General features: G+C 36.8%; 1 protein-coding gene across 1 annotated transcript; it reads right to left on the reverse strand.

Annotated features, from left to right (window-relative positions):
* Window positions 1-36,730: 36,730 nt before the first annotated feature.
* Window positions 36,731-56,544, reverse strand: SEM1 (SEM1, 26S proteasome complex subunit). Its single transcript, XM_003782694.3, has 3 exons — window positions 56,354-56,544; window positions 42,108-42,201; window positions 36,731-36,924 (listed from the first exon to the last, which is right to left on the reverse strand). Exons 1-3 carry the CDS (start codon window positions 56,427-56,429, stop codon window positions 36,882-36,884), a joined length of 213 nt encoding a protein of 70 aa, XP_003782742.1. The 5' UTR covers window positions 56,430-56,544; the 3' UTR covers window positions 36,731-36,881.
* Between the last annotated feature and the right edge of the window lie 15,545 nt (window positions 56,545-72,089).

Here is a 72,089-nt window from a genome sequence, read left to right on the forward strand (position 1 = left end):
ATATACCTATTGGCTCTTTCTATGTCCTCTTCTGAGAAATCTCTTTTCAGATCTTTTGCCCATTTTAAATCAGATTATTTATTTTTTTGCTGTTGAGTTGTTTTAGCTCCTCATTTATTCTGCTTATTAATCCCTTATCGGATGGATAGTTTGCAAATATTTTCTCCTATTCTGTGGGTTGTCAACAACTGTGTTGTTTTCTTTACTGTGCAGAAGTTTTTAGTTTGATATAATTTCAATCATCTATTTTTGTTTAGTTGCCTGTACTTTTGAGGTCTTACATAAGAAATATTTTTACAGACCAATTTCCTGGAGTATTTTCCCAGTGTTTTCTTCTAGTATTCTTCTAGTTTCAGGTTTTAGATTTAAGCCATTAATCCATTTTGATTTTTGTTTCTGGTGAGAGATAGGAGCTAGTTTTATTCTTCTGCAAACAATTATTCAGTTTTCCCAGCACCATTTATGATTCCTTCCCCATTGTAAGTTCTTGGCACCTTCATAGAACATGAGTTGGTTGTAAATATGCAAATTTATACCTGGATTTCATTCTGTTCCTTTGGTTTATGTGTTTGTTTTTCTGCCAGTACCATCTGTTTTGGTTATTATAGCTTTGTAATAAATTTTGAAGTTAGGTACTGTGATCCTTTAGCTTTGGGTTTTTTGTTTTGTTTTGTTATTTTTGTTTTTGTTTTGAGGTTTTTTCCACCCTTAAGATTACTTTGTGTTTTTGGGGTCTTCTGGGGTCCCACATAAATTTTAAGATCTTTCTTCTATTTCTGTGAAGAATATCATTGGTGTTTTGATAGGGATTTCAGTCTGTAAATTGCTTACAATGGTAAGTATTCCAATCCATGAGCATGAAATATCCTTCATTGTTTGTGTCCTCTTTTTATTTTTTAGTCAGTTTTATAATTTCCCTTGTATAGATCTTTTACTTCTTTGGTTAGATAAATAACTACATATTTTATATTTTTGTAGCTATTATAAGTAGAATTGCTTTCTTTTGCAGATTGTACATAAATGCTACTAATTTCTGTATGTTGGTTTTTTATCTTGCAACTTTACTGGATTTGTTTATTCTAGCAGTTTTTTGATTATTTCAAAAAACATTTGATAAAAATGCCAAAAAAACATTTGATAAAATTCAACATTTCCGTATGGTAAAATGCCTGCACCAAAATGGATACAGAAGGAACATACCTCAAAATGCCAAAAAAACATTTGATAAAATTCAACATTTCTGTATGGTAAAAACCTGCACCAAAATGGATACAGAAGGAACATACCTCAAAATAATAAAGACCATCTATGACAAACCCACAGCTAACATCCCATTGAATGGAGGGAGAAATGAAGGCCTTTATTATAAAGATTGGAGTAAGACTTTCTGCACTATTATTCAATATAATTCTAGAAGTCCTGGCCAGAGCAATCAAGCAAGGGAAAGAAATAAAGGGTATCCAAATCAGAAAAGAAGTGGTCAAATTAACCTATTTGCAGATGACATGATTCCCCCCATAGATCATTTTTTTAAAATTTCAGATTAATATGAGGGTACACACGTTTAGGTTATAATGCTTTGTTTCTAAGGTAAAGTTCAAGTTATAGTTGAGCTCTTCACTCAGGGGATGTGCTGATTATTGAAATAATCATATGGGTTTTGTTCTTGATTATGCTAATTGGTATATTACATTTGTTAGCTTGCCGATGTTGAACCATCCTTGTATCACTGGCATAAATCTCACCTGATCATGGTGAATTATTTTAATATTTTATATTTGATTTGTGAGTACAGTAGAACCTCTGTAAATTGACCAGTCATGGAATTATAACAGATTGGAGGTGGTCAACATAAGGTACTAGCACTGATATGTATAATACTGATTTCATTACTGATTCTATTTATTCAGGTCTTGCCTCTTTTTTTCTTAATCTGACTAAAGGTTTGTCAATTTTATCTTTTTAAAAGACTAATTTTTTATTCATTGATATGGATTTTTTTAGTGAAGACAATTATTTTTGATTACTTTATAGAAGAACCAGATTTTTCTAACAAGAGTATATAGATGTTTAAAATTCTGTATTAATAGCTTCTGAGAACATAAATTAGCAGAAATCCATAAAAAGCTAATACTAGTAACATTACTCTTCAAAAATTAATTGCCTATGTCAATCCTCCAACCTTTATTGGTAGTGAGGGAACTTTTGTTCCTTTCAAACTATAGCTGGGTATTGAGCACAGCCACTATTAAACATTGGGAAATACTAGAAAAGTACTCAAATAGTTTTCAGTATATGTGTTTTATGGTGCCAATAAACATTAAGAAGTTTACAAAGAAGTAATATGTTTCAATCTCTGGTGTGCTCTCCAGCTTCCTCCCCTAATCCCTTGTTTCCATGTTCTCTTAGTCAAGTTTGCTTATGAGCTGATAATGTCTTTATTTGAAAGATATTATTGTATATTGGTAAGGACTTCAGAGTCTGGAGTCAGACCACATAGTATAATCTTAGAGGCTGGTTGAGCACTGCATGAGATAATAATGTGTCAGATTATTAGAACAGTGCCTGAACATAAGCAATCAGTGAGTATTAGCTATTATTGTTGTTGTTGTTACATTATGAGACAAGGACTTTTTATCTCAGAAAATATATCCAGTGAATAGTTAGTAATGTATTGTTTCTTTCAGATATAGATTTAATGGACTACTCGAAATGATGCAGTGATCCAGTGTCCTAAAATTCTGGTAAGTGAGACCATGACAATTTTCTTTTGGATGGAGCACTAGAAAACAGGAAATAAGAGCACTCACTATGAAGTCAGTTGAATACAAAAGCTTCTCACAGAGACCCTAAGCACTATTTTACTTTAAATAATAAAAAAATTAAAGACAAGGAAAAAATAACCTTCCAGAACTGACATCACATCCCATGAAGACATTGTAATTGTTTTTCTTTTCTTTTGAATAAAATAACAAGTCTTATGTTAATAGAGCCAAAGACAACCTGGAATGTGCAATCTGTGCAGGAACAGAATTGCAAATGTTTGATCAGGATAGCAGGAAGCACACGTTCTGCCACTCCATTCCCAAAATAGAAAACCTATTTAGCACTTTGTAAAACACGCTAAATGAAGTTTGCTCTCTCCTGCAGATAGAGATTTTACTTCATTTTGTGCCAGTGAAATTTTTGAAAATTGCATGAGGAGAGAGCAATTTTTGGCACTTTGGCTAGGAGTACAAAATGTTAGCAAATGGTGCTGAAAGGATCTTAAGTGTAATGTTGGAATAATATTCACACAACACTGGCTGCATCTTCATTTTTAACGTATTTACATATTCACAGGAAAAAAATGCTTAGCAGTTATTTGTCTAAAGGAGCCTATTTAAGGGGAAAATGGCATTCACAATTTTTGAATACATTAGTCAAGAAGGTTGCTGCAAAGAACAGTTCATAAAGAAAAATATTATTTCAACTATCATAGTAGAAGGATACTAGCAGAGGAATTTTAAACATCAGTGTTAGTCTGAACACCAAAAGAAAAGTAGGAAAAGAAGATAGTGAGAACTATGTACCAGACATTTCTAATTTTCAGTTGAGGAAACCAAGAATAAGAGAGATTTAAAAATCTAAATAAAAAAATTATAGCATTTTTTAAAGGTAGACAGCTGATGAGATTTGAACTCAAGTTTGTGGGTCTAAATCCTTTGTTCTTCCCACCATCCATCTGATGCATCATCCTAACACTGTCCATTAGTATATCCCATATGTTTTCTGTAGCCCACTAGTTCCATAAAATATTAGTAAGGTTTCTCAAAAAAATAAAAAATAAAAAAAGATTCTGTGGTCAAACAAATTTGGAAATCACTAAGCTAAACAAAGTTAAACAGAGTTTCTTTTAAACACAGGAAGTCTCAGAACATGTTCATGCTAATATGTCTTATGAATCTATAAATAACTCAAAGGCAGAGGTTTCCATAACTGACTTGACCACAAAAATCTTTTTTCCTATGGGCATCCTGCAAAACTAATGATCCACAGAACAAACTATGGGAAATTCTGCTACATAAGACAAATTCTGCTACCATCCTCCTTCAGCTAGAAGTCAAAAAGTCCTCTTCCATCTGGCATGTTGCTGAACTGTGGCTGAGCTGATGAGAAAACAGGTTTGCATCACTGAGAACCAACAGGTCAGCCTCCCAGGCATGCTCTTCAGGCAGTGGAAAGGTGCCTTGCCCAGTGGGTGGTCCCAGGTTAATGAGAGACACACAGACATTTAGGGAGCTTTAGAGCAGGGCTTTTTTTTTGCAGCTTTAACATGAAAGGAAATAATAACAAATTTTGAAGAAAAGCATATTTATAGGCAACAATAACAACATTGTAGGGTTGCTTTGTCCCTGAAGGGCATTACTTAGAATTCCAGTGAGAATCAACAACTTCCAAATGAAAAAAGCAAATGGAAGAACTTACACACACATACACACTCAGAGCTACAGATAAAATCCAAAATTCTCACAATGTAAAAAAGTGGCCTAATGGCAACAACCCTTTACAAGATATAGAAATTTTCGCCTTTTTTTCTATTTCTAGATAGTGGCTTGTTTTCCAAATAAGGCTAATCTAATCTCATTCATGCGATTTGATAGCTATTTCTTTCCAGAGTTAGTCTGGCTCTAAGTTTGCTGATGGTGTTTTCAGGTGTGGACATATATGATTTATGTTTCCATCTGACTGTTGTCTTTGGACTTCTGTGCCTCTGGGTTACTAGGACTGAGAGGAAAGCAGTTACTCATGAAGAAAAATGAAGGGTGGGTGGGATGAATAACAGCAAGACACCACAGACTCCATGTTCTCCAGAGGAACGGCTTTGAACTGCACGTGGGTGGCAAGTCAAGGATTGGTTCTTATTAGTACTGCTATAAATTCCCTAAATCTCGTAGGAAATGTCACCTCTTGTGGCCAGGGGTAATAAATTAGGGATCAAGAGAACTTAAAATTCCATTCTGGGAAGGTGTTAGCCTTTTCCTTTAACATTATTATTAAAAATACTTTTATAAATATGATTTCCCATATCTTATTAACATGGTAGGAGATGTCTTTCAAAGATAAAATGTTATTACTTAAAATAAATGAGACAATGTATAAAGAGGCCTTTCTGGAATATACTCACCATCCAATATAATTCACACTGGGTGGACTTGAGAGAAAAACCCACAGGCAGAGTCAGGAACCAGGTCATAGTCAATGTCAGGCCCTCTGCTCTTAAGGAACAGCATTTGTGATCATCTGGACTGATCATCAAGCAGCAGGGCTGATTAAAAGCAAGTTGATGAAAGGGTTTTAGGATGCAAAGAGATGGGTCAGAATTTTTACCATACTCAAGTAGTTTGGAAATTACTTTATCCAGAGACTTAAAAGCAGAGCAGGTGGCCCTTATGTTTGAATATTTAACATGTTGGCCACTTGTCATTTTATTTCATATCTCTTTCCATCTTATTTCATTTTTTCCCCATCAGTATTGGATAACATGAAAAACTGAGACCATAAAATTGTCTGGGAAAAAAATCCCCAGAATATCTCTTAATCTGAAGGTCATTTTACATATAATTAAATCATGAATTTTTTTGTAAAATATGTACTTGAGTCAAGTAAACTTTTTATGTTGAAATAACATTTATTTCTTTATTTTATTGCTTTTTCATGTTTACTAGCTATTTGTATTTCTTATGTTGTGAATTGCCTGTTCATGTCTGTTGCCCATTTGTTATATGAGAGTATTTGTATTTTTCTTATTGATTTTTATGAGTTAATTCTACATTAAGGATGAAAATCCTTTGAATTCTACATATGTTGTGTACTTTTTGGTAAACTAGTTTGAGAATGTTTAGAATATGATAAAATAATTTCTTTTTGCTAAAAAATAGAGGTAAATCATAGAAAAATAATCACAATTATAAAAAGGAGCGGGAAATTTTTATTTAACTGGTATCAAGATGCATGCTATATAAATAATCCAGTCTATTACTTGGGTCATTTTAATTTTGTGATAATCAAATGCCAATTTTTTAAACTTTTAAAGCATAACAGATTTTGTGTATCTACTATTTAAAATTCCAAATAAAATCTTAGCTACTTTAGAAAAAAAATTCTTTTTCATCTTCAATTGTTTCCCAAAGAAAAAAGAGCATTTTCCTCCTTTGTATTCAAATTATTTGAGATGTGAAATGAAAAGCTAATTGTGTGAATTAAACTTAAACTTAAAACACACATACTCATACAGATAATCACTCAAGCATGCATTGAAAAGAGTCTGTGAACAGAATAAAAATGTTTCCCCTTTTCTCTTTGTTTTCACTCTTTATGTAGTTTTGACAGAACCATTAGTGTTGACATACAAGCACAATCTGGTTGGATTTTTTTTAGTAGCTATAATACCACAGTTTTGGAGATTCCTCAATTCTAATAATAAAAATTTTAAAAATTGCTAATGTACCCAGCACTGAGCTACATGCTTTCCAGGCATTATCTAATACAACAATCTATGGTGGCAGGTGCTGTGATTAACTCCATTTTGTATATGAACAAATGCAGACACCAGAGGCTTAAAGGCATTTGATCAAGTCATGTGGTGAAAACTGGCAGGGTCATGATTACCACCTAGCCCTCCTCATAGCTGCAGAACCCAAGCAGAGATTATTATGGCATAATGCCTCTCAAAGCACAGGAGAAAACAAAGAAAGAGAGACATCACATTCAGCTTTCTAGCTCAGGAAAAAACTCTCAGTAGATAACAGACAAGAATTCTGCTTCCTAAATCTGATTTATTTAACAAATTGCACAAGTAAGTTTCATAATCTACAGAGATGATTACCTGGTTCTTGAGTTCAGATTATGACAGAAGAAACATATAGACATATAAACAAAACTGCATAACTTTTTTATTTTGCAGGCAGAAGGTGACATTTCAGCTAAGGGTAGGAAGGGAGAAGTAGGAGAGAAATTATTGTTGTAACTAGGACCAGGAATGGCATCAGGAGAGTAGGTGGAGTTAGCCTTAGAAAGAAGTCATCATAGTTGATACCAGCCTGTATGGAGTAAGTGCTTGTTATAGGCTAAGCATTCATGTTCTCATTTATCCCTCCTACTAACCTAGGAAATCAATACCATTATTACCTCTGCATTGACAGATAAGAAAATTGAGACAGGTTATGCACTCTTCCTGAGGTCAGCATGCTAGCAAGTATTGGAACAGGACAGGAATGTAGGCCATCCTACTCCTAATCATAAAGCACAGTCCCCTCTTTTCTTCTGAAATAGGAATGAAGGAGTAGTGGTAAACAGCAGAGAAACATTTGTCTGTGGGCCAGACAAATTATACGTAATGGGGTCTGTTTCTCTATGCAGTCAGAAGCAAGGCTATTTGGCCCAAATAAGGGAATATTATTGGATGGAAGACTTCAAGAAAGTTGTAAACATTCATATCCAGCTAGGAGCTGACCAGAATAGAGTGAGTTTAAATGGTCTCCAAAGAAATTATGGGAGCGCAATTGAGGAAGAAAGTGCTATATTTGTAATGGAACCCATATGCACAGTTATTCAGAGTTGTGCAAACAATGGCAATTGGGCAAGAAGCACTCATACCAGAGTTCACTGGAGAAAATTCACAGAGATGGGAGACATTGTTCTCCACCTCTCACTTCATTCTATAGCATCATTGAGAGATTGAGTCAGGCTAGGTTTCAGGTTCAAAGAGAAAGACTTGAACTTTGGGATGTGGAGTTTTTAAGCTTTTCCTTTAGAAAGTGTCAAACCTTCCCTGGGATGGTTAGGAGGGGTGGTCGGGACACAAAAACTATATATAGATGGTCTTCAACTTTCAATGGCTCAACTTAGATTTTTCAACTTTATAATAGTGTGAAAGCACTATTCATTCAGTAAAACCCATATTTCAAATTTTGAATTTGGAATATTGATCTTTTTCCAGACTAGTAATATGCAGTGCAATACTGTCTCATGATGTTGGGCAGCAGCAGTGAGCTGCACCTCCCCTCCAGCCATGCTATCTAGGGGTAAACAACCAACACTCAATGGGGTACTGTGCTGCCAGATGATTGTGCCCAACCTTAGGCTAAGGCAAGTGTTCTGAGCACGTTTAAGGTAGCCTAGCCTAAGCTATGATGTTCTGTAGGTTAGTTGTATTAAATGCACGCTCCGCTTATGATATTTGTAGCTTGTGATGGGTTTATTGGGATATAACCTCATGCTAAGTTGAGGAGCATCTGTAGTGTGATGGAACCTTGGTGAAAGCTTTTCCTGCCAACTCAGGATTCATGACTAAAAGTCACCAACTTCTTCCCCAGTATGATCAGGTTCTGAAGTCCACATTTTGCAGTCACATGTACAAAGTGGCAAGCTCTCTGCAGCATCTTTGTTCATGTTTATAAAGCAGTGCCCCCCTTCCTTGGCAGAATAGGGCGAGGCTAGTCTCCAGGCCTGGTAGTTGACCAGAAATGATTGATTGCTCTAAGGACTAAAGCCTAGTCTGTTTCCATGGAGTTTTGCAGAAAGTCAACTCCTTTTCAGAGAGGCCAGCCATCCAGGGGTCAATCTTGTCCAAGTTAATCCTTATCTCTTATTCAACCTTCTCCCTCAGTGAGAGGTAAGCTAAGGGTACCAGAGACTAAAATGTTTAGTTTGTTTCATCTCAGACAAGTCTGCCCTCAGAAATAGGATTTGGCTGTGGGCAGGAGGAATATAAAAATTCCCTCCACTCAAATTCTGAGCTCAAAATCAAACTCCATTCTGCTGTGTGCACACATACACACACACACACACACACACACACACACAGATATATATACACATAGGCGCACGTGCTCACCCCAATGCTGCCTGATTGCTGTGGACTTAGTTCCTGTGGTTGTCCAGACCCATTAGTCCCCAAGCTCTTAGGCAGAGTCCTCACTCCTGCTGCCTGAAAATTCTTTCTTTACTGCTTGCCTCATCTCCATGAGCCTGACTCTCTTGCCTGATCATCACAGCCTCAGCCAAGTTTCTTCCTGTAGCCTCTGCTATGCAGAAGACATCAACGCCCCATCCACCCTGGTCTCCCCAGCAGCCCACCTGGTCTGTCACCAACCATCCAAACCCCAGCACAATTTAATCCCCATGTCTACCCTCCTCTGCCCTAATTAATTTTTCACTTAAGCAGCTTCCATGATAAATGATACTTTTTCTTTAGTAGTCAGAGTTCATTTAGGGTCTAGTAAAATAAAAACAGGATTCTTCCATCTAAATTCAAGAACAGTGTTTGGAAACTATCTTTGTATGTCAAAATCATCTATATTTATTTAGCTAATGATGCAAGATGAAGTGGTAAAAATAATGTCTGAGTCCCATAAAGCCTATAAATGAGAATGGGATAGACAAGAATGCTACACTTTTAGAAGAATACTGGTACTTTTAACATGTGCACTCTTCAACAATTAGGGCTGATGGTGCCCAGGGGAAGAGTGCCCATGCTAAAAACATATAAAATTGTATAATATATTTACATGATATATCAGTTGGGCTTATTTATAAGTTGGGTCAATTTATAAGTCAGGCTGTTGACTATTAAAATGTACAGTCTACGTAACACACAGTAAAACTGTGATTATATACTCTGAAGAAATATTGTCTTTAATTAACCACTTTAAAATATAAAACATCTGGGTGGTGCCTGTGGCTGAAGGAGTAGGGCACCGGCCCCATATATCAGAGGTGGCGGGTTCAAACCCGGCCCTGGCCAAAAAAAAAAAAAAAAAAGAGTGCTAAAATATAAAACATTTGTTATTCATCTCCACAGAGACAAGAAATGTATATAGCAATGAGAAAATCTAAGTTGGACACATGGAAGAAGTTTGGAACAGTAAAAATGGTTAAGCCAGGGAATAGTAAGGGGAATCTTAGAGATGCACGTGTAGACTTGAGGCTATCTCAGGGTTATGATGATGCTTTTGAATTGAAGGTGGCTTACACTTGTAGGAGGTGTATTTCAAATGGCAATTTCCACTGTAGACAAAAATGTCCAGTTTAGAATAAGGTACTTGTGGGGATAAATAATGGTCACAAAATGAAATCTTAGACAGCCTTCAATTTGTGACCCTAAACTTTGATATCTTTATCCAGACTTGATGTCACTCTTATAGGTTTTGGTTCAGTCTATTTATACCCTAAGTAGAAGAGGGATTAAAATCAAGGAAAGGAGAACCACCACCTATGACTCCAAAGGTATTCTGAGCACAGTGGCTGCTCCCAGTTTCGCCTCTCACTAGTGAAATCTAACAGAAGAAACTGCAAATTCATTAAAGCCACCTCTAGTGGGTTTTCTCAGTTGGTTGGAAAACCTCAAAGGTAAGGATTTAATTAGGAATTTAACATTGGCTTCGAAAAAGAAGTCACAATATCTAGGTATTTCAAACAGGGGAGAAGTTGAGCCACTCACAAAAGAGTTTCCTGCTAAAAATTCTTTAGTGGCATGGAGTGTATCTCGCTAATTGGGGTGATGACCAAGACGACGCCAATGGCCAGCCCTTTTCACAGGGTGGCTGCCTCCATTAGGAATGGCAATGTGCCCTTTTTGTGCACTCTGAAAGGCACCCTATAGAGAGGCCTAAGGAGCTCCTGGCAGCCTTTGTGGAGAGGGCAGGTCTGGGCAGGTCCAGGCAGGCCCTGGGCCAGCAGGGCTGAGCAGCCACCTGCTGACCGGGCCTTTCTTCTTCATGAACAAATCCAGGGGATTCCATTAGAGAAAGTGCTGCTTCAAGCATGCCGTGGCCACCTTTAATGATTTCCAGGGAAGGAAATGAGTCTCCCAAGTCAATTATGACACTCAATTAGGTTATTTAGGCTGATGAGTCCCAAGTGAAATCAGAGGATGGGATGTGTGATTCAATGGCCTGCAACTCTCCTGGCCTGCCATGTTAGTATTTTGCTAATATTCCTATTGTACCTTTGAAGTGTAGCACTTAGACCCAGCCCAGTCTTAGGCAAAGAGGGAGTGCCCAGTGGCTAAGCATAAATCTTAATGCCTCTCTTTTCTCTGATTGGTCAGTATCTAAGCACTCTGAAGATCAGAAATATTTGGTGTACACATTTTATACAATGAAAAAAATGCTGAACATCTGTAAAATATGGGCTCTTAATTTCTTTTATCCAAGTTTTTTCTTTTTTTCTTTTTTAATAACAAAGGTATTTTCCAGTAGTGAAAATTACCAATTTGTTTTTCCTCAGCTCTACTGAGGAGTTCAGGAAGAAATGATGGTTAACTCCATGCATAGGAGCCACACAATTTCTAAGAGACAATATCCATAACTTGCCTCAGTATAGAAGATGACCCACTAATGGGGCTGAGTGTCTATGCACAAGTGTTATTAAAGAGGCTGGCCTGTGATCAAGAGATCTTCTCCTAATGCACAACACAAAGATTTCCATTCCTCTGGTGCTAACATGATGTCCAGTGTCCCACAGCCACCACAAGTCTCAGCACTTCAGGGGTGCTGCAAGTGGTTGTGCACGTTGTGCCCAGCAAAAAGAATCCAGTTAAGGGTGCAACAGAGGACTAAGACCCAACCTTGCTCCCTGGTCCCCAAGCCATGCTGTCTGCTCACTAAAGCAAATGCCCCATACGCACCTGAAGGGGGTGCTTCATTCTAATTTTCACAAAGGCTCTATAATTAGCAGAGAACCCCAAGTTGTGGTTAGTTGCATTTTTGTGTAAGTCCCTGGACTACTCATAAAATACACCAACTTTACTGGAAGTGCCTGGTAGACGTCTATATTGCAAAAACACCAGAAAGAAACAAAAGAGAGTGTGGAGAAAGCCAGCATCTTAAATAAAAGCTCAGAATTTTTGAGAATTAAGGAAATATAAACTCACAGACACCGGAAGCATGAGATACACTAAGCAAAAAGGAAATCTACACCTGGACACATTTTAGTGACACTGTAGGACACCAAAGATGAAGGGAAAAATTTTAAAACAATGGGAAAGAAAATGATCCACAAATTCCAAGCAAACTCCAGCACAATAAGGAAAGCCAGAAAACAGCGAAATAGTAGTTTAAAAGTGCTAACATAAAGTAATTGCCAACGTATATCCTCACCACAATTGTCTTTCCAAAAACAAAGGCAATATACAGACTTTTTGGCAAACATAAGTTGAGATCATCACTAAAGTTTCTTTACTAGTGGAACTTCCAAAGGGCGAATATCAGGAATAGAGTAAATAATCCCAGAAGGGGCATCTGGAAGACATAAGAATAAAAGTGAGCAAAGGAAAGATATGGAAGTATATCTAAACAATGCTACTTGTACAAAATAGTAATCATTTCTAATTTGATGACTTAAAAAAGACATACACACTCAAGATGGGAGAGAGTAATTAGATTTGAAGCATATTAAGGGTTCATGTTCTCTCTCAGAAAGATAGTAAGGCTGTGATTTCTGATTTTATTAAGCTTACTTGCAAAATCTTAAGGGTGATCACTAAACAGAACGATAATGAATAACTTTCAAACCAATAGAAAGAAAATGGAATAAAAAAAAAACAAACAGGGCGGTGCCTGTGGCTCAAAGGAGTAGGGCGTCAGCCCCATATACCAGTGGCAGGTTCAAACCCAGCCCCAGGCCCAAAACAACAAACAAACAAAAAAACAAAACAAAACAGAATTTACCATTAACTTCCCTCAAAGCAAGAAGATTAATAGAAAATGTGAATCTAAAACAGAAGAGAAAAATTAAGTTATTAACAAACAAGGCACAATGTATTAGTAATCACATTAAGTGGAATTATATTAAACTTGCTGATTAAAAAATAAGAGTATCAGGCTGGGTGATACTATTCTCAGTAAGCAGTACACCAAAAACAAAGCTAAGCATATGGGACAGTCAAAAATAAAAGTACAAAAAAATAACCAAGCAAATACTAATCAAAATAGAGCCAGGTAGCTATAATAATAGCAGATGAGATAGACTTTGAGACAAAATCCATTCTTATGGATAGAGTGTGTCCCAAGATAATGACAAAGATTTCAACTCCCCAGGAAGATCTAACAATTCTAAAATTGCATATAACTAATAAAATAGCTTCAAATGATATAAATCAAAAGTTGATAGAACCATAGAGAGAAATGGACAAATCCTTTCTCATAGTGGGAGATTTAAACACATCTCTCTAGATTCCTGACAGGTGACAGAGATTTTTAAAACATTAGTAGAGATACAGTGGCATTTTATTGCCTTACAATTTTATTTTTTTAATAAAAATATACTCCTCAGAACATAGGAATTAATCAAATCTCGATAAAAGTCAGGAAACCCTTATACTTTAAGCTTAGATTCTGCATTATTGTTTTACATATATGTAATTTCTAATATGCATTTAAATTTTTTTAAGTGTTTAGAGATTTTGTACCTTACTATCTCAGTTTCATCTGCTGATTTAGTGAAACCCACCCACTTTAAATAGTAACATAGAAGGCTATAACACCACAATTTATAAGTTCTAGTTAATAATTATATAGAAAAATCTATACCCAATAATTTAAGGATACACATTCTTCTGAAGAATTCATGTAATATTTATGAAAACTGACCAAATGGAGCAATTCTCAAGAAATATCAAACAAATGGCATCTGACCACACGGAATTAGGTTTAAAATCAATACATAAAAATCAATTACATGTATGTATCAGAAATAGAAAAATGTAATTACAAAAAAAAATCCTACTTGACTTGAAATAGAAAACAAGTAAAAGGATGCTAGGAATAAATAATACTAGCACAAACATTTACATGGTTCCATGGTCTTAACTATTTCCAAGACCTATTTTCATATACAGAGTGGCCATAAAGTTCATATGCAATTTAAACCACAAACTTTCTGGCTCTCCTGTACTTTACATATTCTAGTTCACTCACTATTTACAATAGCCCTTTAAAGTGAATATGATTACTATTTCCATTTTAAAGATGAAAAATCTGAGGCACAGAGAGGTTACATGGGTTTACACAGGAAGTAAACGGCGGGATTCAAACCCAGACGGTCTGGTGGCAGATTCTGCACTAATCTTTGCTACTTCTCGAAGACATGCAAGATCTCTGGGAAACCCATAAAGTTTTACTGAAAGACATTTACGCCTACTAAATGGATGGATATACCTACCACGTTTTGGATAGGGAAAAGTCCGAATTATTAAGATGTTAATTCTCCCCTCAAAATGTTCTTAAATTTAATTGCTTCTAGGAATTCAACAAACTGATTTTAAATTTTATGTGAAAAGAACAAATGGTCACTAAAAATTAAGATATTACTGGAAAAAAAAGTAAGGTGTGGAGATTTGTCCCACAACATATAGAGACTTGTTATGTGCTGTATTAATTGGAGTGGAATGGTACTGACACAAAATAAATTTGACCAAAAGAATCAGATAGACTCACAAAACAATGGACTTTCACATAACAGAAGTGGCTCTGGGAATGGAACAGACTATTCTAGAAATATGCCAACATTATTCATATGAAAAATGTTGAGCCCTACTTCATATCATACACAGAAACAAATTCCATACAATTCAAGCTTAACTGTGCAAAAGTAAAGGGATAAAAAATATTAGAAGGTTATAAAGGAGAAGGATTTGTTGACCATTTGAGTTGAGAGAATTTCCTGTACAAGATATAGAAAGTACTATAAACCATAAAAGATAAGACAGATTACACAACTACATCTCTGTTCAACCACAAAAATTTGAATACACATTAGGTGTTAGATGACATTAGGGAATTACTAACTTTATTACGCATGATAATAGTATTGTGTGTACTTTTTTCCTAAGAAGGACTTTATCTGTTAGAGATACACAGTGAATGAAGTATGTCCCAGTGAAATAATACAATGCATGAGCTTGTATAAACAAGGTAGGGAGAAATAGCATGAAATGAGATTGGAAAAAATGTCAGTAATGATTAAAACTGGACGATGAGTATGTGGAAGTTATTTTACAACTCCCTTTATTTTCATATGTTTTAAAATTTCCCTAAGAAGAAGCAAAGAAAGAAAGAGGAAGTAAGAAAGGAGAAAAGAAGACAAAAGAAAAGAAATCCATTCGTCAAAAACACTTGTTAGTTTGGGTTCTTTGGGAGGTAGATGCCAAGATGGAATTAGGGTGCCAAAGATTTGTTGGGGAAACAGCTGTGAGGAGTAAGGTTGAGAAGAGGTGTGGGGTGAGCCTCAGATTATGACAGGTCTAATGCCTGGGAAGAAAGAATAGAAAAAGAGGAGGATTGGGTAGAAAATGCCTCAGGCTATAGTGCCACACTGAGAAAATCCTGACCTCCACCATGCTTGGGCATTGGCTGGTCGCCAGTGATCCCAAAGGTACGGCAGATGAAGGGTGTCACTAATTACATTACTCACAGCAGGTTTCTCACAGTGCAAACTTCCATGGTTGACATTGACACCAAAAAGATTTGAAAAAACAATCATAGACCTGAAGACCATCTGGACACTATAAAGAAAAAATCCATAAAAGTCAAAAAACATATAGAATTTAAAAATTGGCAAAAGGCAAACAGGCATTTTATAGAACACAAGATACATATAATCCATAAACACATGAAAAGTTTCCTGTGTAACCAGGAAGACAGACATTGAAATCATACGAACCAGATTGGCAAAAATTTTAAAGTCAGATATATTTTAAGTATGTGTGAAGTTATGGAATAAGAGAAACTCTCCACCTATCACTATTTGCCTTTGGAAATCAGTAGGTCATTTGCTCATAGAGTTAAAAATAAGAGTTCACAATCCAATAACTCCCCTCTTAGTTATATGAATTAGTTTTCTGTAGCTGCAATAACCAATTACCACGAACTTGGTGGCTTAAAATAATACTGGACTAAAATTAAGGTGTTGGCAGGTTGCATTCCTTTCTGGAAGCTCTATGGAAGAATCTGTTTCCTGTGTATCTGCATGGTTTGGTACAATTCAGTTCCTTGCAGTTGTAGGACCAAGGTCCTTATTTGGTTGTTGGCTGTAAAATAAGGCCCTTCTTGATTTCTAGAGGCTACCACAGTGTGGTTGTAGCTAGCTTCTCTGTCTTGAAAGATAACAGAGGCAAGTTGAGAACTCCTGGAGTTGCATCTCTCTGATCCATCTTCTCCCCCCATCTTCTGCTCTTAAGAACTCCTGTGTTTAGATTGGACTCACCTAGATAATCCAGGATAATCTCCTTTTCTCAAAGTCCTTAACTTTAATCACAACTGAAAATTCTCTTTGGCCATATAAAATATATTCACAGACTTGGGGAATTAGGAAATGGCCATTTTTAGGAGGCTATTATTTGGCCTAATATTGTAAAAAAAAAAACTTCATACATATGTACTAGGAGTCCTGATTAGGGTTGTTTATAGCCACATAATCCATGAAAATGAATACTAAAAATAACCTAGTGTTCATTAATGATAGAATGGTTGAATAAATTATGGTATGTTTATAAAGCAGAAAACTATGCAATAGTGAAATAAAAAAATGAACTGCAGACTCGTGAAATAGAGTGATGGTAGCCACAAAGCTGAGCAGTGGACACAAAGCAGTTTTGGAACAATTGTCCTACTACCTCTTTGCTTGTTTCCAATCTGCTCCCAATTCAACCCATTCCCCTTCAGTCTTCCCACTTGGACAATTCCACACCTGCTCCGTGCACCCAGTATAGGCATTAGTCCTCTCAGTTCTGAGCTCTCAGGGGCCCTGTCAGCACTGGCTTCCCATCTTCCCACTGGCTGTGCCCACAACCTACCACCACAGAAATGCAGCACTACCCTAGTGCCCCCTCAGAGCCGGCCCCTGCCCAGCCCGCAGGGTGGTCACCCCCTGACCTGCCAAACTCCAGAGGTGGGGTCAGACAACTCAGTCTGTGACAGGGTCTACAACACGAGAGCTTGCAGAGGGGAAATACGTGTGTTAGTGGGGCAGGGGGGAGCTATATATACCCTGCCTAAAAACATGGCCTTGGTTTCTTATTCCTGCTCACTGTTTGAATTAATAGCTAAACTGGGAACTTAAAAAGGAAAGAAAAAGTAGCAACTTTGAACCTCTGAGAGAGTAAATATGAAAAGTTAGTTCTCTATTTATAAATAGAAAAACACTCTATTTATGGTTAAGATTTAGCCATAGCTATTTTTACTCAGGAATCTCTCCAATTATTTGTGAGACTAAAGGAAGAAATTTACCTTTCACCTAAACAAGTGAAAAAATATTATTCAGCACTTACGTGTTTGTTGCCAACCTTGACTGCACGCTGAATGACAAAGGGAGCTTTGAATAAATAAATATCAGTCTGGGTCCCACGCCTGGAGCTTGTGAATTAATTAATCTGAAATACGCCTGGTCACCAGGGGTTTTCAAGCCCTCCAGGTGATTCTAATTTACAGCTAAGGTTGCGCTGAGAACTTGTCACTAGGCTAACCATGTATAGACAGGTCCTTATTTACTCCCCACCCTGTTCACAGCAATCCTGAGATATTAGCCCTGCAGATGAGGCAGCCAGGGCTCAGGTTGGGTAGGTAACTTTTACCAATGACTACACAGCTAGTAAGGGTCTAAAACAAGATTTCAAATCAACTTGGTATGACTTCGAAGTTCATCACTTAACCACTAGCAGGTAAAGGCAAGCTGTCATTGTGGGAAAGGGCAAAATTCAATATTGGTCAGGACCTGCTTAGCATCCTCAGTTTCTACTATAGAACCATTGTGTTCTTACTTGAAGACACACCGAGGCCTAATCTCTAGAACCAAATCTGTTCCTAAAAAATAAATCTTAAAAGTTTGTTCAGTGTATGCATTGGCCTTTTACCCTAGATCTGGAAACAGAGCGTTTACCTCACACCTATGAACTGAGGTCCCAGTGTATCCCCTAGTCCAGAAAGGATGAGCACCTGAATAAAGGATGGCCAATGGAATTAAAGTCCTCGGTTCAAATCCCCTGTCCACCTGAGATACCACTGTGACTTTGGGCAAGTCAGTTAACCTCTCTGAGTCTCAATGTCCACTTCTATAAAATATGAAAGTTAAAACCTACATCATAAAGTTGTAGTAATGAATAAATAACAAATATAAAGAGATAACATAACACTCAGCTCATTGTAGATACACAATAAAGTGTAATACAATTATTAATTTAATAATTCTTTCTTGATACCCCTGTTCTAATGAAGTAAGATGTTTTACTTTTCCAAAAGTAGCTTGAATGCTGCAATTTAAACCTATTTTTGAGCCTCAACACTGAAAACATACAACCCAACCTCAGTGTTGTCTGATTCTCACCTTCCAGGATTCAGCCTGGTACCCACCGTCAGACCCACTCCTACAACACCCCTCTACCCTCCTCCTGCCCAGCACCTAGAGTAACTGAAGGCTTTCTTGATGCAAAGCTTGTGCCCACTCAAATCCCTACAGATTGCCCATTTCAGGGCTATTCCGGATCACTCATGAGACCCCAAGAAGTAAGCTCTCCCAGTTGCCAAGTCTCAAATTCTCTCCACTCTGGCCCAACTAGCTATGTCCATGGCAAACCATGTTATGACTTCTGCCAAATAAAAGGCATTATGGTAACACTTTGATTTGTTCATCATAAACTCAATACAATTGGTTTAAAATTTTGCATTGAAGGATGGGGCAAACCTTCCCAGATTCCTTAGGAGGGACCCCAGCCTAACCCAAAGCCACAAATGTGGTGAGGATGGAACTCTGATTTATTCCAATCGTTGCATAATCAACATAGATAAAGTGGCATAATTCTCTTGAGAGATTTTCATAGTCCTTCTTAAAGTGTGTTTCCCTCACTATTGTGGTTCTAAACTATAGCCACAGACTCAAGACCAAATTACAGCCTTTGGCAGCAGGTCTCAGTCTGGTGGTTACAGCAATGAATGTGGAGTCAGGAATCCTGGAGTCTCAGCCAAATATTCCCTGGGTAACCACAAGCCAGTTAGCTGCCCTTGTCTCAGTTTTTCTATCAGTCAAATGGGGTAATTTTTCCTTCCTTCCATCAACTTCAAAGGCATATGTTATGGCAATGAATTACCTCATGGCCACAGTGAACATGGAACTTTCTACGCAGTAACAAAACTATTGTCAGCTTTTCCTTCAACAGAGAATCACTGAATCTTGGGATTATTTTAGGTTTTGGACGTCTGAAGGTCACAAGTGGAGGTTTATTCAGGGTTGTTTTCCTCTAGGTTCACTCTGCCACATACCCAAGTGTCTTTGTGCTGGCTGATGGGAGCAGAAGGATCTTCCAGAACATCAAACCAAAAAGTTTGGATTCATCTGAAGAGAATAACATTGCTAAATCCCACTATTGGCTTAACTCAGTCCCAATCACCTGGGCTTCCCCATAATATAAGCTTCTGAAACCATTTGAAAAACACTGTAAAGAATATAGTTCGGTATTCACAGGTAAACAATATACCTGGGGAACAGTGTACCATCTCCTGTTGGATCTCCAGTGCAATGCCAACATCTCTGTCTGCCACATCTCTGTAACTTTTAGTTTTAAAGGGATTCTTTCTCACATTCCATATTTTAATAATATTTTAGCACTAAAAAATTCTATTAGCTTCTTATATACAACCATTAACAGATCTATGAAGGTGGGAATCCAAGTACTACTTTTAAAGTAACTTTGAGAAAAAATAACTTTAAGCTTGAGTTCCTATAGCTGACAAAAGTGATAGCCCTTGAGGAAAAAAAATTAGATAGTTAGCAGGTATATTATTTTTAAAAGTACTTAAATTATTATTTGTATTGCTGGTTTTCCCCTTTAGTATTATTTTGTGTGGCTGTCACTTCTGAATACAAATGGAAACTTTGACAATTTAGCACAATATTAAAATGTCACCACAATGTAGATTATGAACACATTCAATTCTGTTTTCTAGAATGGTTAGCTGACAACTGAAATAGAAAACTTTATTACATTCATTCTTTTCTGTTATAAAATAAGTAAAAATTATAATACTGAGGACTTTTAGCCAATTACAATCTGAAACTTCAAATAGTGTGTTTCTTTATTTATGCTTAAATAACATGTCCTAAAAGGGACTCAATTAAGTATTGCATATTCATTCAGATGTAGGAGATCAGTTCACTTTGACTAACCTGCTATAGTAGAAGATCATTCATCAGTTAGTTATACACTTGGCTTCCCAGATTCTGGTCTTGTTCTACCACTAACTCTTTTGGGCTTTAAGCAAGTCCCTTCATTTTGGGAGGACTCTAGTTTCTGATTGAAATGGGTTCTACTCCCAGAAAAGGATATGTTGAAAGCCTAACCCCCAGTACCTCAGAATGTGACCTTGTTTGGAAATGAAGTCCTGGTAGATTAGTTAAGACAAGGTCACAGTGGAGTAGGCTGGGTTCCTGATCCTATGTGACTGGTGTCCTTGTAAGCAGATGGCCATGTGGAGATAGAAACACCAAGGTAGAATGTTGTGTGATAATGAAGGCTGAGACATTTAAGCTATGCAGCTGCAAGCCAAGGAACATCAAAGATTGCCAGAAACCACAAGGAAGGTTTCAGAGCCCTGCTGACATCTTGATTTCAGACTTCTAGGATTTTAGACTTCTAGCCTTCAGAAATGTGAGACAATGAATTTCTGGGTTTTTGATGGGTAGGAAGGAGGATGGGATAGGGACTTGTTTGGTGTCTCTGTAGCCTAGGCTAGAATGCAGTGGTGCGGTCATAGCTCACAGTAACCTTCTACTCCTGGGCTCAACGGATTCCCCCTTCCCCTCCCTCAGCCTCCTGAGTAGCTGGGAGTAGTGTGCCATAGCATCCAGCTAATTTTTTAAAAACTTTTTTTTTTTTTTTTTTTTCAAAGAGAAGGGGTCTTGGTAGGTCGCCCAGGCTGGTCTTGAACTCCTGGCCTAAAATGATTCTTCTATCCTTGGCCTCCCAAAGTGCTAGGATTCAGGCATGAGCCACTGTGCCTGACTAAATTTGTATTGTTTTGAGTCGCCCAATTTGTGGTACTTTCTAGGAAACTAAAACATTGATCTTCAAATTAAGTGTGCTGGCCTCTGAAAGCCTCATCCAAAAGTACATTTTTATCAAAGTCAGGGGTCAATTTTTCTGTAAACTTTTCCTATCAAAGGCTAGATGAGAAAGATTTCTGGCTTTATAGGTCATGAGGTTTCTGTCACAAACAATTCTGATGGAAAGCTGTCATAGATAATATGTAAATGAATATGGTTGTGTTCAATTACTTTATTGACACTGAAATTTGAAATTCATGTAATTTTCCTGTATCTGAAAATGTTACTCAAAAAAAAAAAAAAAACTTGTCCTAACACTTAAAAACATATAAACCATTTTTATGTCCTAGGCCATGCAAAAACAGGTAGGGGGCTGAATTTGGTCTACAGACTGCACCTTGTTAAGCCTTGTTCCAAGGTGTTGACATCACCGGAAAGCAATAAGCCATCTTTACTCAGGACACAGTGCTACATGGGCTGACTTGTAGATGATTAACTGTTCATGGGGGACATCTCTCTATAATAAAAATAATTTCTAATAAAAACATCTGAAAATCACATTTCAGAATACATAATAAAGTAGTATCTTTTTAAAAACTCATTAATTACTTTATCTCTTTTCTTTAGCATTCAGCTATTTTAATGGTACAAATATTAATAATGAAAATGATTTAAGAAGCTAACACTTTGCTAAATACTATACACAATAATCTTACTAATCCTCTAGTGGCCCCATAAATTATATCTCCTTTACAGATGAGTCTTAGAAAGGTTAAGTAACATGCTGAAGGCCACAAAATTAGCACACAGCCGAGCCAGAAGTAAATCAGGCTGACTCTGACTCCAAGGTATATATAATTTAAACCACTTTATATAGACTATTGTTAATTTCTTATTATAGATGATTTTACATTTCTAATATTAAGAATTTGTAATAAAATCTGTAAGTTTATTAATAATAACAAAATTTACAATTCATAACAAATAGGAGAAAAATGTACTTCATTCTAACTCATTAAATTAGATCAAAAATAACACTTAATCTCTTCATCTCAAATACTGGGATCACATGAGTAAATAACCTAGCTTTAACTCTCAATGAAAGACAAGGTGGAAAAAACATTTTTTAAATCAGACTGACCTGTGGGTAGCATATGTGATTAAATTCTTCACTTAAGTGTATTGACAGATTGTGGAAAAGAAAAGAAAGGATCTAGATGCTAGGGAGATGGAGAATGGTGTAATCAAATACAAAACCATCTGGGTCCTATCCCTGTGTGACCTAGTGTTTGTGTTTCAGTTAAATCTTTTGTCTCATCACCTGACAGATCACAGACTGAATTTCGAACCTGAAGCATTCTTTTAGCAAGCACAGAGAAGCACAGTATTCTTTGAGGAAATTATACACTTCATCTATATAAAGGTTAAGTCAATGAAATTATTAACATGGGAGAACAGGATTTGAGGGCTTAAAGGATGCCATCATCCCTGGCACAGAGAGAGCACATAATCTGCCCCACATAAAATGCCCACAGAGTGCAAACCCAACAATCTGCTTTGTATTACGTTCTCATAAACGTCAATGGGGAAACTGTGTTTATAGCTTGAAATATAGGGAGAGAAATCCAGTAGCTTGCCACATGGGAATACATCCTCCTTGTTGATGCCAGGAAATGTCAAATCAATAAAACTGCTCTAAGATTCTTGGTCTTCACTTCTGCATTGATGAAACTGCATGCATCATTTTTTTGGCATGATGAGCTGCATTCATGATACATTGAGTCAATAAGAATAGCAGACCCCATAGATTTCACTAAACACAACATTCACAGCTGTTTGGCAGCTAGACGAATTAAGACACCTTGAATAAAAAAACCTGTTTCAAAACGACTGTGAATTTGAAGGCAGTAAAATGATCCAAGCATAACCTCAGTACCTTTTATTTACCTTTTCTGGGATGACTAGATTATGAGGTTTAATTTTGGTGCATTGTTTCAGTAATGGTTTAGTAGAAATGGTTCTCACTTCCAAAGCTACATAGAATTATGGAACTCTTACTTTATCTTGCCAGAAACCAATTTTTACCTGTTTAACTTGGCTTAACTAAAATTTATTGAGAACTTTACCAAATCTACCACCCATAAGGGCTTTAGATTCTAAGGAAGGGGGGGGACAACATCTAAAGCCTTAAATAAATTTCACTTAAATAAGCCTAAAGACTAAGATAGAGATTTTGAGTACAATAGAAAACTGGAGGAAGGGCAGAGAGCCCAATCTGAGGGTCCAAAATAGGCTTCCAAGAGAGGATAATGCCTAAAAAAATTCCTGAACGGCAATGAGGATTTCTGCTTGAAAGAGGGAGGAAAGAGCATCCTAGCCTGGGGAAGTCGATCAAGAACAAGAGGCATAAGACATCTCAGAGAATGCCTGGATAGGATGCCTCAGAGAGCAGAATTACTAAACTGAAAACGCCAAATTCATAGCTATTGCTAAAAGTAAAATCAGATGTCTGGACAATATTACTAAAGTCTTTAAAATTATAGTATAAACTCTAACTGGGAAAACCTATTGTTAGCATATGATGCCCATATCAGGATAGAAAATCTGGTCATAGAAATATCATTTATAAGTGTAGATTTATTTTTAGAGTATCAACATATGATACTGCCTGTCTCTTGGCTGGAGACATGGCCCATTCTTGTTCTTAGTCGGTTCCCTCACTGGATGAAAGCTTACTATCACTACAGATAAGACAAAGAAACTTCAGCTTCTCAGGTGTAATTCCCTGAGAATTGTTTCTGAACATCTTGCACACATAGAATTTCTTCCCAGAGCTTCTAGGCAGTACTTTGCACTGACTCTATCTCTGAGTCACTTGTTACAAGGATAGAACAATGGCGAATAGGAAACCACTTTGCCCTGAAGTAGCTTTTGAGCACTGAAGATTGCAAGAGGCCACCCACATGTTTCATGGAAACAGGCTTCATTGTTACAACCTAAGTTTTAGCCTTGAAGGAAGACACTCCATGCACATCGGAAAAGGCAGTTGTTCAGGAACCTCCAACTTCATCCCCACTGGGTTTTTCTCCAGTTTCTCATGCTTCGATTGTGAGTGCCATCCCTTCCTGGATGCTACTTCTACGAACTGGGCACTAGAGAGGTCCAGGTACCTTTGGTTCTCAACAGGCTGAAGTGTCCAAAAACATGAGTATAAGGACGGACTGGAAGGACAGTTTCTAGTTAAGCTAACAAAGTGCTGGCTTCTTACAACCCCAAATCCAATTCTTAGGCTAAACAAAAGGGAATACGCCGTCATTAGCGTTCTGCACATTTATATTTCTCCTGTTCTCTGTCCTCTCCGGGATTAGATACCTGGTCACCAGGGCTCTTTCTAGCCAAGATGTTTTCAAGCTACATGAGAGTATTATAGTAGTTAAACAGCACCTGGGTCAGACTGCCTGGGCTTAAACACCAGCTCTGTAACTTACCAGCTGTGTGACCTTAAATCACTTTTGTTTTTTCATCTGTAAAATGGGGATAATAATAGTACTTTATTTTATTTTAAGACAGAGTCTCAAGCTGTCCCCTGGGTAGAGTGCTATAGCGTCATAGCTAACAGCAACCTCCAACTTAGGCTCAAGAGATCCTCTTGCCTCCATTTTTTTATTTTCAGTAGAGACAGGGTTTTGATTTTGCTTAGGCTGGTCTCGAATTCATGAGCTTATGCAATTCACCTGCTTTGGCCTCACAGAGTGCAAGGGTTACAGACGTGAGCCACCACACTCGCCCCAATAATAGTACTTTAAATTTTAAATTGCATATGCTGTATTTATCACACATAGTATATAATAATTACGAGTTGTTATCTGCCTCCCATCTAGGACACTATTATTTTGGAACTCTTTTTTCTTATGGCATAAGACCAATTAAATAGGAACCTTCCACTGAACTCTGGTGACTAGAACAATAAATGGTGTCAACTTTCAAGGGAGTCCCTTCCATGCAGCTAAAGGAAGTGGCATAATTTCGTAGGGCTCAATAGCACCACAGGATGCTAACCATAACCCTACCTCCCGACCTCCATCCAGGCTGTTCTCTCTGGCTGGAATGCTCTAGCTCCCTGCTCACATCCTCACATTCTGAGTGGATGTGGCTAGTGCTCAGCAATATACAGCTCTCTCCACTCCTTCCTGTGCATTCCAGCTTTTTGCAGTTAAGTAGGACCAAGAGCTCTGTCCAGGTCCATGGTCTGCTAACAGCTCAGAAAAGCAATGCACATCCTTCCTTCTGGTACAGAACACAGCAGCCATATATGGAGATGGGGATTCATGGTTCATGGGATGGACATGAGTTATCAAGAATACAGTTGCCTTGAAAAACAAATTTAGTCTAAGAAAGAAACTTGTAAGTATCAAGCCACTACAATTTTAGTGCTGCTCATTACTATGGCATAAACCTGGTCCATCCTTAAAGATAGTCTTTACTTATACCACCCTCCACCTCCACACTACCTTCCCATCCCTGACTCCACTGGCCCCATTTATTAGTCTGACAGGTTTTTTGTCAGTCCTTAGATCAAGACCTATCTATTCTTCAGAGAAGGCTGATGGTTCTTTCTCTGTAGGTCCCATCCTTGCTATTCTCTATTACAGAGACCTGTTTTTTCTTTAAAAATTTTCCCTATCATTTTTAATTACATTTTTACATGTCTGTAGTCTTGTTTCTTCCTTATCTTCTCCTATAGGCTGTTAAGACCCACAAGGAATCTAAAATATCATCTAGGTTTTATGTACCCAGGGCTTAGAACATCACTAGGGCTTACACAGTGTGTGTGAGTGTAGAGAGAATTACAATTTTGATAATAGTTTTTTCTCTTCTTAAAATGTGTACACATTTTTAGTACCCTTTGTATATATTTACATTTTTAATGAATGAACTTTAATCCATCAAAAGAAGTATACATACAGCGGCAGGAAGTTTGTGGTTCCTTAACATGGATGATGATAATCAGGGGAAAGACAAATTCCACTAGGTCAGAAATTCTGTACACTGAAGAAACTGAAGAGCAGGAAAAAATACATAGCTAATGGGAAAATAAGCAGAGTCTTAGCAAGAACCAACAAATGGAATCAGTGTTATACTCTCCTACTCAGAAAGCCTGGACACAAGCACCAGGGTCCTCTGAGCAGGAAGATGGATTAGGGGTGAGGACACAGGGAAAGTTCTGGATCTTATAAGAGCCTGGGGTCAGACCTCACCTCACTCTACAGACACCACACTTGACTATGAGAACCACTTCTTTGCTACTCATGTGTAGGGCCTTCATCAAAAAATAAATTAGTAAAAAGCAAAGAAGAAAAGATGGAAAATACAGTACACCTCTATCTACAAAAGAAGAGGTTGAGAACTTTTCTTCTTTCTTGGAGAAAACTGTCTTCTATATTCATTATGCAGTAATGAAGAAAATCAAGTAAAGCACAGAAAAGTACATTATACAGTAAAGTCCAGAAAATCGAGAAGAATAATGAATTCATTACTTTTTGAGTATTTCACTATCAACTGTCACTTGAGATTCTACCCTTCCCAGGCCATCAATTTGTGCCATCATGTCTATATATATAGAAAAAACAGGCACTAAAACAGGGGGTCAAGAAAACTGGTCACTTAAGTATCTTTAAGTCTAACACTGATGTCTCTGTCTTTGGAGCAGTTTTGTTTGGGAGCCACAACTAGATAATACCTTTAGCAGATATTAACACTATATCCTATAACAGACACTTATAATTTTATAGTTATCTGGCACCCAATTTTCTCTACACATACACAGCTTCCTAGCAGTACCCTCATCTTTCTCTGGGGATAACTCAAGCAGTACGTGGTCTTAGTGGTGGTGGGGTGCACTAAATGCCGCCTCTCACTGCCATTTCACATCTCAGGAGCTGGGCAGCTTGCTCCTTCCTCTGCCAGCTCCCTTTTCCATACAGCCAGGGGCCAGGCCATGAACCATACTCTAGGGATTATAAAACCTGAGGGGATGATGCAAAGGAAAAGGACACAGGCAGAGGTCAAATCTTTTGCGACTGTACTGCGGAGTGGTCAGCTCCTAAGCTAAAACCTTGGTCGACTAGATCCTGATGCCAGAGATGCTCTAGCCCTTGCCTCTTTCTCAGCTCCTCTTGATCTGTGAAGTACAATGTCCTGCCAGTAAGTTCTCCTTTGGCATAATATAGAGTTGGACTCTGCTGCAGGCAACCAAGGACTTATACCAGGACTGCTGCATACAGATGTTGTAGGTTGTACTCTGTACCAGAAAACCCAGCAAAAGAAACTGTAGGGGCTGAAGTCTCATCTGAGCATCATTTTCCAAGCTTGTAAGGTTATATTCTCCTGGAGGAAGGGAAATATAACTAATTAGGTTAATTAGGAAATTCCAATTAACTAATTTTCTAATTAACATACACAGAGGAACTGAATAGGCTAGCAGTGACCCTGGGCCTGACTAAAAACATCTCCATTTTCCAGTTGTGAAACAAAGGTCTAGAGATTAAGTCACTGACACTTAAATTACGATTATAGTAATGCAATAATATTGCACTGGGCTATTCTGCTGCCTTTCTCTTTACCCATAGATTGAACAGTTGAACCATCTATTTATTCTTGCAAGAAAAATATAAAAGAAGAATGTTCTTGGGCGGCACCTGTGGCTCAAAGGAGTAGGGCACAGGCCCCATATGCCAGAGGTGGAGGGATCAAACCCAGCCCTGGCCAAAAACTACAAAAAAAAAAAAAGAGAGAGAATGTTCTTGCAACAATTCATTCTCCATTGACAGGGCCTACCACAGTCTCAGTTACCTGTCATCTGCCTGCAATTATTAAAAGGGTTGTGATTTAAATTTAAAAGATATTTAAAAATATTGAATACATGTTGCTACTTTGTATTTCTTAATAGTTAATTCTTCATATTCATCAATGCTAATGGAAAAACAACTCAAAGAACTCAAGAACTCTCCTTGAATTTCCTATGAACTACATTTCCCCTGATTTTATAGAAATCACAGAACAGTAATGCTATCAAATTATGCTATCCAATGCTCTATTTCAACTTCTTCGATTTTCCCATGATTGTTTCACATTTCCCACGTCTTTTTCTTCCAATTTAGAACACAGATTTACTTGGAAGGATGTGTGGGCTACTATAGACCATGCCTAGCATGTGAACAACATTTATTGTTCAAAAGGAAATTAGAGGGTTACCAGTCCTTCCGTTAGGAATGTCTAACAGTTACGCTTCTTTTCCTTCACAAAGTTTCCTTTTACCATATTAAATCCTCCAGTCTTCCTTTCATGTTACTTTAAGACGCTGATCAAAATCTTTTGTTCTTACTTCCATTCCCCATAAAAGAAAATTAGATTTGTGTTCAGGCTTTAATCCTGCTAAGATAAAGCAAATCAACTCTGTTTTCATTACTGTCCATTCAGCTCCATCATCAGTAAAGGGAATCACTAAAAGCAATCAGTGAACAAGGTCGACAGCACTCAGCAGAGGGCCAGTGCAATGGTACTTAGCAGATCAAAATGAAGACAGGGAAAGGATGACAGTGCTTCACAGCCCCTGAGAGGCTGAGGACAGCTTCTTAGGAAGTCATTTCTAAACAGGGAGAAGAGAATGGAGAGGAGGGAAATATTTTTATTGCATAATATGTCTCCTAATAACAAGCTTGTTAACGTAACAAAGAGCTAAAAGGTTCATTTGAAGGTCAGGGTCATCTTTTTTTGGTATAGTGACTCAAGTTTTGGACTTCATGGCAAAAGCCTAAAACTTTTATAGATCATTTTCTTACCTAGGAGTTCGTGTTGCCACATCCACTAAAGAATTACAGAATCTTTCCCAGATACAGGTATGACTTGTGTTCATTGGTTGCAAGCTAATTTTGATTAGTTTAAGCAAAAGCCAATTTATTAAAGGGAAATGAGAGTTATGAGAATCTATGAAGAGTCATGTTTGAAAAGGATAGGGTGAAAGGTGCTCTGGTGGGGAGAGGGTCTCAGAGCAGGAACTAACTATTCAGTAGTCTGGACTGCAAGAATTCCAACAGTTTCCCTCATCTTTGTTTCCCTCTGTTTGAGATAGAAAAAGGAAAAAAAGTTTAACTGGCCTGGCATTGGCCATATGCCTTCTTCACCTTTTGATCAGGGCTGGATAGGGGACCTTGATTTTTGGCAACCCCAAGATTGCAAAAAAATAAAGGGAGAGGAGTGGGGAGGGAAGGGCAGTGTTAATTATCTACAAGGAAATTTGAGTATTATTTACACAAGAGACAATGTACCCCCAGTGGCCAAGAGGAAACCAATGTCCACAAAGATGCTGACACAGAAATTGTTTTAACCATAAATGTCAGGAGCCATCCATTTAATATGTATTAACAAATATCATATAAAGCAACGATCCCCCCACCTTTTTGGCACCAGGAACCAGTTTGACAGAAGATAATTTTTCCAGGAATGGGGGTAGGAGGGTGAAGCCAAGTGATATGATAGGAGTAGGTGGAGGTGGTGGGGAGCTGCTGGAGGCTTTAAATACAGATGAAGCTGCTTGGTTCTAAAACCTGCTGCAATGCTCAGTTCCTAAGTTTCATGGAAGACAATTTTTCCAAGGATAGGAGGGTGTCCAAGTGGAGCTCTGTGCCTGGCTCTAATGGTCTGTAGCCCAGGGGTTGGGGACCACAGGTATAAAAGATATGCAGATTGTTTATACACGGACTAGTTTCAGTAACTCATACAGCACCTGATGAATGGTAGCTGCTTAGTATTTGTTGAAGGGATAACATTTCTTTTGCAATGTTAATTTGTTTTCACACTTTCCTCTATGCCATATGCATAATATTTTGCAAATACTCCATATATTCAAGATTGATGAAAAAGAACCTCTAAAAGTGAAAGTACTAGATTAGAATCTTTCCCTGATTCTGCCCGATGTGACCTTGGGGATGCGTCACAATGGGTGTTTTTCTTCATGTGTAAAATAAAAAGTGCTAGAGGTAGATGCTCTTTAACAATCTGCCCAATTCTATAACATCATGGTCACAAATGTATAGATGACGGAGACTCTGCAAACAGAAAAAAATGTTTATAATTTTCACAGTATGAAGTGACTGCACCCTGAATCTGGACAGAAAGTAAAATCTAACTCACTTGGTAGTATTTAGGAGAAATTGCCAATATTGTACAAAATCTAGATCACTGTTATCAAACTTTAAAAGAAAGGCAGCAGAATCAGTTTTTCAAATGAAATGTTACATTGAATCCCAATGTCTAAAACAAAGGTCAAACTACTCTAACTGAAATAAAGGAGGGGTGACTAGACCACCATCCCCCCACAAGTTTTTGAGAACACAATTTGGCATCACTCATCTAATTCCTGACTATCCCTAGAATTTCCTTTACCCTAAAATAGTTCTAAAACGAGATGGTCAATATTTGGACAAGAAAAATTTTTTTAAAAGATTTCTATAACAAAAGAAAAGTACATATGCTTTCAGTCAATTTGACTTAAAGACCAGTTTGTTAATCTTCAACAATTTTGATAAACAAAATAAAATTGGGCTCGGCGCCTGTGGCTCAACCGGCTAAGGCGCCAGCCATGTACACCTAAGGTGGCGGGTTTGAATCCCCAGCCCGGACCCGCCAAACAACAATGATGGTTGCAACCAAAAAATAGCCAGGCGTTGTGGCAGGCGCCTGTGGTCCCAGCAACTTGGGAGGCGGAGGCAGGAGACTCACTTGAGCCCAGAAGTTGGAGGTTGCTGTGAGCTGTAATGCCATGGCACTCTACCCAGGGGGACAGCTTGAGGCTCTGTCTCAAAATAAATAAGTAAATAAATAAATAAATAAATAAAATTGAACAGCAAGTCATTAATTCCCTACACATTACTGGCTAGTAATATATAGACTAAGACTAGCTATTATATCAGAGAAAACACAGCTCCACAACATTAACCGCAATTATTTAACAAGTTAAATTTAAAATATGAAGCAATTTCTTCAATGTGTAAGGCAATCGCTTTTAAAGTTTGATAAATTTCAGCATGTCATCTTTCTACTACATAATTTTTTCCCTATAGCCTTACTTCAGAGGAATGATGCTTATGTCTCCAAAGCCAAAGTAATTTAGCATATGCCTTTTTTTAAACCACTAAAGGGGAAATTACTGAATGATATAAAATGACAAACACTAATTGTCATCTCTGTGATTTTCTTAGCCTTAGCAGAAAGAACCGCTTTCTTATAAAATCAGTGTTTTGCCCATTCTTTTGCTTGAAAATATCATCAATATTAAGACACAGCCTGTAACTTGGACCATGGGGTTCTATATCTAAAATAGACAACCATAAGTCTTTGGAGTATGAGCCTTGAAAAACTCAAACATCCTTGTTAAAGTCATCTTTAACATTAGAGATTAGTAGGTAGAAACACATTAAGGTATTTTACCTTAAATAAGGGATTAATCTTGAAAATATAAACACGATCCATGTGGTCAATTTGTTGAGTAGTTACTGGGTTTTAAGGATGCCATACTTTCGTGAAAGTAAAAAGATATGAAGATTTTTCTGGAAGACATCACTATAGGCACTAACAAAGTGTATTTCGTAGTTACTAGTGATGCTATGATCCTACTGACCTCTTTTGGCGGGATATAAAGTTTGAGGTGTACAACCAAATTGACATAAAATGGTGTAATTTATGAATTTTGGTCTCATAACCAAGAACAGAGGCAAAGGCCATCTCTCTCATTGTTATAAAAGGTCTCTACTATTTACTGTCTATGCTGATTCTGCCAATCTTTACTCTGATAGAGAATTTGGAGGCTTTTAATTAATGGTTTTAAGATTCACTTTATAGTAAATATTTAAGATATCCCAGAGGAAACAGCAGATAGTGCCCCGCCCTTATGCCTTCATCCTTCACCATTTCCAGGGAGGATAGTGCTACTTCCAATTGCCAGCAATTAGGATTCTACCTGAATACTTTCTCTGGTACTCAAGAACTACTCTGCCTGCACAGGGGCCATTCCAGAAGATACTGGGGAATTCCTTCTCTCAGCGTAACCCTCAATCAATGATTGACAGAAGATGGTAAATACTCTTGGTTCCCATGCCCCTTGAATGGGATGACTCTAAAATATGTTCTTGGCAACCTCTTTAAGGACCCAGAGTGGTAACTTGCTTGATACACATGTTTTATAGCTGCCCTCTTTCCTGCCTCATTTTCCCTCTCCCCTATAATCTCTGTAATGAACTACTCACATCTAAATCCTTATTTCCATCCTAAGTTTGCTTCTGAGCAAACCCAAATTAAGACAAGGGGATATAAACACAATAGGGGTTTTACTCTTCAGGAACTTATCCTAACACAGGAGACCATTAATAAGCAATAAAAACAATAACTAAGAGGAGAAATACACAGCATTACACTGTTAAACAGAGGTGTGCAGGTCCAGGTAAAGATAATACTCAGTAGTCTAATGGTCCTTGGCACCATTGCAACATTGGCTAATGGTCCTTCCTGTAATTCTCAACTTTACCCTCACTGGGTAAAGCAGCAAGACTATCTCTAATAAATAGTCATCTAGTCTATGAAGCCATCTAACCTTGCTACCATCGCCAATATTCCAATAATTACTGACTACTAGACAGGAGCCAAAGGGTAATAAAGAGGGCAGAAATATAAGCTTCATTCAATTCCATGACAGCTAAGAACAAAAGAAACAAAAACTAGAAGGATAATATAATTATTCTACCTGACCAGTAAATTCAAACCATAGCTGCTATAAAATGAAATTTATCATTACCTCAACCTTTCTGACAATCCTGGAACCTCCTAAGGCAATGCTATGAAGAACAAAATTAAATCAATGTTCTGACCATCACTGGCCATTAGTTTCTGACATAAAAGGTCACTGTGAGGTGGTCATTTGCAATGCAACAGTTAACAATCAGATACTACTACAGAGCATTTTTAAAATAGGTAACATCTTGTGGAACCACCAGGCTGATAACTCAGATTAGATGATCAGGGAAGGACTGACTTGTAAGGATGAGGTGCATTTCAGGGAGCAACTGGCACAAAGGCACCTGGCATGTTCAGGCAACTGCAACATTAATCAAAACTTCTCTTTTCACTAAGTCAACTTACTGCTTAGTACTTCCTGCTTAGATGACTTATCTTTGATCTACTGGGTTCAGAAGTGACCAAAATATAGTCATATTGAAAATCAAGCAGTATCAACAAGATAGGCAGAAGCAAGACCACAGTGGGCTTTATAAGCAGTTTAAATTTTACTACAGATGCTGATTTAAGAGGCTCTGATAGCATTTAAAGAAAAGGGCAACAAGACCCCTGTTTTCAGAATAGAATGTAGGACAAAGTAGAAGTAGGGTGACCAGTTTCATGATCACTATAGATCCTAGTGAGCGATACTAGTAATGGGAGTAAATATATTCTGAACGCATCAGGGTTTTTCTGGGCACAAGAAACCAAACACAGGACCTAAGATGCTTTAACAAGGAAATTTATAAGCTTATTTTACAGGAAACTTAGTCCTACAGAAGGCTCAATGACATTACCAGAGAATCACATTCTTCCAGACCAATCATCTTCACCCTCAAACTGAAGTGGTTGTTAAATGACTGCCACTAGCATTTGAGAGTTGATGCTCCCATATTTATATGTGGAGAGGTTGGCTTCATGTGACTATTTTATGAAGCAGGATTGCTCTTTGCCAGATGCTCCCTAACCCCTTGTTTCCTTAATCCAAACTTATTTGAAGTTATCTAGCCAATCACGCAAGGGAAATGGAATTAATAGGATTAAAGATTAAACAGAGCTCACCCTGAGCTGTAAATAACGTTGGCTTGCCGTGAATCACCTGGCCTATGTGAAATAAGGATGGAGAACTGAGGGGGAAAAATTAGCATATGTTAGGAAAGAGGAAGGGGGGATGGATGCTGAGTATGCAAGCAGTGCTATCAACTACATGAAATATGCTTTGGAGGGAGAGTTGACAGGGCTTGGCAACAGATTGGATACAGAAGGAACAAAGGGTTCAAGGACACTATTTTTGGCTTTAACAACTGGATAGAAAACGTGCATTATTTACTAAGATGGGGAAGACAGGGGGAAAGGTCAGGTTTGAGGATAATCAAAACTTCTCTTTTCACTAAGTCAGCTTTAAGACACTCAGACATTGAAGAGAAAATAAGGTTATTAGTTTAATATATAGGTTTGGAGTTTGTGTATAATTTGAAATCCTACACATGAAATTTTTTTGTTTAGAAGAACTGAGACCGAAAAAACATATCGATAGAAGATGAAGTACACTCAGGAGTCTAGCAGACCCAAGCCAAGAGAAGCCAATAAAGTAGCTAGAAAATCCGAGAACAATCCCCAGCATCATATATGTGGGTAGACTGAAGGTGCTGCAAATTGTCAGTTCTTTGTCAAAATGGTGGGATATATTCCCTCTTTCAACTTGGAAAGTGTGGACAGAAAGGATTTGGATGCTTTTAAAAATACAACACATATCATAAAAGGCATTATCAGTAGTTGGAACATTATTATAGTCCTTTAAATATCTAGTGGGAAAAAGATAAAGGGACATGGCATCTCATAGCAATTCTAAACCGAGGCCTAATGAAAACTGCTGACCACCATTATATCTACATGTTTGTTTCAAATGGAACTGAGCTATCAAATTAGGAAGTGATTATGAAAAATTACAGGGGAATAAAAGGGAGTCATCACTAACAAACATTTATGCCTTTATCAATAAAACCATTTCATGTCTCCACATACGCATTCAATTAAAACTGAAGGAGCACTTGTATAGAAGAAACTATATTAGGTGCTGTTGAAAAAGAAATCCAGCGTCAAACAGAATAGTGTCTATATTTGAAGAGCTTTTCACCACTTCCCAGTTGACTGACAATGAACAAATTACTTAGCCTCCTGGTGCTTCTGTTTCTTCACTTGTGAAATGCAGATGGCTCGGGATTGTTGTGAAGACTCAGACATATAGCTGAGTCATAGCTTAAAATGATGTCTAGTATGCAGTAAGAGCCATAAAAGCTTCATTACTAAGAGGAGGTAAGGAACCATCCATATGAGCAGTAGCATGGTTCAGTAAAGAAAGAAAAAGTAAAGAACATTTATTGGTCACCACTACTATATTAATCATCATTTCCTTAATGTTCAGTTCAACCCCCCTGGGACTCTGTTTCCTAGACCCGAAAAACTGTTCCCAGGTAACTCTGAAACTTCCTTAATAGTAGACCACTAATAGTGGCCAAATTATGAATGAATCAAACCCCAAACATTCACTAGAACACATGCACTTTTTGAAATATCGTGAAGGAAACATGGACTCTAGCTCTGTATCTTCCACCTTTAGCTATTGCAATCCTGGTTCCCTTTACTTCCATACTATGAAATTGTTTTCTATTTGATAAAATGTTTACAGTAGACAGGCCCCTCCTGCCTGCTTCACAGGGTGGGGCACGGTCAAGATCAAAAAGAAAAAAGAAACCTATAAATTATAAAATTCCATAAAAATAACACTTCAAGGGATAACTTGTATTTCAGGTCCCTAGCTCCTAATTCTACATTATGCTACATAAATTTTATGTACACTTGAAATAACTCTACAGTGCTTACGATTCTACTTATTGAGTAAAACATTTACGTTCAAAAATATTCCTAACAAAAACTACATATTAGTTCCATTTTAAGTCATCAGAAAGAATATTTGCAAACCATATTAAATCTCCTATTCATTAAAGTTGATGTGGCAGGGTGGCTCCTGTGGCTCAAAGGAGTAGGGCGTTGGCCCCATATGCCAGAGGTGGTGGGTTCAAACCCAGCCCCGGCCAAAAACTGCAAAAAAAAAAAAAAGTAGATGTGGCAAGAGCTATCCTTTGCAGAATTTTAATTATACTAAATTAATGTACTAGGAATATATACTTGTTGATAAAGTATCCTGAGCCCACTTTATTAATTTTAACAGAAGACAAAGTTCTTAGGACTGTGACCAAATTACTTCACACTTTAAGTACTAGTAATACACTAACAACCATTAATAAGATTATTAATGGCTCAGGAACTAAGTAAATTACAGCAATTTAAAATGATTAATATTTTAAAAACACAGGTTTTGAAGGGTCAAGGTACAAATGTCAGCAAATGTTGCCTAAATTATCAAAACACAGATGAGATTAAGGTTCAATGTAATGTAAAAGCAGTACTTTATAACACAGAATATTTAATTAATGTGGTTTAAGAAAGTACTGAGGTGGGAGTCAAATGAATTCTAGCCCCAGATCGTTTAACCTGAGCCTGTTAACATCAAAAAAAGAAGTCTCTGAAAAATCATGACAAGAAAACTGCTTGGGGTGGGGTGGGGGTGGGTGGAGGTGAAGATGTGTACATTTACACCTGACAGGTACAATGCATGCTATACGGCCAAAGGGCACACCTGTAACTTTGACTCAAATGGCACAAAAGGATTATATGTAACCAAAATATCTGCACCTCGTAATATTTTGAAAATTAAAAAAAGAAAATTAACAATTAGAGGTAAAAGATCAAGACTTCTGAACCAAACCAAGATTAGACCAAAACATTTATTTTTGTTACAAAAACAAAAATAAATCAAATAATGAAATAAACATATATTTTTTAAGTTTCATTCTTGGTTTTCTATCCTAGAATTTAATAAACAGTTCAAATTTAGGTTACTTCAACACTTCTGGATGCTATGAAGTCTCCATCTTATAACCGTGTTTCTCTAGTTCAGCTCTACAATAAAACACAAAAAATAATATCACTAGACATTCTTTAAAACAGATTTCTCATAGAAATAATACAATTAATAAATGAGCGAAGCCTGAGGCAACATTATAAAATACTAATGAACAGCTTTATTTTAGTCCCTAAAAAGAAATCTAAGGGAAAATTAGATGAGCCTATAAAATACCAACAAAATTTTGTTTTTTCCATTAGTTATATTCCGTTTTTAATTTTCTTAAAAATTTATTTACCAAAAAAGTGAGGGATTTACAGCTATCCCCCAAATATACAAACATTCTGTTCCTAATAAATATCTAAACATAAATTTTGAGACATTAACTATCATAATAGATATTACTGTCATATACACAAAAAGAATAAAGAGATAGCACGCCACATTGACATCTCTCTCTCTAAACAAGAAACCATTATGAATTAAATTTAAAGGTGTGTGAAAGTTTTCTGCATTAACTATACTGGCAAAATGAATACAATAAAAATCATAGAATATTAAAGAAGGCTTTACTTTCCTAATTTTCAATGTGGATGAAAATCTCAAAATTTTATAATTTACATATTATGTAAATTTTATATTTTACATAAAAAGACACTTTTCATTATTTGAAATAATTTATTCGCCTTTTAAGGTTCAGTCACATTTTGAGAATGTCAACTGCAAATGTTGATCTGTCTTTTATAAAGCATTTGTACAAAGAAGTTTAGCCTTCTAATCAACTCCAACTTTTTAAACTCTCATTCCAAATAGCACCAGTAACTGTACAATCATAATTCAGATGTTACAGAACTTTATGACAAAATTATCAGAAGGCCAATCTATGATAAAACATCAAATAAATGTAAATTATGGTTATATGCTCTATATCATTACCTCCAATAAAATATATTTGTTCTGAAGTATAATTTGGTTTTGACACCTATCACAATATCCAATGCAAACACAATGCAAAAAACACATGATAGGAATGATATATAATATTTATTATTCATTTCCCCAAATTCCTTTGCTTTCCTAAATTTTTTATAGTGCTCTATATTGCAGATACCTACCTAATTTCCATGAGTTATATCAAGGACAAAGTCAAATAAATCATAACATTCTGGAAGGGTGCAGTATGGACCGGTAATATAAACAATGGATTAGGAGTCAAGAGTCCAGCTTAAGCCTCTAACTCTGGCCTTTCCTTTGCTAACTAAATTGCTTCTTTTGGGTTCTTCCTTCTCCTTTCATCAGGAAACTGAAGATTATAATAATTGTCCTTCATATGTAACAACTTCTATCCTTTCAAGATTAGATAAGGGAAAGTTATACAAATAGCATGTAGCACACATTAATGTAGAATGCTAGAACCCAAGTTTGAAGGTGCTGTGAGCTAAGATGCCATGACACTCTAGCCTGATGCAACAGAGTGAGACTCTTCCTCAAAAAAACAAAACAAAACATATACTTACCACAGTCTAAGCACTTTACACATATTAACTCATCTAATCCTTGTAACAGCTCTGGGAGTAAAGTTCTAATTATCTGAATTTTATAGATGAGAAAAGTAAGTCAAAACAAATGACCTGCCCAAGGTTGGTATGCCTAAATAAGAGGCAACTCTGGGTCAGGAACACAGGCAGCTTGATTGACTCTACTCTAAGCAGACTCTCCAAAGTTAGATGGGATTAGGACCCAACAACGACACAAAATAATAAAGCATGCTCTTTCTGTGACACATTAAGGGTCATTTCACAGAACAACTAGGAAGAACTTTTTTGCAGTAGACTTACTGAGAAACATTTTTATTTTTAAAAGGAAGGATTTCTGAGTCTGTGCTATTCAATAGTCATAAGTGGCTATTTAAATTAAGTAAAAAATTCAGCTCCCCAGATGCTCTAGCCATATTTTACAGGCTCAACAGCCACATGTGATTAATGGCTGTATTTTGTATTGCACAGTGCAGCTTATAGGACAGTTCCATCACTACAGTCAGTTCTATTTGACAGCACTGGCAACATATCAACAACCTAACCTTAGTGGGTAAAATTTATGACTCAAATCAGAAAATAAAAGAAAATCCTTACTCACCAATGAAGTTATCAAGATTTAAATACATACAAATCCATCAATCTACAGGCAGAAACATTAACAAAGAACATAAGAACACTGTGAAGGTCTATCAGAAGAACAATAAGCCACAAAGGATAATGTGCTATTTCTAAACCAGTAAAAAGGTTGGATGTACATGTAATCGTGATGAGAAATACAATTATGAATTTATTTACTACTAAAAGTCTTCTGATAAAAATCAATTTTTTGGTCATTTTTTCTTTTGAGACAGTCTCACTATGTCGCCCTCAGTAGAGTGTTGTGACATCACAGCTCATAGCAACCTCATGCGCTTATTAAGCAATTCTCTTGCCTCAGCCTCCCAAGTAGCAGGGACTACAGGCACCTGCCACAACAGCCAGCTATTTTGTTGGAGTTGTTTAACTGGCCTGGGCTGAGTTCAAACCTGGCACCCTTGGTGTTTGTGGCTGGCACCATAACCACCATGTTATGGGCACCGAGCCAAAAAATCAATTTTTGGTTGATTTTTAAGATAAAAGTACCAACGAAAGACACAAAAGAAATGAAAATTATGCAGTAATTTGACTCTTGAATGGCAAAATAAGAACACTTATTTAGCCTCAACTTTAAAATGTCAAGAAGATATTAAGGAAAAAAACCTGACATAATATTAAGAACATGATGTAGAGATCAACAACTTTGATAGGTCTGAAAATAAATATTCTAACAGCATAAGATATAATATAATTAATTCCAATGAAAAATAAAAGGGAATGCATATTATTAAACAGGTGGCAAGGTGTTCTCTGATGTGCCTCAGTTTTTAAAGGATATAACCAAAACAAATGCAAAAAGAAAGTACACATATGTGTACACATAGAATCTCATCTGAGAACAACTGAGATCGGTAAAAACAAAAAGGGCTTTCTTTTGAAAGCTATATAGCGATTGAAAAGAATGAGAAGAAAGAGCTCCAAGAGCTTGGAGTAGATGATATAATACTAACAGATTTTAGAGAAAAAGGAGGATTACTGTTCAATAGCTATGGTTCTTATCTTGTCCATTACAGTATAACAGGAACATCATTATTAAGGCAAAATGGAAAACTAAGGGGAGATAATTCTAAACTGTCAAAGCAGTTTAAAGTCTCATAACTCTGAACAATTACATCTCAGGGTACAGGAAGAATAAAAAAATATAGTCAAAAATCAAAGTCAGCAATCACTGAGAAATGGAAATGCCGAACTATGAAGGACCAGAGTAATGGTAAAAGTACTATTGCATTATTTCTAAAAAGTAAAGAAAGTAGATGGGAAAAATCATTACCAATCGCCAGCAAAATGCTAAGAAGTCTTTAGAATGTAGGTTTTAAGCTTGTTTTAAAAATATGCAGTGTTTAATAATGTAAAGGACATTGGAAACTAAGAAGGGGGGAGATTGGGAATGGGAAAATGACAAAAACTTATTTGCCTATTGGGTACAATGAACACTGTCCAGGTGGCTAGCACACTGAAATCCCTGATGTCAGCATTATACAGTCTACCCATTTTAACAAAAACATATGTATCAAACATATGTATAGTGCACCCATTAAAAAGAATTAGTTTATTAATTTTAAAATAATTTGTAAAAATGCATTGTGGAAATAGGTGGTACTGTACCACTATCAAAAATAATTTTTTTAATTATTATAAATTATCTCACTTCATTTTTGAACAAGTATACTAGAGTAATAAATTAGAACTATAAAATAGACCTTCTGTGCCTTGATTTGAACAAAGTAGGTGGCAGTCTGCTTAACTATCCTGTGGCCAAGACAGATAAATATGAGCTAAATAAATCAAAATCAAATTAGAGGAAAGAAATCGCTTCAACAAACAGTGTTGGGACAACCAGACATCTACAAGTAAAAGAATGAGTTGCACTATTTCACACTATATATACACACATAAATAAAGATCAGTCATTAGGGAAATGCACATAAAAACAATAGTGAGATAACACTTTTCATCCTTCAGAAAGGATAATTATAAAAAAAAAAAAAGAAGAAGAAAAAGACGTTTTGGTGAGAATGTGGAGAGACTAGAGCCTTCATACATTGTCAGTAGGAACAGAAAATTATTTAGCCACTGTAGAAAACAATTTGGCAGTTCCTCAGAAAGTTAAATATAGAATTACCATATGACTCAACAATTTTATTTAGGTATATAATAAAAAGAATTAAAAACAAGTACTCAAATACATGTACATATATATTCATAGAAGCATCATTTTGCAACAGCCAAAATGTGTAAACAGGCTTAATATCAAATGATGAATGGATAAATAAAATATGGCATCCATATAACTATCATTTAGCCATAAAAAAGAATAAAGCATTGATAAATGCCACAATATGGATGAACCACAGATGCTAAGTCAAAGCTAGACACACAAGGTCACACATTGTATCATCACATTTATATATAAAACATCTAGAATAGGCAAATCCATAGACAAAGAGCAGATAAACTGTTGCCAGGGGATAGGGGAAGGGGGAATGCACAATGACTGCTTAATGGGTATAGTTTCTTTCTGGGGTGCTAAAAATATTGGAACTAAATAGAAATAATAGTTGCACAGTATTGAGAATGTGCTAGATATCGCTGAATTGTACACTTAAAAATGATTAATTTTACATTATATAAATCTCACCTCAATAAATAAAATTAGGTAGATCTGGACATGAACATAAAATGTACACTTCTACAACCCCAATATTCATTCACCCCAATTTCAAAATCACCAATCTACTGGGCCCCAGCACTCTATGATTCTATTTCTTGCTGAGTTATTCCATATTGGCAGAAAATTAATGTTTACAGAATTAAACCCACAAGGATAAAAAACAGCAAATATTCTATTATTACATTTGTGAGACTAAAATGAACAAAAAATTATATGCAATTACACAAAGTATTCATGTTCAGAAACACAGGAAATAAAAACAATGTATCTTATGCTGCATAACTGAAAAATCTATTTAAAATATATTAAGTAACTTTTAGAGGTCAATAATTTTTATAATCATGAAATGTATAATTGACAGTGAACTACAATAGCAATCTCACTCAACACTTACCGTAACTGATTGGAGAAGTCATCTTCTACATTGTCATCATCCCAATTATCCTCCCAGACATGTGCATCTTCATCTTCATCTAAGCCAGCCCAGTCTAGAAACAGAAATAGATGGTATCTAAAAATTTCTCAGACATTATTTCCACAATTACAGAAACTTTAGAAAGTTTGCTACTTAACACTCTCACAATCCAAAAACAGCTAATAAGGTATCAGTGAGAAATGGCAATCTTCTTCCTTAAATCTTGAAGTTTATACTGGCTTCTCACAATTCTTGAATTTGCATACTATCTAAAAGAGAAAACAAAAATTCTACTTGCCATGAAAATTTATTCACTTCACTGCTTTTTCTTGGAGCTCACTTTTATAAGTTCTATTTCCTAATCTTTCAAAACACAGCAACAACAATCCTAAAGCAAGTTGAGTAGCAAGAAGACACAGCATGGAATTCAAACCCGCTAAACATTAAGGATAATTCATATAGACCAAACACAGACCAAATTATAAGCCATCACTAGTATTTGTCCTGTATCATCAATATAAACATTTAAATTTTTAAACAAAGGCTGAATATAAATACATGTAAAGAGAAATGTTATAAGTAGTTTACAGTTTTCTAAATTTTCTTCTTTCTTTTTGGTAGTGGTAGAGGGGAGGTTCAGAGTGAGACTCCAGCTTTTATTTAAGAGCATTTGGAAAATACATACGTATTACCATTATCTCCCAGCTCAAACCTCAAGCTTTAATTAAATATGCTATCTGGGTTGAGCCAAGAAAAAGAAATTGTCAAAATTAAGTATCTGTTTTATGAATATTTTAAGGCGTCTTCATGAAGATATCTAATGGAGTTTAATGTTCCCAAAAAATCATCTGAATAAAGACTAGATACTATGTTCTTAAGTAAAGAGTTTGACTTAACTCAAGATACAATGTTTTAAGGTTCAAAGATAACAAGCAGCCCTCTAGTTAGCCTGAACCACTTCCAACTAATCAGCTTTCTAAAGTGATAAGTAGGTAGTTTCCATCTATATTGGTTCCTAAAAGGAAATGATCATGTGTCAAAAGATTCAGGCTAGAAATATAAAATAATAAGAGTATTTACTTGATACTTTTCTGCTAACCTTCTAAGTCTTTGAAAAATATGGTAGAGCCTTAATTGTCTTTTAAAGTAATTGTCTTTTCAGGAACAGCAAAATTATAGGCCCCCAGAAACTTTTTATCTAATTATGATTTGATTCAAAATGTTGATTTCAATAGTTATTACTTGATGTCATTCAAATGTCTTCAAGCTGTCTTTACTTCTTTTAACTTAGAAAAGAAAAAAAAATACTTGTTAATTTGTACCCAAATGCCTCAGAGAATCACCAACAAGAAATAAAACAGAGTTAATAACTTATTTTGTGGGAGTGTCAATCCTTAATTAGAAAAAGTCAAGATTCTTAAAGCAACAGCTAAATTTTTAAGACTGATACGATCTTTAGTTTATCAAGCTGAATTCTGATGATCATTTATAATAAGAACAAAAGTTCTCTCTTCCTCCTTTACCACCGCACACTATTTTAATGGCAGGAAAAGGAAAAGAATAATGTATAGCATAACAGAAATAAAGTTCCAAGAAAAAGAAATTGGTCCATTAAGAGGTGGGGGTGGGGTGGGTGGAGGGATAGTACTATCAACAAGATTTTAGGTAGAACACATCCAAAAAGATTTTGGTATTACTATACAGTACTTCAAAATTAACACTACTCTAATTCCAAAAACACGGAAAAGCTGGTCAAATTCATTAATCATCTTATAAATCTGAATATTCTTTTTTACCTAGGAGTAAGATGCACTGAAGTCTATATAATACCATACCATCCTTCCAATTATCACAGATGAGGAATAAAAAAAAAAACAAAACACAAAACTTTCTTTTGAATTACAATTTAAGCATTTAGAGTTACCTAATAAAAGCACTAAAAAGAAAATTAGCATCCACAGTAACAAACCAGAATCTATAATCTATTTTTGACAGAAACTTTATTTTGTTTACTGGCCAGACTCAGAGCGGCTCAGGCTGGTAATCCCAGCATTTGGGAGGCCAAGGAGGGAGAACCACTTGAGGCTGGGAGTTAGAGACCAACCTGGGCAACTTAACACTAAAAAAAAAAAAAAAAAAGTTGGTATGGTGTTGCTCGCCTATAGTCCTAGCTACTCAGGAAACAGAGGCAAGAGGATCACTTGAGTCCAGAAGTTTAAGGTTACCGTGAGTAATAATTCCACCCCTGTACTCTAACCTGGGTGACTGAGTTACACCTTATCCCTTAAGACACACATACACATTTGTACGTTAAAATATATACACATTATGTACTGAACTTAAACTTAATAGGGTAAAATATCCCCAAATAGCATTTCCTGCACTTATATATACTGCATATATGTGTTAAAACATATGTAAGTTATAAAACATGTAAACTTTTAGTACTAAGAGCATAACAAAGCTGTGACTATTGTAATCTCTGGATTTAGTTAACAACTCTTGCAACATGTCTCTGAATTATATATTAATTTTCAATTATAACAGGACACTGAAAACAAGGCAATTTTATCTAATTACTCATTTTTAAAGCCTTAAGCCCAGAAACAACTTCTATACAAAGGACAAAATAAAAACAAACAAGGATACCTAATTCAGATCTACTGCTATCTTCCAATATATTGACCTTATATACCAGGAGTCCTCAAACTTTTTAAACAAGGGGCCAGTTCACTGTCCCTCAGACCATTGGAGGGCTGGACTGCGGGCTCCGGGATGAGTAGGCTGCTAAGGAGGACAGGCAGCAGCAGCAAAAACACCTGGCGGGCTGGATAAATGTCCTCGGAGGGCCACATGTGGCCCACGGGACATAGTTTGAAGATGCCTGTTATATACACTTTACCTTTAACACTAAATGCATTGCCAGAATTATGATCAATCGTTTAAATAACCACAGCTGTGTTTACTTCAATGTGTATGCTTCCAGATGTGTTCTGGTAAAAAAAAAAACAAAAAAAACCACCGTATTTTAAAAAGTCAGAATTAGAAATAACCAACAACAGATGCCTAATACATAAGTTTCTAGCAATTCTAAATTATTTAAGAGTCTGCCCCAAATATGTCTTTCTTCACACTTGCCAGTTGAGAATTACATCTGTGACTAGCTTTAAATTGCAAAAATCTGAACTATCGAAGATTCCACATGCTTCATCTAAGTATCACCTTGATATCTGAGTGTGAAAAGGGTTTTCTCTCAACTTGCAAAGTGTTTTTAACGCTTAACCCTTCCTATCCTCTAATATACATACCGAAATTTCTTAAAAGTATGAAGTATACAACTTTGTAAAAAGGTAAAGAGGAAACTACATCCATGCTAAATAGGATTACAAATATTCCGTTCTATACCAATTTTCAAGGGCATAAAATTTTCATTCCATAAACAAAGCTACTTTGAATATAAACAACCTAATCTCCAAACAAGTTTCTCAAATAAAAAGTGTGCATGTATATGCAGAAAATTACACAAAGAGAAAAATACAAAACTGTCCACTGACCATTATAGGTGAGTGTGAAAGAACAGCAACAGATGCAAACAGCATCATTCCACTTATAAAAAAATAATGAAGCCATACCAAATCTAAGGAATCTGACATAAATTTACATGTGTTCTTATTGAGGCTGTATAGAACAAATTAAAATTTTTTCTCACATGGCATCACTTCTCTACTATATATTCTCCAATAAGGACCAAAACTGTCAGTAGGGAACTTCAGAGTAAACAAAGAAAAACAAGTCATAAATGATGTTGCTACTCTGCCACTGGTGAGTTTTCAATTATTTGTGGCTAGAAACAGAAGCTGAAAAAAACTTACATAACTATTTATAACAATCTTTATATTAAAAAAAGGAATTCAGGGCGGCACCTGCGGCTCAGAGGAGTAGGGTGCCAGCCCCATATGCCGGAGGTGGTGGGTTCAAACCCAGCCCCGGCCAAAAACTACAAAAAAAAAGGGGGGGGGGAAATTCAAACATAACTTTTCATTAACAATTTAAGAAATATATATATGGTAGAATGGTTTACTTTGTGGATTCTCATTGATTGCTGCTTTTATTTTTCTTTAATTCTATAAATTTCACAAAGAAGTCATCACATTTTTTCCAAGCCCTCATTCCTTAAATTAATCTCAGTTCCATTGTCTGATCTCCCTCCACAGTACTCAGTCAAGGGTAGCAATCTGAACTCTTACCATGCATATTCTTAGACATGCAAGTGCAAAATCACAACACCTGATTTCTTATTCCCAACACCTCATACCAAACTATTTCCTAATGCTCCATCATGTCTATTTCCAATGTTACTCTGGCATCTTTCTCTTCACTTCCCTCCCAATAATAACCTATTTCAGAGGCCTTTAGTTCTCACCTGAGTTTTTTCAACAATTTGCTAATTACCTCCTCAACTCTAGTCTGTTTTTTCAAACTAATTCTGCTATAATGTTTCCTAAACAGCCTACAACCTAAAGGAAACTCACATATATGTTGTAATAAGCAAAACAAGCAAGTAAACAAAAATAAACAAAAAAGCCTACTTCTACTTAAGGATGAAGTCCACTGGTCATTCAGCTTAAATATTTCCATGATGAGGCTCCAAAATACCCATATTTTCAACTACTATTTCACAAGCAAATAAAATACATACACACACTTTTTCTCTAGCTCAGAGCATGTACTCCTTTTCCCTTCTTTTGAAAACCCTTTTCCTACATTTCTATATTCTGAAAGCTCTGTTCAAATGTTGCTACCTCATGTTGTACATAACTGGAAATAATTTCGCTTCTTTTCAATTGCTGTTGTACTTTACTATCAGTAGTTTAACACCCTGAAAAACCAAATGAAATCTTACCCAGAAAAAGCCCAATAGATAAGACAAAAGCAACATTGCTCTGTTTTAACTGGGGCTAGGGAGGAAAGTCTTGGAGTCAGACCCAAGGATAAGCATTAAGCATCTCCAAAATACTAAGGAGCTCCACCTTGGTGTGAAAACCACTGTCCCATATACATACTATTTAATACACTCACAGACCAATATCTACAGAGAAGTCAAATTTGCTTCTGTGTAGCCTCTCACTAACTGTGACCATGGGTAAGTTATTTAATTATGCTGATCCCTAGGTATGAAACCTTTCTCATAGAGCTATTAAGATTAAATGAGCTTGTGCATCTAAAACACGTAGTACTGATAAATGATGTCTAACATCATTCTCTCAGCAAGCCTTAGTACCAGATTTGTAGGAAGCAGCAAGCATATAAGGTCTGATAATTAAGTTTGAGAATTCATCCTAGAAAAAGTGCTACATACCTCATTGCTGAGTATCTCTCTAGACACTTTCAAAGCAGGTGAGACTATGCACTGACTCCGGTGCTAGGTCCACCTTCACAGCAACTGTGGAACTCTTTTTCTGAAATGACCATCAGAGCTGTGATCATAAGAGGTCTGACAATTAAGTGGGCAAACTTGCCGCCACACACCAACACTGACAACACTGTACAAACAACTCAGTAAGGCTTCATAACCATGGTATATCAGTGTCTCACAGCTGTGTTCATGTGGATGTGTCTTGCTGAGTGGCATTCATTATCTTTGTTGCATGTTTTTACGTTCCACAGGATAGATCTGATAGCCAGTCCAGAAAAAGAGTACCAAAATTGCTTTTAAGGATGCACTTGGTGCTGGCATCAGTGCATAGCTTCCCAAAGGGAGCATTTCAAAGGTGACCATAGTGATATTCAACAATGAATTCAGTATGCAGCACTTTCACCAGGACAAGTTCTCAAACTTAACTGTCAGACCTCATGTATTAAATGAATAATTTATTATGCGTTAATCACTAATTAGGGAACTTGAGGAGTAAGGGAGGCAAACAGAGACACGTTCCAGAATAAAGACAATACCATTTTTACTAAACATGACACACACAATAGAGTGCACAATTGTAAAAATGATATTTGGGATATTTAAATACTTCTAAAGAGGAATAGAGTTGTCCTTTGGTATAATCAGGTGATAGGTTCTAGGACCATCTGCATATACCCAAATCCTACAGTTAGCTCTTCTGAGCAGAGCCCCCAATAGAGGAAAAGTTGGTCATCTGTACAGGTGGGTTCTGCATCCTATTAGTACTATTATTTCCCATAAATGAAGCTGACCAATTCAAACTCAAGTTGTTCAAGGGTCAATTATATAGTTTGTGAAACTTAGTTTCCTCTTGATGTTTTCACAGTTCACTACACCTTTCATAAGTTATATTATCAAGCAATTAAGTAATTTTAACACTATTTCAAACACAACTGCTTATTACTTGCTCATTCTACAGAACCAATGAAATAACTAATCAAGTAGTTCCTCAAAAAATTTTTTTGAATTTATTATCCTGGTTCACAACCCTCACTACCTGCTTCCAAGCACCAAAATTCTGATTTGGGTCTTTTTTATTCTGACCTATAAGCATTCCTAAACAATGTATGCTACTGTTTTATGTGTCTTTGTATAAGTAACCACACACACATTGTTTAAAGTACCTTTGGAGAAACATTGTATGGCAATATTATCTTTATACATTTTTAATACTAGAAAATAAATTGATTATTAATAATCCACAAATTCAATAAACTTATTTTTTGATATACCCAAAATTACTACATGAAATATTTGACCAAATGTGATACCAAGTATCACCCAAAATCCAAACTCCTAAGTACATTAGAGAGGAAAGAAGAAAGGAACTGATGTCTACTGAATACCATCTTTGTGCTAAGCTAACTGAATGTCTGTATATCCCCTCAAATTCATATATTGAAGACCTCACCCTCAAAGTGATATCTGGAGACTGGGTCGTTGGGAGGTAATTAGGACTGGACAAGGTCATGAGGAGTGGCACCCTCATGATGAGATTAGTGCCCTTATAAGAAGAGACCAGAGAACTTGCTCTCTCCCAATGAGAGAACATAGCAAAATGGCAGATTTTTGCAAGGCAGGAAGGAACTAATATACAATTAGTTTAGATTGTATCTTGTGCCAAAATGCACAAAGAACGATGAGTAGCCTCACCAGGAATCAAAACCTACTGACACCTTATTCTTAGGACTTCCTGGCCTCCAAACCAGGTGAGAAAACTAATTTCTGACGTTTAAGTCACCCAATCTATGCTATTGTGTTATGGCATTCCAAGCAGACCAATACCATTGTGTAATCCTTTCATTCAGCTAACAAACATTCTTACCCTTAAACTACAGATCAAGAACCTTTGGATAAAGAAAGTAATAGTTCAAAGGAAAACATAATGGTCAATCTCAAAGAAATTAACCCAAACCAAAATGATGTGCTTTCATTTACCAGGTTGAAATGACTAAAATGTTTAATATCTAGTGTAAGGAAGCTTATGAGGCAAAAGGTGAACTGTAGATGGAAATAAATTGGTGTAACTCTTCTAAAGGCAATTTGAGAATGTATGTCAAAATTTAAAAGACCCACAATCCTAGATGAGGTATTAGACCCTAAGTGGAACAAACAGGGCATTTCTGCAGAGACCAGTAGCATGGTGTGGTTGGTGTGTCAGGCCTGGACGGAATGAAGTCACCCACATTAAAGGGAAGAAAAGGGTGGCTTGGGCTAGAATGATGATCCCATCTGGGTTAAGCAGGGCATCCATGAGGGAGAAGGCAAAGATTGTTTAGAGAGGGAGATTACTAGACAATATATTTAAGATTTTAAGATAACGGAAACTAGGTTTTCTCACTACTGGAGAAGAGAGTTACAAACGTGGAAGACAAAAATCTGGAATGACTCCTGTGATGTTGAATTGCAGTTGAAAATACCTATCCGAACCCAGTATTTTATACACAGACACACACCTATATATTTCCTAGTTCCTTCCACTCGAGGGTCTGGGAACAGGAATATCCCCAGAACAATAAGCATAACTGCAGTCAAGATCTTACCTTCTAATTACCATTCTCCACTAAAAGGAAATTACACTGGAGAAGAACAGCTGATTAGAGGGCTAGAGCAGGCAAAGTACCAGATTAGTTTGGATTGTATCTTGTGCCAAAATGCACAAAGTATGATGAGCATATGTCAAAAAGACACAGAAGACAGCTGAAGGGGTTTCTCGTGCAAATATGGGGCAAAATGAGAATCAAAATAACAAGTTATAGCCTAATGAATCGAAATCCATGAGCCCACAATGATCTAAATCCGGCATCCTCAAACTATAGCCCATGGGCCACATGCAGCCCACCTAGGACATTTATCCGGCCCAACGGGAGTTTCTGCCACCGCTGCCTGTCCTGCTTAGCAGCCGACTCGTCCTGGGGCCCGCAGTCTGGCCCTACAACGGTCTAAGGGACAGTGAACTGGCCCCCTGTTTAAAAAGTTTGAGGACCCCTGATCTAAATGAACAAATTGGAAGTTTGACTGATAATGACTGGAACACTGTATTTACATAGTATCAAAGTCCCTTCCCACAACATACTGATTAATTATGAAAGGAAAATAAGAAATCTGACAATGGAAAAGCGTAACAAACACCTCCTTAATAAAGTGATCAAAGTGAACATCAGTAACAGAACAAATGAGAATCATGTTCCACCTGATAAAATGCAGTGAGTGGTACAAAGCATCAATCACGGCTGTGATATTCCTGCCAAGATGCAGAACCTGAGCCTACTGGGGAAACATGAGACAAATCCTAGTTGAGGGACATTCTATAAAATAATTGGCATATAATCTTCTACAATGTCAAAATCATGAGAGTCAAAAGAAAACTGAGGAAATGCTCTAAAGCCTAAAGGGAAGAAGAGTAAAGAGATATGACAACTGAATGTAACCCACAGCTCTGAATTAAGACATTATTGAGACAACTGGAGAAACTAAAAGGGATCTGTCAATCACATGATAAGGTCAAATAATCCTTATTCAAAATGCTTGGACCAGAAGTGTTTTGAATTTCAGTTTGTTTGTTTTTTTAAGTTTGGAGTATGTGCATTGTACACTTAAGGCTGAGCATCCCAAATCCCCAAATCTGAAATGCTCATATTGGCACTCTAAAAATTATGTTAAAAAATAAATAAAAATGAATCTGCTGGTATCATCTGGCAATTTATACTCTAGGAGTTTATTTTATAGGTAAGCACCAACAAAGTACACACCAAGATGTAAGAACATTCACTCCAGTATATTTTATTTAAAAAAAACCCCACCTACATAACTATCAATAAGGGAGCAGTTAAATTGATTTTCATATTACTGTGAAAGCGTGTCTAAGATGTATTAATAAAAAGCAAATGGGAGAAAATAGGATGGTCATGTATATATTTAAAGGATATATACAACTAAGCACAGTTTATATATAAATTCTGGAAAGATAATGAGAAAAAAACCCAAAACATTTAACACTGGTTACCACTGGAGCATGAAAAATCTTTTAGGAAATGGTGGAGAGGAATAGTGCTTCCAATTTATATGCTTTATAGGTTTACATTTTTACTATGAGTAGTCACATGTACAATTATCCACATACTATAAAACCATTTAAAATAAGAAGTTAAGTAACGAGCATGAGTTGACAAGCTCAAAGTTTATGAGTGATGGATTTGAACCTAGGTCTGATTCTAGATTCATCATATTTATTTCATTCTGGATTTCAAAAACTTTATTCTTGCATACAATTACCAATAATGGACATTCAATAGGTATTCTGCCATTAATTATATAGATTATATATTTTTCCTTAATTTTTAGTAACATGAACTTTCTAATTCTTGCTACCACCATTTAACTGTTTGATAGTGTTTGTAATGTATCTACTATATTGTAGCAAACAGCAAAGCCCCTGCAACTACGGGGTAAACAGACTAGTATAGTGTCTAGCACTGTTAATAATAGTTGCATTTACCTTTTGCATTTAAGATTCTAAGGAACCCTTCTATTGATTATTTAGTCCAGCTGGTATACAGTATTCATGTAGTTCTCAATGGCATTTTTCATAAGAATTCTTCTTTGTTGAATTAATAACAAAAAAATAAAAAGGGGGGAAAAAAGAATTCCTCTTCGTGCAGGGCTGCCTATGCACAATACACACTTAAAATCCTTAACCTCTATTCACTAGATTTTGGCAGTTTTTTTCACACTGCCACCTGTCAAGTAAAAGTGACATCTGAAAACATTTCCTTGGTTAAGAATCACTATAAGATGTCCTACTTTGTTAGGCAGAGGTGAGAGTGCCTCAGCTGTTTTAGAACACTGACAGCATAAGGGTATTCCCAGTCCACTATCTGCTTCAACAGATTCCCAACAATAAGAGCTGTCCCACCCAGAAATTTCTCAAGGGGATAGGTGGGTAGTATTCTGCACTCTCTGGCATATATTATTGATGCTGCAGGCAAACTCAGTTATTTTAAATATTTTTTAAAATGTCCCTTAAAATAAAACATCTCTATTCTCACACAAGAAGAGGAGAACCACTTATTTCCTTTTCACTTTTACTCTCATCCACTTCTAATTGTCAGAGAAAGGAAAATAATAAAACTCTTAAAACTCTTTTCAATATCTGATATGAAAAAGTATTCTAAGTTTCAACTTTATTATCGAGTACTTTAGTTTTAGATTTCTACTATCAACAACCTGTGTGATGGATAAAAAATGAAATCTTCTCTAGAGTTGAAGTTGCTCTCCAGTTCTAATATCCTAACCGTTTCAAAGCCTTGAAAATTATATGAAAATCAATAATGCCCAAGACCTTAAGTGTCTTCCTAAAAAAGCCTACTCACTCTTAAGCAGTTTAAATTGTCAAGAAGTCGGGTAACACACTTCACAAAGATCCTAAGCATAATTTTTAACAATTCCTGGTTAACAACCAGTAGATCACATACCCATCAATTAGCTTAATTGTGAGGAACTTCCCAAGTAACACAGATTCAGAGAATAAATAATGGAAGGAAAAAATAAAGCATTTGTTCTTTTGCACTGAGAATCCTGATAGATGTTACACTTTACATTGAAGAACTACTGAGAAGAAACAATGAGGTTTCCATGAAAACATGCTACCTTAGTTTCTTTTTAAAATAAAATTCCTTTTCCTTAAAACGATTAAATGGATAGATAGCCTACCAAACAGGTTCTTGTCCAGGATAAGACATAGCTGCAACACTTCCAAAAGATGGACAATCCTTAATTTCAGTAATGACTTTCATGTGTGAAGTTCTATATTGCAAGTTACTCTAAAGTGGACATCATCCACTTTCCAGAGCACCTGAGACTCCACAAAGCCAGAAAGTAAGACTTTCTGTAGATTGCACAGATGATTACAGGCTTCCTTAACAGTGGGAATGTTAATTTAAATCTGGCAGTGATATATTTATCACTGTCAATGATATACTTACCACAAAGACAACCACAAGAAAAAGAATTTTCCAAAGAAGGAAAAAAACTTGAGAATAAATTAGGGCATTAACAACCGAACTTAAAACTCATATACTGGAAAGATTCAAAATAGGTCACTTTTTCAAAATAGAATTTTCCAAACTTTAATGTACATACACATCTTAGGAATCTTGTTAAAATCCAAACTGATTAACTGGGTTAATCAGTTGAAGAATGGTTGAAGAATGAGATGCTGTGTTTCTAATAGGCTACCAGAAAATGCCAAGACTACTGATCCATGGATCACACTTGGAGTAACAGACCCTAAACCAGGTGTCCTCAAACTGCGGCCCACCGAGGACATTTGTCTGACCCGCTGGGTGTTTTGCCGCCACTGCCTGTCCTGCTTAGCAGCCGACTCGTCCGGGCCCCCCAGTCCGGTCCTCCAACAGTCTGAGGGACAGTGAACTGGCCCTCTGTTTAAAAAGTTTGAGAACCCCTGAGCCTAGACCATGACTAGGCCAAACATGAAAGAAATGTCTCTTTCTTAAAAGAGAAAACACGAAAGAAATGTACAGTCTCAAAAGAGAAATGTTTCTTTGGTGATATTTTTCCAAAATTTCTTTCTTTTTGGTTTTGTTATTTATCAGAACAGTTTTCATTAGTAAACTTGAGTGGTTTCATTGATTTGGTATCCAACAAAATATAATTCAAATAAAGAAAAATCTTCCTAGATCATAAGCCAGAGAACACAGAAATCTGAAAATAAAAGCATTTCAAATGTTTTTTATTCTAATGTATAAAGAGTCCTGAATAAATTAGGTTCTACATATTCAAACCTGAAAACAAATATTCTGTAAACAAACTAATAAATGATAAATTACTCAATACTATTAAACTAACCCACTGTGAGTCCTCTGTCTTCAGAAAGAATATTTTCTTTGCTCTTCCTTTTAACTTTGAGATTTTTTTTACAATGTAACTAGCAACATTTTAAATAAATTGCTACTCACAACATAAACTTTGTAAAACAAGACTACACACTCTACAAAAGCTGATGCAATAAAAGTTGCTGAAAAAAATCAAGTATATCATCAGGCACATGGTTATCTCTAGATGCTTTTCAAGTCCTTGATTCTCAACTACCTATTTCAAACGCAGGTTCACTCATTCAACAATCATTTATTGACCACCTACTACATGTCAGATACTCTGTTAAATGTTAGAGACAGTTTGAATTGGAAAGTCAGACCTTTCACATACTAGCTTGGACACTTAATGGCAAATTGGGGTTTTATTGTTGTTTTTTATCTCTATCACTTCCTCAGGGTGTCAGTGATAAGCAGATTATATAATAATTAAGGTGCCTAACACTGTGCTTTGTATGTGACAAATAATAATGCTAACTATTTGAAATATGAAGTCTGAGCAAAAAGTGGATCCTGCCTTCAATAAGCCAGTGTTCTACTACACAGCTCTATGTTGAAGGATTGTAAAACAACTTGAAAGTGAGGTAAAGAAAACATGACTGAACAGATAAATCCACTACCAAAACAAAAAGCTAACAATCCCCACAATATAATGAATTCCAGAACTGAAATGTGTTTTGGGTTAGTTTATGAGCTTGTCTAGCACGCATACTAATGTTCTCTTCCACAAAAGAAAATAATAGAGTACAAATAAATAGAGCAAATGTTCCAGCTATGTGGTTTTATGCACCACAGGACCATGATGGGGTATACAACTTAGGACAATTTTAGTGAAGCAGTAATTGCTTGATGCAACAGATGTGCAAGCCATTAGCCACAATTCTCTTCCTACTACCTTCAGAAAGCCTGCCCAATAGTAACCTCTGTTCTTACAAGGTAAAAATTTATGAATCCTACTTATAACAACTAGCCAGAAAAGCAGCCAATTTTGAAAACCAATCAGGCAACAGTGTATAACAAACAGAAGCTATATAGGCAAAGTTAAAAGCCTTGGTATCAATCAGGCCAGGTGTCCCAATTCCACCATTTCTAGCCAGTTATGAGACACTAAGAACGTTTCTGAACTATTTATTAAAAAAAGCTTCAGCTTCTTTACCTGAAAAATGGAGATATCGGTACCCACTTCCTGTATTTGTAAAAATGGTATATGTTAATACAAAGTACTGGGACAAGTTCCAGAAAACAGCAGCCACTCAATAAATGTTCCCTATCTGCTATTATCTATAATGAGAAAACTAAAAGTTCCTCTTTACCTTTGAAGCTAAATCAAAATGCAGAAGTTCTGGGTCTTATAAAGCCTTAAACTTGTAAGTCTGAAAAAGACTAAAAGTGGTGAGAAATAGGAATAAGGCAGTAACATAAACTCTGCACCCAACACCTGATCGTCCCATCCAACTTAACAAGCTCCATCTGTGACGTCCTGTAAGCAAGCAGCACTGGCATGACTAGGACCAGAAGTTTAGTTCTGGAAAGGTTTTAACTGGCAAAGGCAGGCTGCTAAACCGAAAGAAAATGGGGAACAGAAGTTCTGTAGGCACGAATTAAGTGGTGGGCAGCCCTCCAGGCTAGGGTCCCGATCACCCAGCTCCTTCCAGGGAGGCAGCAAAAGCTACTGGGCCTCGCCAGAGTCCCACCATGACGCCCCCGACACGAAGTCGCGGCACACCGAAGGCTGAGTGCCAAGGCCTCGAGTGGCGGCCGCGGGAGCCCAGTGCTCCCGCAGGTACCTCGAGCGGGGCCCGTGCGCCCGGCCGCCTCCACCCGGAGGCCTGAGTCACCGTTCGCGCGGCCGGGAAACCAAGGGGCCAGCCGGTTACCTTCGGCAGGGAACTCCTCGAACTCGTCATCCTCCTCTAAGAGACCCAGGTCTACCGGCTGTTTTTTCTCTGACATCGCGACCTCTGCGCCCAACGCCGCCCGGAACAGTAGGAAAGTTGGAACTCTCACTCGTCCCCAACACGGCCGCCACCGTTGCTGCAGCACCCGCGGTAGGCGCCACCATAGAGACTCGCGGCAAGAACTGCCGGTGCTGCGCGGGGCATGCTGGGATGCCGGAGGTCCTCCCGGCGCTTCCTGAGGGCTTAGCGGTCCTGAGTTAGAAAGGCGGGTTTTTCGTCTTTACCGTTTTGCTCCAACGCTCTTAATTGCTAAAGTTGAGATCAGAGTCGGTTTCTCTGACTGCAAGGGACACATAATGTGTTAAAAAAAATTAAACAGTCTTTACTTAGTTTATCACTGAGGAAGGCAATCTAAGGAGATGAAGTGACTGCATCCTTCAAAGTGCCAGGCCCTTAGCGTACAATATGCTCAGCCTTTAAACCAATTCCCTAGGAATGGTATTAAATATCTCCACATCACAGAAAATTCAGATCGGAAAGAAACAGCCAAAGACACGCAGGTAGTGCTAGACACCTTAAATGCAGATTTGTTTGCCTGATTCCAATCTCCAGTCTTTTACGTTATGCAGTATTTCTCCAGCTTGGAATTGCTTTGTGGTAAATAGCCTGTTAACTAGAATTTGTGTGTATGTGTAGTGTGTGTGTGTGTGTGTTTAGTAACTCTAGTTTACAAGTTATAAAATATGTAAAAAAGGACACGTGTAACATTTTTTATGGGTTCCAAATACTATGTCATTTACAATTTTGTGAAGAGCATTTGAGTGTCATTTTGGATATATTGGTGATCTGTATGGAACTCCATACATAATATATGTGATATATATATATGTATAATGGAGGAATATTATGGAACACATACAAATTGGATATTATCATAAATTTTGATATACATACTTGTTCATATATTTAAATCCTATTTTCTTCGTTCAACATCTTGTAGTTCATATGATCTACCAGGTATTGTGAGTCAAACGTAGATAAAGTCCTTTTCTTAAGGAGCTTGTATTCTACTCAGATATGTAAATAGATGAATCACAATGGAACAGTAATTCATTTGAATCTCCACCTTGAAGTTATGTGAGAAATGAATAAAGTATATGGTAATACAGCGAATGGTGCAACTAAATAGAGAATAAATTTGGATGAGAACTACAATTAAATCTAATATTTTAAGAAGCAATACAGTCATGATATATCATACTATTTTGATTTGTAGGTTGTTTAAAATACTGGTATCTCACTACTAAAAAGTAATATATAAGGTAATGCATATTTTAATTAGTTTGATTTAGCCATTACGCAATATACACCCTGTATATGTATTTCAAAGCATAATGTTATGCACCACAAACATATTTTTGTCAATTAAGACAATTTTTTAAAGAATGCAAAAAATAGAGACTTTGCCTAAACTTCCAGAAAATCAAATTCTAGTTCTTGAACGTATTTTGATTAGTTCACCTGATATATGATAAGATTTGTATCAATCTTTAGCAATAGAAAAAAATTAATAGCAAAATAAATTCACATCTCATTCTCTTCATTTTCTTTCTCTTTTTTTTTTGAGGCAGAGTGTTGCTATGTCGCCCTTGGTAGACTACCATGGCATCACAGCTCACAGCAACCTCCAACTCTGGGCTTATTCTCTTGCCTCAGTCTCCCAAGTAGCTGGGACTATAGGTGCCCACCACAATGCCAGACTGTTTTTCTGTTGCAGGTATCATGGTTGCTTAGCTCATCTGGGCTAGGTTCAAACCCACCAGCCTTGGTGTATGTGGCTGGTGCCGTAACCACTGTGTGTGGGCGCTGAGCCTCTTTTTTTTTAGAGGCAGCGTCTGCCTCTTGAGTAGTTGGAGGACTACATATACACCATGGCACTCAGCTCCTATTTTCCACTCATACTGGTTCATGAAATCCAGAATGCTGGAGCTGAAATACCTTCTCATTTCAATTGTCATGAGACCTAGCACAATGAACAACTTCTTGTTTCAATAGTCATGGCACATAGAAAAACTTTGGAAGATATTTAAGTGTGAGAGCCATTATTGGTTAGTTAAACTAAGCACATAAGAATATGTATTTGTAGACAAGTTTATAAAGCCAAGCGCAATTCCTTCTAAAAAGGGGCTTGGACAAATTAATTTCTCTGTAGTACATTTTGGTCATTTGCAGAGTCAAGATTAAATGAGATTATGTATATAATGTGCATAGCTCAAAGATTGGCATATAATAAGTGATAAATACATGTTAGCTATTATTAAATAAGGAACTTACATTTTAAAATATCTCAGGTTCTTTCTATTGACTCTAAAAGTTAAGAGTGGGTTTTGTTTCTTTAGTGATGATATCTTGCTGATACATTACAAAGAAGTCAGTCCCTCCCCAATTATAATAACTAATAATAAAGTATATATAGTATTTACTTTGTATCAGGCACTAGGCCAAACCCATTTTGTGTATTTTTTTATTTTTATTTTTTGCAGTTTTTGGCTGGGGCTGTGTTTGAACCTGCCACTTCCGGCATATGGGGCCATGGGCCCAGCGCCTTACTCCTTTGAGCCACAGGCGCCACCCCCCATTTTGTGTATTTACTCATTTAATCCTCTTTACAGCACCCCTGTTAAGTGAGTACAACTTAAACTCATTTTGTACTTGAGGAAACTGAGACACAGAGAGATTGCTAATGTGACCAAGGTCACAGTGTTATGAAATGGTGGAGTTGTTATATCCTAAGGACTTTCTTAAAGGACAGGAACTAAACCATCCCAATGTGCAGTGAGGCCAACGATTAACACAAGAACCCCCAGAACCATTTCTTTCTTACACTATTAAATGCACACAAATATAGGAAAATGATTTTTAAAAAAACCCTCATATAAATGTAAGTTGAAGTACAGAGGGTAAAGAAGTGGAATGAATAAGAAAATACAACCCTAGGATTAACTTAGCTATCTATGGCGAGGAAGTGCTCAAAAACTCTTATGAGAAGCATTTGTAGTCAAAGCTATGCCTTCACCTACATATCACATCATATCTGTAATTGATGAAATAGTTTTAACTTCACAGATAGGAAATCAAGTTACCAGTGTATTTTATAGTAGATGATTCTGTTTGTCTCCAGTAACTCTTTTTTTCCTAAACGTTTCATTAGAGATCCCCATGATATTAGTTATATTATAAATCCCCACATCCTTAAATGTACTATGGAGTGTCTATTTAGTAACTAGGCAGAATGGACCATGGACCATGTCAGGTTGACCTTTCAATGTCTATCTAGGGAGAAAGGATAAGAAGCTATGTAAACGGCTGATGTCTGGAGGAAAACAGATTTCAAGGGCACCTTCAAGTTCACTACAGGAGGGCAGATCTAATTAGCCAGAAAGAGTTAAGGCAGCTGAGCTATACCACATTTTCTTTATTCATTCATCGAGTGATAGATATTTAGGTTGTTTCCATGTCTTGGCTATTGTGAAGAATGCTACAGTAAACCTGGAAGTGCGGACAGGTCTTCCAGATCCTCATTTCAATTCCTTTGGAAATATATGTATACCTAGAAATGGGATGATTAGATCAAATGGTAGTTTTATTTATAATTTTTTGAGGAAAATTAATACTATTTTTTATAGATGCTGTACCATTTTGCACTTTCACCAACAGTGTACAAGGGTTCTAATTTTTCCACATTTTTCACCAAATCTTATCTCTTGTTTTTTGATAAAAAGCCATTCTGATAGGTGTAAGGTAACAACGTGGGTATCATTGTGGCTTTGATTTGCTTTTTTTCTTTTTTTTTTTTTGAAACAGAGTCTCAATCTGCCTCCTTGGGTAAAGTGCTATGGCATCATCTAGCTCACAGCAACTTCAAACTCTGGGGCTCAAGCAATCCTCTTGCCTCAGCCCCTGAAATATCTGGGATTATCAGCATGTGCCATCATACCTGGTTAGTTTTCTATATTTTTAAGTCTGACTCTTGCTCAGGCTGGTCTTGCACTGCTGAACTCAAGGGATCCTCCTGTTGTGTACTCCCAGAGTGCTAAGGGTATAGACAAGAGCCAGTGTTGATTTGCATTTTCCTTAGAATTGACAACGTTAAGAATATTTTCATATAAAGTTATCCATTTGCATATCTTTTTTGAAGAACTGTCTATTCAAATCATTTGATTGATTTTTCATTGGCATATTTGGGTTTTTTGCTGTTGAGCTGTAGGAGTTCTGTATGTGTGTTGGATGTTAACCTCTTATCGGAAATGTGCTTTACAAATATTTTCTCTCATTTATTCCATAGGTTGCATTTTAATTCTGTTGATTTTGAGTTTGATATAGTCCCATCTTGTTTATTTCTGCTTTTGTTGCTTGTGCTTTTCAGGTCGTATTTGAGAAATCATTGCCTAGATCAATGTCATAAGTTTTTCCCTTACGTTTTCTTCTAAGAGTTTTACATTGTCAAGTCTTATTTAAGCCTTTAATCCATTTTGGGTTGATATTGTATGTGATATGTTTAACAGTTTGATTTACAGGGGAGAGGTGACTAAAAATAATATGTAAGATTATTTTCTTTAAAAATACAAAACTTGAAAATGATAATTTTTAAATAAAGAGATCTTTTTTATTCTCTTTTCCCCAAGTTATTTAACATTGTTTATAGATTCTGCTTTGAGCTATACACCGTACAGATGTCATATGCACACACAGTTCCTTCACTCTTAAGAGTTTACATCTGTGAGTTCTGTTAGTTTCCATCAGTCTACCTAAAACTTCTAAAATTTTCCTAGAGCAAATATTTGGTACTGTCTATACATCTAAACTTTACTGGGCATTTCAATCTCTGGTGATCTTGTTAAAATTCAGAATTTGATTCTGTCAGTTTATGTAGGGCCTGCGATTCTACATTTTTTTTCTTTTTAATTACTATGGGTATGTAATAGTTGTATATCTTTGTAGGTTATTTAAAAGAGACACAAAGGAGCTTTAAGGGGAGGTAGGAGAAAAACCTAGCCTGCTGAACCAGTAAGTCTGGAGGGCCCATAAGAATACACATACGAAATAACCTAGGTAACCAATGACCAATAAAAACAATCAATGACTAATAGAAAAATACTGCCTGGAGGCACAGAGACCAATAAAAGACTTGCAACCAATTTCAAAAGGTGAGGGTGTTTATACCCTGCAGGCCTTTGGGTCTCTGTCTCTCTTACTTCTGCTTCTGCATAAGAAGAACCCACCTCCAAGTCTCTTGGGAAGTGCTCTAACCTTTCTCTTTGTTCTTCCTAAATATAATTTCCCTTTATTACACTGAAACTTGTACAAGTCATTTTGTGCTCTATTCAAGCTGCCTGTGCTGCTGCAGTTTTATTTCCAGTTCACGCTCATTTTTATTTTCAGTTACCCCTGTGCCTCAGTTGAACTTTCTGGCTCAGCTGAGTAATTGAACCAAGGTCAACTGGGTTCAGGGAACTGGGACCCCACCTCCCCAATAGTTATGTGTGATATTTTGATACAGGCGTACAATGTGAATTAATCAAATCCAGGTAATTGGGGTATCCATCAGGCTTTTATCATTTCTTTGTGTTAGGAACATTCCAGTTCTACTCTTATGGTTATTTAAAAGTGCCTTATTGTTGATTATAGTCTCTTTGTTATTGTATCAAAAATTGTTCATTCTAACTATATTTTTGCACCCAGAGATTCTATAATTTTAACAAGGTCCTCGGTGATGTAAATATTGCTGGTCTGGAGACTATACATTAAAAAGCAAAGATCTAGATAAAATCAACATGAATGACAATCTGAGTTTCTGAAAATTGATCCAGCTCATAATAATGAATAACTAGTCTATAACTTGTGGTTCCTTTAATAACCATACTATAATAAATACAAATGCTTGCTTCTCACTGTTGGAAATTTTCCTCTGAAATGTTCTTGCTTCTTAAATATTAGGAGTCTTAGCTCTTCTTAAAAGGTATATGCTACATAGATCTGTGAATAACTCATACTAATATCATCATTATTATAGTGAGTACTGTACATCCAATGATTGATTCTGGATTTGGGAAGAATCACAGTCTCAATAGAAGAAGATTTTTTAGCTTTTTTATCAGGACAAAAATGCCTGTACAAATAAAAATGGGAAAAATCAGAAGTGTAAAATAACCCTCTAAAATATCTAGATCTCATTGGAGAACAATTAGGAATGAACAAAGAAACAGTTATATAAAATTCAAATGCCAATAATGAGAAGTACTTAATCTACCACAAAGTGAAGGCCCAGACAAAAAAAATACCCATCCTGCACCAAAATACCTGTTAAAAAATCGATATTTGCATGCCTAAGACTTGTTTGAAAAGGCGATTATGGTCTCACAAGTAAATCATAAGAATTTTTAAAATTTTGTAAATGCTGTATTTATATGACAGACAAGAACCACTCTGAAGGAATCATTATGGTTTGGGAAATGATATGCAATTTCAAAATCATCTAAATCATTTCAATTGCCTGTATTTACATTTATATAATGGGTATTTATAATGGTGATTATTTTAGAACTTACCTTGTTTTCCAGGATTTCACATTGGTTTCTATGGGAACGAGAATGGCTCTGAAGAGGAGCATTTTAAGAACTCTTTTCACATTCAGTGACTGCTAACTGAACTGTAAATTCTGTTTGTCTGTTAACGGTTTTTAACACTTACATTTTAACTCCGAAATAAAAGTTGGGCATTATAGCTTCATAAATCATTTTAAATAATAAAAACTATTTTTATGAAACATCTGGCACATTGAAACATTTGAAAAACAAAATGAGTAGCTTTAGGAGCTAATAATCTGTTCACTTTATTAAATTCATTGATGATTAATCCACATTGGCCATGAGCTTGCTTTTAGAAAATTGTGTAAAGAAAACTTCACTCGATATATTGTTTCATATACTTTCTCTGCTATTTCTATGTATATATTTTCTTTCTTTTCTAAAATTCCCTTTTAAAAAGCAGTGTAAAAGTTCTGCATTTAAAGTTTCTTTCTGTCAACACCTCACCCACCCTGTGCCATTATTTACCCTGGTTCCGTGTTGTACCTTGACCATGAGTTAAGACTATCCCTGTTCTAATACCAGCTGGAACTTATTTTTACTATTTTTTGAAACAAGCTCATAAGTCTTCAAATTTCAATTTTTTCTTTTTCTTGGAATAGATTTTTAGATCGTAAAAAGCCCAATGTGTAACTTATGTATTACATGTGTTCAGTTTACTATATTTAATATTTCCTCAGATTTCATGTTTTCCAATAAACTTTATTTTTTCAATTCCCTGAGAAAATGAAATTTCTGTCTATTCTTAATTCCCTCTCAAAGTAATTAAAATCCACTAAAAATAAGAGAAGCCTATTTCAGAAAAGAGTGCTAAAACTCAAAAATTTTCTCATACCCGAACTATAAAAGGTGCCAGCTGAAAGCACATGGCATCCCATAACCAGCTTATATAATAACTACTCCAGTTATTTCTGATATATAATCTGTGTCTTAAATCCAAAAAGTACAGGTTGATGGCAGAGTGCCAGACAGGGTAGAATTCACGCTGGTGTTTCCTGCCTTTCTTCAGACGAGTAGGTTTCTGCTTGCTCTCAGCCTAGCCCTGACCTTAGATTGCCAGAGACCAGTGACAATTTGAGTAGTAGAGCTGCTAGCATCACAGTTACCAAGAGATCATTTTGTAACTTGTGGTATAAATTCAATGAAATTAATGTTTTTCTTCTTTCTTAAATGTGTTTTTGATTCAGATTTGATTTTTTTATGAGCTCATTTAGGGATCGCCACACTGTAGGAAAGATGAAGGCAAGTAGATGGGAAAGATGTAACCCAGTGTTTGGGGAAAATGATTAATTGATTGGTTATTCTATTTTGGAACTGAAGTACAAAATAAGCTGAAAAGTGAAATCAAGTCTAATGTTAATGATTAGAAGAGAATGATGTATCTTGAAAAGTATCTGAATCTGAAGGTGAAAATATAATCCTTCAGTAAAGGGCTACTCAAAGTGGGGTCCGTGAATCAGTGCCCATCTATGACAACTACAAAAAGTGAGCATAATTGTTTAGAGATTCTCAGAGCAGTTTGACATTGCCATTTCATCCAACCCTGTGATCTGTCCTTGGCATCTGGAATTTTAAAAATTTGACCTTTACCACAAATATTGGTGCGTTGATTTAGCATATATGACTATAAGCTGGAAAGAGGGCCAGTTGAACTTCATACTATTGAAGATAATTCCTCCTGTGTGATTCTGTCTGAAAGCTGGGCAGTGAAGTGTTTTTATCTCTGGAATATTTCTTTCTAGACCCAGAGTAATGATTGTTTTCATAAGATTACAGTATGGGAGACTAAAGCAGATGTCATTCTCTCCTTTCGCAGATATAAAAAGGTGCCAAGGTCTTAAGTGAGAAGTTTGATACTGTACAATTGTCATCAAAATTTTACAGTACATTTAAGTGAACAGCATTGCACAGAACTTATTTAATATTGTGATGAATAAAATAAAAAACACTCTAGGTTAATTATAGCAGCAATTTGGGTATAACCATATCTGCAGTTCCACATGGCAGGTGGAGCAATGCTTTGTCCTAAGATTTCAGAAGGAAAAGCATTGTGTTATAAGCGTCAGATGAGTGACTAGTGAAACTACGACAAATCAAGGAAGGTTCAGAAGCAGTTCAGTAACCAAAAACAAAATTAAGCGGAGAGAATGAAAAGGATCAAGGAACACATGGATAGTTTGGCTAAAGAATGGCCAGAGCAGAAATATAAGTCCACACCTCTTTGAAAGGTATGAAATTCCCAAATAGAAAGGGCTTGCAACCTTGGACCGTAAATAGGAGAAATAAAATGAAAATAAGAAAGGGAAAGTTTAGACAAAACATTGGGAATTCTTGTTAATGTCTGAAGTATTAAATTACATGGGCGTCCAAAGAATCTCTAAGGACATTTGAAACCTCTTTGAACAAAGCTTTGGACATTGTATTGTGGGAAGCAAGACGTAATGGCAGGGGGGTGGCCTGGATCAACCATGAGGTCTTTTCCAGCTCTAATTTCTACTATTCCGTAGCTCTGTGAAGAATAGTTGCTAAATTGCTTGATCAACCAGGACACATAAAACTTAACACAGGAATAAAGCTCCAGACAAAACAATAAAGTTAGCCAAAATTGAAACACGCCCCTCAAAACAACAACACAAAACCCCCCAAAACCCCAACTTAAATCTTGCATCATACTCAAAGACAACACATTTCAGGCTCTGGCAACTTGCCCAGAGGAATGAATTCCAGAGAAGGATCCTTCATTGAGCAAGCTTAACCAACAGGTTAGGAGAGTTCAAATTCTAGACATGTTTGCAAAACCTCCCAGCTGATCTTTCATACTAGAGCAAGCTGAAAAGTGAAAGGAAAAAGCAGAGTATTAAAGAGTCTGGTCTATGAGTGAACTAATTCATTTATTCGTTCTGCAAGAAATTACGAGGTACCTACTCTCTGCCAACTATTATTCTAGGGTGGAGTACCCAGGTGAGCAAAACAGAAATCTGCTCTTGTGGAGTTTACATTCTAGTGTCAAGAATGATAAAGAACTCAGTGTGTAGCTGGGTATTGTGGCGGGTGCCTGCAGACCCAGCTACTTGGGAGGCTGAGGCAAGAGAATCACTTACGCCCAGGAGTTTGAGGTTGCTGTGCTCTAAGGCACTCTACCCAGGGCTGCAGCTTGAGAGTCTGTCTCAAAAAAAAAAAAGTAATGTGCCATGTCTTAAAACACTCAGAAACCAATGTAAGGGAGGTCGGAAATGTGTGAAAACAAACTATCCCTGACGCCCCCCTCCACCTCACATTGGTATGCAACTGTTTAAGAGCGATATGATACTTGCTAAAGGAATAAAAAACAGGATGGGGAAAATGCAGGAGGTGGTTGTGGAATCAGGGCAGGGGGCTGTCTTTAAAAATGCAATCAAGGAAGAACTCATGGAGAAGAGATCTGAGCAAGATAGAGGAAGTGAAAGTAGTGAGCCAAAAGGATGCTGGGGACAGAGTATTCCAGGCCCAGAGAACCTGTACAGTACAGTGGGAATGTTGGAGCAAACTTGGTGTTTAAGGAAAAGAAGGCGGTTGTGTGGCTGGAGAGGAGTGAGTGTGGGGAAGAATGTTAGGTGATGAGGTTCAGGAGGCCTTGTAGACTGTTGCTAGGACCTCATATTTTACTCCCAGTCAACTACTCACAACATTTCACTGCAAGAAATCGGGGAACTCAGTGAAGAAATGAACTCACTTGAGGTATCAGCCTCCCTGGAAAACCACTCGGACATCAGCCGTGTTTCTCTTATATGTGTCCTTCAGATCATTCCAGTGGTAAGTTTTAATAACATCAGAATAGGCCAGGTATGGTGGCTCATGCCTGTAATCCCAGCACTCGGGGAGGCTGAGGCAGGTGGATTGCTTGAGCTTAGGAGTTTGAGACCAGCCTGAGCAAGAGTGAGGTCCCATCTCTACTAAAAATAAAAAAAACTAGCCAGACATTATGGCAGGCACCTGTAGTCCCAGCTAGTGGGGAGGCGGAGGCAAGAGGATGGCCTGAGGATCACCTGAGCTCAAGAGGTTGCTGGGAGCTATGATAATGCCATGGCACTCGACCCAGGGCGACAAGATGAGACTGTCTTAAAAAAAAAAAAAAAAAGGAAAAGAAAAGAAATGTAGAAATGTGGCTATTCCATATGGAGACATACTCTAAGTACAAAATACAATAGATTGTAATGACTTTATATGAAAAAGAGAAGGTGAAAATATCTTAAATTTTATATCAATTGCATCCTAAAATGATGGTATTTTTAAAATATGTTATTAAAATTAATTTCTCTTTTTCTTCTTCCTTTTTAAATGTAGCTATTAGAAAAAACAAACTTACAAATATGGCTGGTATTCCACTGAGCTAGAGGATTCTCAGACCAGCTCCGTACTGTTGCACAAAGACGACTGAGTTCTTAAGTGGCAAGCCCTCTTCTGAGCACATTACCTGTGATAAAACATTTAATCCTCACGAAAACCCTGTGAAGAATCATTTTTCCAGATGAATAATTTGAGGCTCAGAAAGGTCAAGAAACTTGCCAAAGGCTGCAAATCTAGGGAGTAGAAGAGCAATTAGCCTTTTAAAGCTGTAACTAACCCAGTGGCTCTCGAAGCTCAGAGTGCATCAGAATCACCTGCAGGGCTTGTTAAAACGCAAATTCCTGAGCCCCGGCCCCGCCCCAGGGTTCTGACTCAGTAGATGGGGCGTAACCTGAGAATGCGCTTCTCTCACCAGCTTCCACACGACGTCGACGCTGCTAACCTGCAAAGCACGTTTTGAGAGCCATTGGTCTAAATAATGCACTGCACCACTTCCCTCCAATCTCAAGTCCTCAGCCTTTCTGAACCTTGGTTTCTTTACCTTAAAGTGTGAATAATTCTAACACCTATTTCTCATGCCATAAAATTCACTATTTTAAAAGTGTATAACTCACTGGTGTTTAGTATATTCACAGTTCTGCAATTATAACTAATTCTAGAACGTTTCTATCACCCAGAAAGAAACCCAATACCCATCCACAGTCATTTTTCCCGCCCCACCCCCTTCCTCTAGGGCCAGGCCACCACCAGTCTACTTTCTGTCTCTCTTGATTTGCCTAATCTGGACATAGCCTACAAGTGGAGTCCTAGAATATGTGGCCTTTTGTGTCCGACTTCTTTCCCTAGCCTCATGTTTTCCGCGTTCTTCCATGTTGTAGCGATATCAAAACTTCATTTCATTTTATGACCGTAATGTATATTAACACCATTCTATAGGCTTCGTATATTTTGCTTATCCACTCATCAGCTGATGCACATTTTGGGTAGTGTCCATTTTATGAATGGCTATTATGAATTTTCATGGACATATATTTTCATTTCTCTTTGGCTGTGAGTATGAGAGGGCCCAGTAAAAGTGGAATTGTTGGCTTTCATGTTAACCCTCTGTTTAACTTTTTGAGGACCTTCCACACTGTTTTAAAGGGCTGCTCCATTTTACATTCCCACCAGCAATGTATGAGCATTCCAGCTACCTGACATCTTTGCCTAAGGCTTGTCCTTGCCCATCTTTTTATCACAGCCATTCTGGTGGGTGTGAAGTGGTATTTTATGGTGGTTATGATTTGCTTTTCTCTAGTGATGTTATATATCTTTTTATGTGCTTATTGGACAATTACATGTCTGCTTTGGAGACATGTCTGTTCAAATCCTTTGCTCTTTTAAAAATGGGATTATTTATCTTTTTATTGTTGAGTTAATGAGAGTTCGTTATGTATTCTTTGTACAAGTCCTTTATCAGATATATGTTTTGAAAATAATTTCTCCCATTCGTGTTATCTGACTTTTTAAAATTACTTGGGGTCGTGTCTAGAAACCATTGCTTATGGGTCTTGAAGATCTACTCCTATGTTTTCTTTGTATGAGTCCTTTATCAGATATAATATGTTTTGCAAATAATTTCTCCCGTTCTGTTAGTTTTTAAGAAAACGTTCTTACATCAAGATCTACACTCCATTTTGAGTGAATTTTTGTAAATGGTATAAGAACCCAACTCTATTCTTTTTTTTTGAACTTTTTTTCATTTTTTTTAATTAACTCATAGCTGTGTACATTTATGTCACTGTGTTACCCCACAGTCATGGGGTACAGTGTGCTGGTTCTATATACAATCTGAAATATTTTCATCCAACTGGTTAACATAGCCTTCATGTCATTTTCTTAGGTACTGTGTCAAGACATTTACTCTATTCTTTCATGAGGCTACCCACTTGTCCCAGCACCATTTGCTCATCACAGATTTCTTTAAAATTTAAGAATGTTTTATAGGATGTATTACTTATAGTATTTTTATTAATACTAATTACAGTGCTTTTTCCTCCCCAAGTGCTTGCCTGTTATGTTGTCAAAACTTTGTAAGAACTGCAATCAGAACAAAATAAATGTGCTCTGTTTAAAACCCCTAGTCCATAATGACTGACCAAAAGGTAGGTTTGTTCAATTCTGCCCCAATCATTAACAGTTGTATAATACTGAGTACCAGGATCTATACTAGTGTGCCATCCTGTATTAATTATCCTGTTCACACATACAGGATGAGAAACAAAGGGATCTGAATCCTATATATTTGTGTTTTTATAATACTATTTTACTATTGTTTGTGCCTATAGAACCCATTCAACTGATATTATAAATATTAATTTGAAACTTGGCAAGTGACTCCCCTATACTGTCTTAGTAATTGCGTATAGAGGACAGACCCAAATAAGATGAATGCTAGAAAATAAGCAAAAAGGAAACAAAACATAGCAAGCCCTACCTAATTGGGACTGACAGCAATTAGTAAATCACAAGTGGATGCTTCCTTTTTTGTCAGGTAAATGGGATGTAAAACAGTCCAGGGCCATGGGAAGTAAAAATGTAGAATTGGAAAGATGTGGGCGCACTGACATCCAGGAAGATTAAAATCGTAAAGTAAGAATTTCTTTGGTATTTTCCCAGCTAAGGGCACCTAGACTTGTAACAGGAATATTTAGGTTCCTGGATAGATATAACTCTCTGGTGGCATAATTATAAGAAGAAATTTCAGCAATCTCAACTTAAAATATTCTCCCTTCTTATTTCCTAGCTCCACACTCATTAAGTCTCCTGCTTGTCCTTACTTCCTTTCTGGATTATTTACACATGTCTAGAGGAAAACAGTTTAACTGTCTTTCCATTATAAATTAATCAACTTTTCCAGTGACTTTATGGAACATAAATCTAAACTCTATTTATTTATTTTTTGAGACTAGAGTCTCACTTTGTCACCTTCAATAGAGTGCTGTAACATCATAGCTCACAGCAAGTTCAATCTCCTGGGCTTAAGTGATTTTCTTGCCTTAGCCTCCCGAGTAGCTGGGATTATAGGCACCCACCACATGCCTGGCTAATTTTGTTTTTAGAAACAGGGTCTGACTGTGGCTCAGGCTGGTCTCGGACTCCTGAGATCAAGCAATCCACCCACCTTGGCCTCCCAGAGTGGTAGGATTTCAGACGTGAGCCATCGTGCCTGGCCCTAAACTCTTATAGATGAGCTTCTGGATCTGAAGACTGAGTGAGGGAGGAAATCCTGAACTAGTGTTGAATCCAAGCAACATGGCTAAGAAAAGTGATGATGAAATCAGAACTCAAGCCACAGAAGCTTGCAAATATGATTCAGAGTCACGTTTATAGTTGGTCAAATTCTGGTTAGTTACTCTCATGAGTCAAGTGATAGAAATATAATTTGAAGTCAAATTCTTTTTCAGTGTATTGATTCCTTAAGACTCAGAGAATTCTGGATAGGGATCTAATCATTCCAACAATATGTTCGTGAGGGTGTGACTCCAGCGTCATGAAAATGCCCACTGAATTTGATAACATTAGGAAGTTCCTGAAAAATAAATATTGCCCACAGATAGAAACCCAATCAATATTTTTCTTTGTTGTTTATTCTGAACTTCACTCTTAGGAACAAAAACTGAAAACCAAAAGGCATTGTCCTACAATTTCAGATTAAGGACTATGACTAGAAGAATTTCATACAATTTTTTAGGCTTTTATACTTTCCCTGTGCTTATTATATTCTTTTCTGGTGTCAGCATTCCTATAGTACTTAGTCTAAACTTCTAATGCACAAATGGTGTGCATGTCTACATGGTTAGCTAGAAATCAGGGAGTATATAATTCACTCAGAGCCAGTCTTGGAGATGAAGGGAGAGAAAAATCTCTAGAGATGCAGTAGGAGCAGAATTAAAGAGAAAAGGAATTTGTCTTAAGACTTGGGAAATTACCTTGGGAGGGGACTGAAACCAGCAGGTTCTGTGGAAGAACAGCCTGCCTGTCTGTCCCCTATGGCTCTCATCGGGTGAGGTTCTCTTGCAGGAGGCACCCATAGCAGAAATCCTTAGAGCATCACCACCACCAGAGAAGAGATCACGCATCCCACCCTAACTGCCTAATTTCTGACATAGACCCCATCAGGTCTCCCTTCAGAACCTGCAGTCGCACTGACGATCTGTGACTCCTTTTGATTACACATAGGGTTGTTTCTACACATACGCCTGTGACTGAATTGAACAGTGGACTGACTCATTCTGCCTCACGTTACCTGAAAAGACCAAGCCGGGGCATGTTCATGCCAAGGGCTCCAGATGTGAGCAGAGGCAAAGCACCCACAGATGAAAAGCTTGCATTTGGGGGATATTAGAAATGCAAGCTATCGTTAGATTAATTCTGAATTCTGGTGCTAATTCCAAGCAAAGCAAAACTTCCCTGTCCCTGGGAAGAGCAAGTTTACACATGTGGTGGCCTTTATGTCTTCTCTGTAGGTGAATCACTTCTCTCACCCTAGAATAGCACAGCCAGGTTGCCAAGGACATTTTCCGTCATGTCATATGGAGGGAGCTGATTCATGAAACAGTGACTTGCACAGCTGGGTCACACTGTGCCCTGGGTTTTAAGAACTAAACAGGAGCTAGGGTGTGGGCTGTCTATGCAGTTCTGCCCCCGACTAGTGTCAGCGTGTCCGGGTATTTAAGTGAAGTTTAAATGTATGCTCATTT

The sequence above is a fragment of the Otolemur garnettii genome, unplaced genomic scaffold (assembly GCF_000181295.1).
Source record: "Otolemur garnettii isolate 467f Iridium unplaced genomic scaffold, OtoGar3 scaffold00005, whole genome shotgun sequence".
In the NCBI taxonomy this organism is placed as follows: domain Eukaryota; kingdom Metazoa; phylum Chordata; class Mammalia; order Primates; family Galagidae; genus Otolemur; species Otolemur garnettii.

Bases quoted from the DNA above. Each gene is read 5' to 3' on its own strand.
- SEM1 (XM_003782694.3), bottom strand. From the start codon at position 56,429: ATGTCAGAGAAAAAACAGCCGGTAGACCTGGGTCTCTTAGAGGAGGAT. The intron at 42,202-56,353 runs GTAACCGGCTGG...TTCTGTTTCTAG, and splicing joins CGAGGAGTTCCCTGCCGAAG to ACTGGGCTGGCTTAGATGAA. The intron at 36,925-42,107 runs GTAAGTGTTGAG...GTTTTATTGTAG, and splicing joins GACTTCTCCAATCAGTTACG to AGCTGAACTAGAGAAACACG.